The sequence below is a fragment of the Aptenodytes patagonicus genome, chromosome 1 (assembly GCF_965638725.1).
Source record: "Aptenodytes patagonicus chromosome 1, bAptPat1.pri.cur, whole genome shotgun sequence".
NCBI classification, from domain to species: Eukaryota; Metazoa; Chordata; class Aves; order Sphenisciformes; family Spheniscidae; genus Aptenodytes; species Aptenodytes patagonicus.
In genome coordinates this window covers 208,529,893-208,590,449 of record NC_134949.1, presented here as the reverse complement: position 1 = coordinate 208,590,449, position 60,557 = coordinate 208,529,893, and the positions used below count along the sequence as shown (strand labels likewise).

General features: G+C 39.8%; 1 protein-coding gene across 4 annotated transcripts; it reads right to left on the bottom strand.

The window, feature by feature from the left end:
- Positions 1–16,683: 16,683 nt before the first annotated feature.
- Positions 16,684–59,397, bottom strand: RDX (radixin). Of its 4 annotated transcripts, none has more exons than XM_076328166.1 (15): positions 59,165–59,397; positions 55,978–56,073; positions 51,258–51,329; positions 40,539–40,622; positions 35,369–35,464; positions 32,880–33,154; positions 28,934–29,017; positions 28,295–28,441; positions 26,126–26,222; positions 25,325–25,488; positions 24,543–24,673; positions 22,234–22,394; positions 21,150–21,242; positions 20,069–20,311; positions 16,684–19,074 (listed from the first exon to the last, which is right to left on the bottom strand). In XM_076328166.1, exons 3-15 carry the CDS (start codon positions 51,267–51,269, stop codon positions 18,910–18,912), a joined length of 1,752 nt encoding a protein of 583 aa, XP_076184281.1. In that variant the 5' UTR covers positions 51,270–51,329; positions 55,978–56,073; positions 59,165–59,397; the 3' UTR covers positions 16,684–18,909. The 4 variants fall into 4 exon arrangements, with proteins under 4 accessions (XP_076184281.1, XP_076184280.1, XP_076184279.1 ...); XM_076328165.1 differs by having other exon boundaries at positions 56,005–56,073; XM_076328164.1 differs by lacking the exon at positions 55,978–56,073.
- Positions 59,398–60,557: the final 1,160 nt, after the last annotated feature.

Below are 60,557 nucleotides of genomic sequence, written 5' to 3'. Positions count from 1 at the left end.
CACGAGAGATACTCAGACTTCATCTTTAGATGTTCTAGAATACATTTCGTATATCTTAAGGTTTCATCAGAAACTGGTGCTCTAGTCACCTAATCACACGTGAAATGTCTGTTTGCATGTGAATCATCCTACTGTATGCTGGGTTTTCCTCGCAGTGCATTACGAGGTGATACACTGGTACACGTGAAGTATGCAGTAGATGTTTATAAAGGCGCTATCAGATACAGTGTGTTGTTCATAGTTAAGAGTATGCTTTAAATAATTTTCCAGCTTCCATTTTCAGGTCTTAAAGGGTTGTCATAACTTGTGCTTGAAGTGTTTATTACTGCCTACGCTTTAACCTAAATGATTGCAATAGTTCCTTTAACCTGAATGATTGCAATAGTTCTCGTCCCCTCTCTTAGACTTAATAGCCATTCGAGAGCCCAGTCTCCTGAAAGCTTACACATGTGCCCAACTTGAGCACAAGTACTCGCCTGGGCTGATTTTAGTAGCGTTAGAGAAGACCTGAGTAAAACTGGCATGCGTGTAAGTGTGGGAGGGCTGGGGGCCTTGAGGAGCACAGCTGGAGCACAGCTGGGGAACCGCCTGCTCCCAGAAAGAGGTGAGATCTCACTGGTGCTGGCAGGTCGTTCAGCCAGGACTGCACTTTGCGGTTGTTGGGAACATCTACAAACCAAATCTACTTAGATGTTTAAGCGTGTCCATCCTCAGTGTTTCAAAGATGTAACAATCTACTCTTCACCTTGTAAAACAAAACCTCTCTGCTTCTTGTAAGCCAACTTTTTCTTTTGGTTTCAGATGAAGTCTAATTTACTAAGTTAGGTTGGCTGGTTGGTTACTTTTTATTTATCTGAATGACATTCTTAATGAAAGTGATATTTAAAAACTGTTTTACCAGCATATTACGGAACATCCTGCAAGGAAATAGAATTGCAGATACAGCAGCAATAATTGTGTTTTGTCGTTCTTCTTCCCCTCATTATCTCTGTACTTGTGTTGAGTAGGTGAGATTTTAATACTGTCCTGAAGTCTGTTCCGGCAAAAACATTAGTTAAAAATAACGTTTGGACTACTTGATAAAGCAATTGTCAAACTGGCTCTTCGTTCCTTCACTGGTTGTTCTGTATTATTTCTGTGATGTGACTATTCACATCTTAAAACCACCTTATAAACCATACAAAAAAACATGTACATGGATACTGGTTTTAGAGAAAAAAATAAAGATTCATTTTCCTCATTGATGGGCTGTTTTTGTTTCATAAAAAAAAAAAAATCTCGAGAGCAGCATAGAAGGCAGCAGTGAGTTTTAGACAGCTTTGTGTTCCTACCTGCACAACAAAACTGCTCACTCTGAGTAAATATAAACAGAGAGTTTCAAACATAAAAAATTACTATAGATGATCAGTTCATTTTTAATGCAGTAATTTATACCTAATAGGTGCTTTCCCCTCATTTCGCTTACTGAAAAGACTAAAACTCTGGGGTTAAGTAGCAATGTCAGTCATTTAGTAGTAGAATTTGGATGGAAACTTTGTGCCAGTGGACCTGGTCTCCTTTCAAGTACTGCTACACATCTGTTCATCTTTCATTGCGTAATTATTAGTGGCCTAGCTCAGACTATTGTGGGCTAAATAGAATAGAATTTAGAATAGTTGTTTGATGAATGCAAAGATAAAACAGAAGCTGCTATAAGCTGTGAAAAAATGACTATTCAAAATACATGGAGCTGTTGAACTGGTTTTTTGCCAAATTGCATTGCCTGCCTGGCTAGGGTCCACATGCCAAACTTGCTGGGACCCCTTTTCCTTCCCTTTCCAGCCCTACGTGCGGGCGCAGGAGCAGCTTGCCAGCCCTGCAACAAGGAGCGAAGCAGGGTGGTACGAATGCAAACGGGATGAGCAGTTGGCCTAAAAAAAAACCCGTAGTGTTGCCCTTCATCAGTTCTGACCACTGGTAATTTGCTAATGCAAATGTTTTGCACAGCTGTGAACATCTGCTGTTTTACTGCATCCAGCCTGAGCATATGATGTGACTGTGCCTCCTTTCAGGGCAAACGGAGGCACTGGAGTGAAACGTAAAGGTCCCTCCCCGGCAGCTGGGTGGAAATATTACAGCGATGTACCTCCGGGGATGCTGATCTCAAAACTCATCATGGTGTGCATTGACCATGACTGATCACATCGGCAGCGGAGCAGAGGAGTGATTGATAGGAAGCTGCGTGTGTGTAATATGAGGGGCGGGAAGCGCTTCCCCAGCTTGCGGGGCGAGGTGGTCCCACCCCAGGAACTACCTGTGCTGCCCGTGCCACCGCTGATAACGCTGCTGGGCTTCAGGTTCTGGTTCCTTGGCAAGCTCTGGCGTGAGGCTGCTTGGTCTCTAGCATACCGTTTTGTGCTTGCATTGCATTTTTCTGATCTGCTGCTGGACTCTAAGCACCTCTGTTGCCTTGTTGTCTGAAGTCAGGCTGGGGTATGCTGGGGCATTGCTGGCCCAGCTGCTCCCATCGCCTTCAGCTCAGCTGAGCCTTCGCACTCACCGCGTGGAAATATGTCATTTTTTCTGAAGTGCTCTTTGAATTGTCATAGCTACTTTTCAGTAAATCAATGCTTGGAGCTTGAGCAAAGAGCATGTATGTAAACAGAGAGAGGGCTCGGGGTGGATGATCTCGTCTCCAGCAAGAAGAGATAGATCGATGACCTGAGGTGAGGTTTCCTTGGCTGCTGATCTGCTCAGCGCTGTCGGTTTCTTTGGCCAGCTGCTTAAAATCTCTCTCTAAAGCATTTGCGTTGTGTTTCCGCATGATAGATCCAGAAATCTTCTATTTGCAGTAGATGAGGAAATTAAATAGCATCTTCTGCGCACTTTCCCTTATGCTTTTTAAAATAGTATCATGTTATTTACCTGGCAAGAAAATGCAATTTTGGAGGGCAGAGGCTCCATCCCCCAAAGCACAAGTAAAGGACAGACCCACTTTATGGCCTCAGAGATGCAAATCACTTCTGCTGTATTTATCAGACTGAGCAGAGGTGTCTGAAGACCCCACACACATGCCTCTGTGGGCCCCATCCTGCTCTGCTTGACCTGCAGCCTCCACCCAGACAAGTTAAGGAGAAGACGGGTTGCTTTTCCTGCAAGTTGCTGGTCCCTCGAAGGCACTGCTTAAGGCAAGGGAAGAGGAAAAACCCATTTCACCCATTTCAGTTGCAGAAGCAAACTGCAGATGGGAGATACGTTGAAGCTGAGCAGCTCCAAAGCTGAAAGCTGTAAATCCAGAGAGCTGAGGAGCAGAAGGTAGGGTTGGGTGGGTACCCGCAGCCTGACCATGACCATCGGCTTGTTGGCCCTGCAAAGAGCAAGAGGTAACAGGGCCTAGAGCATGTCCTGAGCTCTCACCAGGCTTGGGTCATAAGCCCAGTACAAGATCCAATAAGCAGGTTATAACTTTTCTGTTACACAGTTGTTTAGCACACTGAAGTTACTTATTTTCTAAAAAATAGTTGCCGCTTCTGCGGTTGCGCTGCTTACTTCCCTGTTTGACTCTCGACCACAGGATGCTCCAGCTCTTGCTCTTGAGCTGTGGGATGGTACCTGCAGGGGGATGCTGGATGAGCATCACAGTCTTCTCTCCTGTGAGGGGGCCAAGCACCCCCGAAGTGCAGCTTCCAGCCAGCTTTCAGCCGCAAGTGCCCTAAAAATTGCTTAATTACTGAATCATTGCTTATGTCTATGGTTGTGATGCTGCGTTCAGCCCACTGCAGCATGCGGAAGTAAAGATCCACCCACTCTGTTCCATCCAGTATGCTCATCAGTGGCAGTGTTAAAACACTGAGGGAAGTGCAGTAGAAGTGCTGCTGCTGATCTTGACCGAGGGATTGCTTTAAACATCAGTTTAAACTGTTACAGCTGTAACTGGTCTCTTCAGTGAGACCTCACAGCCACTACCAGAGTCGTGCTCATTCCTCATTTTTTGAGGAAACCAGTATATTGGATAATTCAGAGAAGTTGCAAAGCTGTGTGATTTGGCATATCCCTGGACACACTGGTTTCTTCATAGGTGGCTTGCTGGCACAGGCTGGATTTCATTTTATGAGATTGCTTCCAGAATGCCAAATCCAGCCTTTTTTTGCTCAAGACACTGTGAGCTGCTGGTGCTTGTGTAATCTGGTTTGGTCTCTTTGGATGGCAGCTGCACCACTGCCTGAGGCCTCTCCTCCATAGCTCTGATTTCTCCCTTGAGCTGATCAAGGAAAGTGAGTTTCCCCAATTCAGTCAAGTCTTTAGGTCCCATGAGGCTCTGCTTGCCTGCATCACGCAAGATAGGCTTGGAGAGCCTGTTACCAGGTTACAAATTTCTCCTGTGATGGCTTTAGCAAGAGCCCATGTGAGCCTGACAGGCATCACAGTGGCTCCTAATGCAGGTTGAAGTGTTGTTACATTGGAGATGAAGGGTCTCTGTCAGTCATCCTGGAGCTGAAACCTGAACTAGACAACCTGCACGACCTTGTCCAGAGGAGCTACAAGGGAAGCTGTTGTACAACCACACAGGGGTGCTCCTTGCGAGGCCATTTCCAAGCAGAAGAAAGCATCGCTTTGGCTGCTCTGGGCAGCATCTTCCAGCCTCACAGGATCTTTGAGCTCATTCTGCGCTGAAGAAATGCGTGAGAGATATTCTGCTCCAGTGCACGAACTGTCTCCTTTGCTCCAAAAGTTTGCTGTGACTGTAGAGAAAAGCTGGCAAGGAACTGGGCACATTAGGAGCGCACGCGTTAAATGCCACCTTCATCCTGCTCTTCAGCATAATGGCAGAGGACCTGTGTTCAGTAGCCCCAGGACCCACTCCTGAGACCCCCAGCGTGGCAGAAGCAGCAACGTGTTGAAAATAAATTATTGAAATATCCTCCACCGATCAAGTTTGTTGCACACCCTGTTCCATTGTGCCTTCCCAATCACATAACAGGCTCCCAGGGTCCTACAGCCACCACCAGGAAGGTGCTGCTGCCCTGCGTTTCTCTGCCTATCCCTGGGAACATATCCAACCCCACGAGCCTCTCCAAGGAGAGCTTGGGAAAAGCTCCAGGCGGAGGTGGACCTGCCTAAAACCAGCTTGTATGAGACCCAGGAGACCAATCCTCACGGGAGTCCCGCAGGGCAGGACCAGGGAGCGAGTTGAGGAGCAGGGGTGCCCCTCTCCCACCATGGCCAACAGCCAGGTGCTAGGACATACACGTGAGCACCCTGTGGTAGATGTGCAGAAGATGTTCCTGGTGTCTCTCTGTTTAATGGCCTCCATAGAAAGGGTTGGGCTTTTTTCTTCTTCTCCCCCGCCTCCCCAGCTGAACTTACCAAGAGCAGCAGGTAGGTACGACAGAAATTAAACACCGCTATTAATTTACATGAGGCGGGTGAAGTGTAAGGAAGAGGAGAGTCGGGGACAAGGAGCTGGCAATAGGCCTTCAACCAGGCAGCTCCCTTATGTTGGCCGGGCTTGCCTTACAGAGATCCCTGATTGTGCCCTGGAACTGCGGTGGTGGTTGCAGTGACCCAACACTACACCCTGAAAAGGGGAAAACTGCACTGGGGTCTTGCCAGGGGTGCTTGGGAGGCACAGAGAAGGAATTTGGTTTTCATCCACCTATACAAAGTTTTCAGGCACACACAAACCTGGATTCAATTTCTATTTTGCCATTTTCAGAAATAGGAATGCTTTTTTTTTTTTCTTCCTTGGGGGGGAAAAAAAAATGAACTGCCTTCAGTAGCAAAACTCCCCTTCTCAGGCGGTGTTTTCCTACCTGCTCCCCCGCTGCAGCCATCTTACAGTTCACAGCAGCACCTCTTGCTGCTCCAGCAGTTGCCGGTGACTCTGGGATGAGCCACGTATTTGCAGACTGGCTGTAAACATCCCTGCTGGGGCTCGGCCCCAGTTAAATGAGCTTGGGGGGTGCAGACCACGGCGACCCTCAGCCCTAACCTGCCCCCAGCATTTGAGGGGCTGAGGCTCTGCCCTGGTCTCGTCACAGTCACCATGGCCGAGGAGAGGCAGATGCTCAGGGAACTGCAGAGAGGGATGATGTTATGTTTATTGATTTATTTTATACAAGAAGAAATGAGTTTCCCTTGGCTCCTTCTGCGATGAAGTGATTTAATTAATGCTGAAACTGCGTGCACACAGGACGCAGCAGAGCTGCTCATGGTTGGCATGGGCTACGTCTAGAGAATTATTTCGGAGAAAGGAAAATGTCAGCATAATAAAAATGGAAAGTGTTAGCGTGCCACATCCTGCCAGGAAATGGTGCTGCTACCCTATTCTAAACCTGGATCAGACTTTTAATGAAATTTAACTTGTTCACCCCACCCTTTTCTTTTGAAAAGTTTAGTTTTCAAAATTAGTTTTAAAACATTTAGTGGGATACGACCCCCATGCTGAGTGCCAGCAAGTGCTGCCATAGGAGGCTGCCGGGGTTGGGGAGGCATGCAGGCTTTCATTCACTAACTTGCCAGTGCACAACAACTACGGAAAGCAAAGCGGCAGCAGAACTTCAGTCACTCCATCACGGAAACTAGGGAAAAAAACCCAAAATGTATGTAGGTTTACGATATTGCCCTCCACAGTTGAGGCAGTGGAGCCCTGAGACCCAGGGTGTCTGCCGCCCAGCCACTGTGTGCCCATCTGGCCCTGGCCAGCTGCAGCCCGGCTGCTTTCAAATCCAGACACTGCTGTGGCCACAAATGCAAAGACCTCTTGTGACATCAGAGGAAAGACCCATGATGAACTTCCACAAGGACCAGCAAATCCCCTGGCCAGCCACCAAGTGTGGAAATAGCACAGAGGCAAGAAGTGAAGGGGACAAGGAAGGAAAACACCACTTCAAGTGGTGATCAAGTTGCTTTCTGCCTTACAGACCAGGCACCACTCTTTCATGCTGGGTATTCACAGGCATGACTGAATTCATGTTTTCCTTCCCTGCAGGACAGCATCTTTCATCACACAACTCTGCTACAATACTTCAGACAGACCTTTTACCTACGGGTAAATACCAATCTGCTATTTCAGCAACAACATTCTCACCAGGACAAAATCCTGACCGCCCTCAGGGTGACTGAGAAACCTCCTGTGGCCTTCCCATAGGCATGATTGTCACCCCGCAGCACCGAAGACCGTGACAATTTTCAGCCATCAAGGCTTACACAAAGCGGCTGCTGCAGCGGAGGAGGCAATGTCCCCGGGCTGCGTCTTCCAGCAGCCGCCAGCGGGGACCTGCCACCCCTTCCCAGACCAGCTCCTGCCGGCCACCATCAGTGGGTGTGAACCTTCACGGTCTAGCTAACCTGATCCGTTACAGCTATATCAAAGCAGCTACACTTTGAACAAAGCTATGATCAGCACTGAGAAAGAGCCCAAAGTTTTCATTACATCAAAACCACTTTTGTTCAGGTTTCTATTTTTAAATCTGGCTGCTAAGGTACATCACCCTTCATCTTGCGCAGTTCCCCCTCTGCAGGACATCCACCAGAGAACTTCAACACTGACAACAGAAGCCAAAAAGCATTGTAGGCAGACATCAGCAAAGGCAGCACAACAGCAAATAAAATCCTCGGGAACATTTTGCAGTTGTACTGAAGATGTATCTGCATGACAGGGCCTTATTACCTTTTACTGTTAGAAACCTGAAGTAAACACCGTCTTGGAGAAGGCTGCTTCAAGTTGCAGTTACTGCAGAAACACTTTAAAATCTGGCTAGAGATAAAATTAATGGAGGCCACTGTGTCTCGGTTCCCCTGAGCACCAGGAACATCTCTAACCCCCCACATGGGTCACGCAGGGAGAGAAAGGCTGCAGAAACAATTTTAAAAGAATCACCTGAGTGCTGAGCAAGCCTGTCCTGAGGCACCGGTGCTGGCCTAGATGTGCAAAGCAGCCCCTGAAATCCCACAGCTCTGGATTTTATGTTCCTCTCAGGGTCCTGAACCCAAACCTTGCCCTCCAAGAGCTGAGCCAGGGTCTTGCTTCAACTGGTGGTGCCCTGGTGTAACCCACTGCCAGTTAGAGGTGGGGGGAGGCTTCCTTCTGCGTAGCCCCCCAGCTCTGCAGGGGTTCCAGCAGGAGGCTGGTGATGACCCACAGCCCGCCCTGCCCACCCACAGTCCTGAGGGGTGGGGGACTTGGCCCCAATCCCTGCCAGGACGGAGAGCCCCCTGCACACAGCTCCCCTCCATCACCTAAGTTGGAGGGCTGCTCCCCGCCGGCGGTGGTGGCTGCCTACAGGAGGCACGGTGGCGAGCACCGAGGCAGCGTCCCAGTTCAACGGAGGCTTGCAGAGCACTGAGGCAGTTCCCTCGTTGGGCAGTTATCAGCTGACGATTTTGGACACATGCTGTAAGGCTTTGACAGCCACTCTTTCAGACCTAAGTCCTCCAATGGATCTACCTGCACAGTTCCCAGTGCAGGAGGCCATTGTGCAGGAAGGCACCGCGAGGAGCACAAATGTTTCCAAGGTTTGGTATATTCTCAGAGGATGCTAGCTGAATTTGGGAATTATTCAGGTGTCCATCTACTCAATTACCAGCTGCCTTAATTACCAGTTCCCATCTTTTCCTTCAAGAGCGATCCATCCTTTGCAAATCCAGCCTCCCACGGCTTATCTGATCACAGCACAAGATGCATACCTGGAAACCCCACTTCGGATTGTTGCCACAAAATGAATTAAACTTCTCAGAGAAATTAAAAGAATGGTACAGTCTAGCAATAAGCAACACTGATCATCAAATGAGTAGTGATTCTTTGGATTAACATTAAAACCCATTTATTCAGGCTTTTGTGCAGGGTGCACAATTCAATGCAGTTACGTATACACAGTATGCACATCCTAATAGCGTACAAAAAGGCAAGTAGCAATGGGTGCTTACACTGGAAATGTATGTACAGACATATTAAATCGGGAGTTTTACATTAGAAAATTATCTGACGCTATTCATGTATCATCAAGGCTATTGGAAATCGTGTAGAAAACCAATAAAACTTGGAAAGTATCTACTCTTATTTCACTTGACCCAGGCTGGATATAGAGTCAGGCTTCCCACACTACATCATTTTGCGGGCAAAGCCTACAAGATCCCCGAGCAGTTTGAAGGGTCACATCACCGTTCACTCTAACACGTCCCATTACATGTTAAAGATTAACATATTAGCATTATTTCCTGTTTTTCTGGGAAGAACAACAGCTTAAATACTTCAAAAAGCTAATTTTCTCATGGGAAAAGACAACAAAGGAAAGATTTAGAGAGACCATGAGAGAACCAAACATTCACGAAATGTTGTAACAGCACTTCCTGGTCCTTCCAGTAAACTCTTCACAGACCAGGCAGCACCTAATTTAAAGCACTGTAAACTGTCCAGATTTACAGAAGCGCAATGGCAGGCCTTGGCAGACCCCAGGTCTTCTGCTGATCTTTACACCTCGTTCCTATCCTAAGGACTGCAAGAGATCGTACTTTTGTAACCTGCACGAAAAGACACAGAGAGATCAAGTAGATTTAGCAAAAGGATACTAAACAAAAACAATAAACAGAATTATGCAGCAACATCGTAAGAGCCATACTTCACTCCCTGTAACTATTCTGAAAAGTATCAAAGTCCTGAATTTAATTTCCAACTGAATTTTGTTCAAGATGTCAGCAGAATGAGGGAGCACCAGAAAAGAATGATTTAAGAAACTCGTGGTTCTTGTGGCCAAGGCTCCCAAGGACACGCAGAACCCGACTTCATTAACTTTCAGCTTGAAGAGCAGGTCCAACTCTCTTTAACTACTCTTCTATGCCAGAGTCAAATTCTTGCCCATACCAGTACGGTTTTGATGGTAAATTTTAGCATTATAAAGAACCTAACCTAAAATCCACCCTGAGAGTCGTTTTAAAGGACTAATTTGCTAATTCAGATGACACAAATCACAGCTGAGTGCGATATAGGTAAGACTGTGTTAAAACTGCTCCCAAAGGTGGCTGAAATAAGATGCCTTGTGCATACGTACACCAAATATAGGACATATCTGTAGAACATTCAATCACAGCCAATATGATTTCAGACATCTCTTCTTTTTAGCACAGCACACGTGCCGTTTGCTGTATAAGCTCTGGGGTTTAGTTTATTCAGTTCGTTGCCTTGCACGACCCTTTGGAGAAAAGGTGAGGACAGCATAAAGAATCTCTCTCAAATTTATTTCTCTCCTAAAGTTTAAAGTTCTCTGGTGGAAATCTTTACAATGAGTCAAAATTTACTTGAGTGAAGATACATTTGAAAAATGTATGTTTTTCATGTTGATTTTTATGAAAATTCAGTGTTGAAGAGGCTTGAAAAATGTTTTCCTTTTAGAGAATGACTTTCTTAAATATGTTATACTATAAATAGGCAAAGAATAATCAGTATTTTAAATTCAGCCTTCCTATAGTGCGAACCTCTCATTCTGATTGTTTTAGAGAAACACTTCAGCTGTAAGTATTAATAAATCAGAATTTTATTCAAAAAGGAATCAGGAAAAAGACTTAATTACCAGATTCTCTCTGTTATTCAATAAGCATAAGGAATGAGTTGCTATTCAAAAGTAAGAAGCCCTCAATAGCACTTTTTTACGTTTACGAGTGCAGCTACAGCATGTAACACATAGGAACGTCACATCAAATTTTATACCGCAGCCTGTTTCCCACACCAATAATTTTCTGGCACAATAAGTCAGTGGGAACTTCCAGGGCTTGAGCATAAGCAAATAAGGCATGTGGTTAAGATTTAGAAGCCCTAAAACCGCTCTGGTGTTTTAGAAGTCTGACAGCGATTCCTGGCCGGGGGTGGGGAGGAGAAACAGGCTTCCGGCAGTGAGTGAAACTGCAGACTGGGGAGGCACCACTGAAACCAGGGAAGCGGTTCCTGGTACTAAGAGATCCCCAGAAACAACTGGCTTTTGCAGGAGGATAAAAACAGACGTGCAGGTAAATAGATCCGATCTTGGTATCAGGGACAAAACTGAACCATACTCACTCTGCATGCTGTAATATTTTTAAAATCATTTTTTAAACACAGTTAGCTTTAAAAAGTTTGATTTCTAAAACTATTCAAGATCAAATTTTATATAAAAATAAGTAGCAACTTGCGTATTTCACTTTAATACAGCCATTACGAGGCCTGATGCCACCTACTGTATTAGAAATCTCCAGTTTAACCATGCTATATATACATATTTTTAATATATATGTATAAGTTATCAAGCTCAGTTAAACGTAAAGCAAATTATACCACCTTTCCCTCAGAAAATAGTTTCATCCATTAAGCTCCAGATTGCAAAGCTAGTTGCAGTGTCACAGGAAAAACACAATTTTACAAACCACTGGGGATGAAAAAGGCATTTTTACTCTTAAATTGATAGAGTAAGCCACAACAGAAGTAATTAAATACGACTGAAGAAAGAAATATATGGTATTCTCTTCTCCAGCGCTCTCTAAAGAATCCAGCAAGTGTCAATAAATAAATAACAAAAAGCCTGGTGAATTTTACCAAAGTACTTCGCTAGCATAACTTTAGTTTGAGAAAAAGTCTACCTTGCCATACGTAACTGCCTGCCTCTTGTTTCCAGCCTGTAGTCTAAGCAGTCAGCTAGTACAACGTATTTCTTTCGGTAAGTCTTAGGGCTTAAACTTTTTTTCCCCACAATGTTTTTAAACTAATAATTATGCAACATCTTCCTTCTCTGTCTTAATTTGCATTCTCACACGGAAACAAAGTTATTTAATTGCATTAAAGCTCTCAATGATCTAAACTGAAATCTATTCTTCAGATGAAATAAATGGCATGACACACTAGCAAGGACAAAAAAAAAAAACCAAAACAAAAAACCAGCAGTAAAGCAAGTTGAGAAGTAAGAACCAGTTCAAAGACTGGGAGAAACACGTACAGAAAGGGCCACCCAAAGCATATAGAAGCCACTGCTAGAAAGAAGATTCTCCAGAATTTATTTTCATGGCCCCATATAAAAATGGACAGGTAAGAGACCTTTTCCCCCCACACCTGCCACTGCTTCTTAAAGTCAGTGCAGATGGACGGATAACTCCTCAAAGATATCTGCGCTTACGCTATAGAGGACTTCAGCTTTTACCAGGGTGACCTGCAGATGAGGTTTGAAGCCAGGCAGGAATAACCATAACTCTTTTAAATAAGGATCCACAGGGAAAAAGTCAGCTATTGCATGTTTTTTTTCTTTTTAGTATTTTTACATCCAGGACAGCTGTTGTGCAGAAAAGCAAAGCCACAGCACCGTGCAATTATGCCCGACTGCTCTGCTGTTTGAGCAGGCATAACCATCCCGTTCCAGCGCTTTCTCTTGCATAGTCCAGCCAGCCCAGATAAGCTACACGACAAAAGCACAGAACTTCTCTCCCACATGCTCCCTTGTGTGTGCGACTAGGGCTAGGCTCACAGTTGAACCTCGTGGGTATAAACACCGATTCAGATCTTCCCTGGTTTTCTGCATGCATTAACATACTTGTTTTCTGACATTTTCTGTTCTCCAGAATGCTACTAGCAATTATTAACTAGTCAATACAGTTATTTCTTCTATAAGGTGGCATAGACCACGCACGCCTGATAAGAGAACGTGTAGCCAAAATTAATCCAGAGATTGTTCCAAGAGTAGCAGTAATAGTTCTAAATTTAAATATGATGAGTTAGCCGGCTTTGTTGAAAATAACACAATAAGATCCCGAATGTGAAAGAAGAAAGAGGAAGAGCTGTGTTTTCAAATGGTACAGCGAAGTACAACAACTGGCACTGAGCAGCGAGACAGATGCCTGAAACACTGTTCACAAGAGAAGAGATCCAAGAATTCAAAACGTGAATTAAACTGAAGAAAAACAATCAAGGACTGGAAACATACAGCAGGAGTGCAGATTAGCGATATGAAGATTTCTTATCATTTTTAGAAGCTTTTCTGACGTGCAAACAGGCTTGCTATCCTGTCCCAAATCCCTGAACACTGCATCTGCTCAGTCAAACGTAAATGAGTTTGTTCCCAGGAATAATGGCAGCAGCAGGATAGACCGGTCTGTGTATTCTGGATGTTACCGACACGTTCTCAACTTACTTTGTTGAAGATCGAAGTGCACTTGGCAGAAAAGTTTTCAGCTTCAGCCCTGATGCAAATGAATCTCTCTGGCAATACGACTGCAATTACCATATTCATAGAGACTATTAATTAATCAGAAGTGCTGCTTAAATAAAAGTGAAGCTAGCCTATTTCAACTCATCGGTATAATGTATTTTAAGAAAATATTTGACACAGTAGTCAACCATTTACTGGAAGCTCAGTTTAGTAGACTATTATTGAAGTTACAGATTAAGAAGTTAAATACTGTATCAAGTTTAATGAAGAAATCTAGGGTGATTAAGAAGCATGAAAGCTGAGGCCACAGGGAGCCGTAGGCTTGATACGAGATCCCGCAGAGTTCAGCATATGTGCTCACGGAGCCTGTCATGCGATTACTGTTTCACATGGGTACACATGGGTTTCATGTTGCTGGAACAAGCAATGGGGCAGCTAGAACTGTGCACGTACACAACTCTTACCTTGTCAAGGCAGAAATGCTCTAAGGCAAAATTATCAGACTGCAGAAGGTGTCTTCTGCTGAAATCCTGCAAGCTATAATACAGAGGCCAGTCTGGGTACACATGGCCTTAAGAACTCCGAGACCTTTTAGTGCTGGGCAGCAGGCTCTTTAAAAGCCTTTGAGTTAAATGTTCAGATAATAGCAACTCCTCTCGCATAAATAAGGTAGTTTAAAAGCAAACAAAAATGCCCCCAAACAACAGGGAACATTAACTCTTACACACACATGCATTAGGAATATTTGCACCAACAAGGCCGCCTCCTTTGATGTGCATTTCCATCTCCCCTCGTTTCTTCTGCTGCCTAAAGCCTACTGCTGTGAACAAAAACACTCTGGACGCATTATTTACAAAAGCCCATATAAACACCTAATGGAATCCCAGCAATTCCAAATACTCCATTTCCCTTTGCTAACTTTGTCTTTCCCTAAACTGTGAGCTACGTGGGCATAATCTATCTCTTCCCAAATATCTAGAACGTTGCAGGCACTCCTGCAAATATTGTGGTCTCTTCTTGTGAGGAAATATGATGGTTTGGGATTGGAGTTTTTGGGGGAGGTTTTTTGGGCTTTGGTGAGTCCACTTCATGCACATTAAATGAAACACATACATTTGATACATCAGCAATCTCTGTGCAGTGAAGGGAGAGAAGCAAAACAAGTCAAAGTTTGTCTAACTGTACTCCAAAGGACCGATTTATCAACTCACAATCTGCAAACAGTAAATACGAGTGATAGACTCCACGAATCAAAACAAAATCAGGTAATTGGCCTGTGCCTATAGATCCGGGCTCAGCTCTGTGAAATGGAAAGTGAAACTCCCTCCCAACAAATTGGCTGTTGAATTTGCCAAACAAATTATTGGTCACACATAGTGAATTTATGGATGTTGCAATAGTACACTGAAAAGGAGTCCTCAACAAGTGAATAAACGGGCCAGTTAAGGATTCTAGCTCACCACAAGGTTTTAGGCTTTTTTTTTTTTTTCCCTTGTAGTCCACTACCATTGCTCTCCACCGTTACGCCATCCCTTCCAGCCCTGAGCTGCTCCTTGCTGCTGACTGGGTCCCCAAACCGGGAAAAGGACCAGTCATGTAAAACTCACATGCTTGCAGACCAATTGGTGGGGGAGGAGAGATGCTGCATGGCCTGCTTGGGAGCAGAGCAGGGGGACAGGCTGCCTGGCAGGTGCCCACAGTGGCCAGCCAGAACCATCTCCTAGCCACCCACCCAGCTGACCAGCCAGCACGGTGTTTCGGCTGGGAGGCAGGCACTTTCCACCTCTACGCACAAACAACAGAATATGCTCTGAGGGGGTCAAAGAAATTGCCATAGTCTGTATGCTGATCCATTGATACTTACTACATTTTCCAGGAAAATCTTATCACCCAGACAAGATGCATTACGTTATGTGTATGAGACAACTTCTATTAATAAGTGAACTTTGCTCTTTTGTAAGGAAGCTTTCAGTTCTCTTATGTTGATGTTTTTACCCAGAAAGTAACTTCATGAACACCAGCATCAGCAACCTCATCCCACTGGGATACATCATCGTTGTTAAAATCACCGATTCTTGAAACTAATCTGATGTCTTGGGGAGAACAAGACTTTTTAGACGATCCACATGTGAACAGACATGGAAAATGCTTGCATAAAAATTCCTTTTTGAAAGCAAAAGTTTTTAACTAATCATTTTAATCTCTTAATCTCTATTCTTTTAAAAAAATTGAGAAAATATACTTGAGGTACTTTCTCCTCAGAAGTTTGAAATATTTCATTTAGAACAAACCTCCTTTTTCCTCAGAGATGCTTAAGCAGGTCACTTGAACAGCCCTGGAGAACATGTTTTAAGAAAGAAGCAAAAGCACAATAATGCTTTCCAAACTAGGTTTAAAAAGGCAGATGTGAATTTTGTTCCATTTTGGACAAAATAAAGAAGAGTATACAAGAAACATGTACTCGAAGAGTACAACCAACAGAAAATGTAGGTTTTGATGTGCAGAGGGGACTACTTCCAGAAGACACAAGATCTTCTTTCGTATCGAGGCATTCTGGGTGATTGTATTAGTCTGGCCTGTAAATAGTGGCACTATTTTGTGTCCTTTTCTCTCCACCTCAAGAGCATATAGTAAAAAAAAAAAAAAAAACACACAAACAAAAAACCTTTCAAAGCACTTACCCTTTCAAGCACAATATTCTGAAGTTACATACCCATGCAGAAGCTCTCTAACAAATGAGAGACCTCAATCTAATGCTTCAGCAGGAGGGGCTCCAAGAGAGAAGTATAAAACTAGAAATACACACAGTAAAAAAGTACCAAGTACACACGTTTTAATTCATCACAGCAATTCTGCCATACGGAGTAACAAAGAGGGTCATGTGCTTGTATTGAGTGCAAGGCCAAACAGGTACAAGATAGAATGGAATGTCACCTGAGAGAAGGTCTAATTTATGTGAGAGCTGCTTAGCAAATTAATTTGTCTACCTATTTATATGGGACTGTTCCTGCCATCTCCAAGTGTATTCGACAGGTGAAAGCCCATAAACTTGCCATTATCTAAAGTATATGGCCATGCATATATTTGATAACACTGTCTGCTATAATGTGAGGTATCAAAAAACCACTTCAAGGTTTCGCAATGCTTAAGACACTGACCTATTAAACTAAATTTCACTTAACCTGGGGCTAAGAAATATGTAGGCAGTGATTGAAAGTTCTTACATTACCCATAGAGCTCTTAGGTGGCCAAATCACCCTCTGTTCCCAAGAAAGCCAATTTGCTCTGATGATTCACATCCTGTTTTGAATTGACAATCACCAGTGCTTCCTCCCAACTGTATGTGGTAATTTCTTAAGCAGAGTACCACTCTCTAGGGATACAATTTGAAATTTTTTTTTTTTAAATTTCATTTTGACCAGAGTGTGAAACAACAGATGACCAAAATTTGTACACTGCTCTGGAAAAAGGCTATTACAGTGCATTTAACAAAGCTGTCAGAAAAAAGTGCATTAAATAACAACAATGGACCTCAAAGAAATTAACTGTATCTCTTTATTGTTAACCAATGAATGTTATCCAAAATAGTAGATGTAATTGTAGCTTAATTGTACAACACAAAACATGATGCTAAAGGAAAAAGCATGTGGAAAATTACTTCACCAAGTAATCATTAAATGTATTCTTAGTATTTCCGCACCAGTAAGTGTTCCCAACTGCTGGTGACAGCAGCTATTACCACTTTGTTCACTGTGAAAATCTGTATTACAAATGGTTGTTCCTGGTTGTTTAGGAAAAAAAAAAAAAATCACACAGCTTTATAAATGGATCTAATCCATTTAGCCCTACTCTATATATTGCAGATTTATGAACAGCAAACTTTACTGGTATTTTTTCCCAACACTGAAACTGATGTATCAGTGTTAGTGCACACTTTCCAGGGAAAAAATGAAAACTCACTGGAAGCACAGTATTTCACCTGCTATGGCAAACTGTTCGAATACTTCAGAAATTTGCTTAAGCTTCAGTGTATGAAGGCTGTGAAACAAAAACTGTTCTTACAATGCACTGCAAGTAGAAACACCAACTTCCACCGAGCAGCATTTTGAAGCATGTGCACACCATCTGCACATCAGTCTTCAAGGTCAACCAGATATGTTTAGCCCCACAAACCAAAAATATATTAATGTATCTTTATTTTATTTTCATGATGTCACCCCACATAGCCAACCTTTAACTCCGCAAAATAAAAAAAAAATAGTTGGACTGTTCATAAGAAATTTAAATCTATTGTGCATGAAAAAATGTTTAATAAAATGGCAAATTTTAATAGATAAGTGTAAATTTATGAGTGCATAATATCAAACAGAAAAGAGCTGAACCATCCTCAGAGAAAGCAGGGTTCTTCCACTGTAGATATTTACTAGGGTACTATAACAGAAAGGATAACTGCAGTCCACATTATCTGTAAAGGTATTTCTAAAGTTCAATTTCTAAGCAAATTTCTCAAAAAAAGTAGGTCTCCTTTTCAAGAGGGAAAGGACTTAACAACAATGATCTGACATCAGATATGACAATTACAATACTAGCTTCACTGAAAACTGAAGCTACAAACACTTTTACTCCAATTCTGGGAACTTTCATTTTGTATTTGGAAACCCAAACCCAAAACCAACTCACACACACATTCTACACCCCTCCCAGGAGATAGGATACCAGTGACAGGTTACAGCTTTAAAACACACAAGATGCTTTTACAATTTAAACTCAACAAAAGGCAGTTAGACAGTAATTAGCACTATAAATCCATCTTAAAGTAAAACAACATCCTAGGAGTAAGGGCTCCTAGCATTCTATGATATCACTGTGTAGCAATAGCCAATTTAAACAGTTTTTTTCATGGTGTTTGAAGGACCAGTCATCATGTATATAGTAGTGAGGTAGGATACTGTCCCCTCCCTGGGACTGATGTTTTCATATGCTCCCTTGCCAGAAAGGTCCAGGTCTCCCTACTGCAAATAAAATAATTACAAGCAAATAGCACATGAAGCTTCGTTTGGGTTTGTTTTTTTTTTTCTTTTTTTTTCCCCTTCGCTGCATTAGAACATTTTGCACATCTAAAAATCACCTAGGAAAAGCAATACTTATTCAAGCCTATCAGCAGCCACGTGCTGCCCACAGGTAGTGTTCCATTTAAAATTATTTCCTGGAACTACCACCTGCCATCCAGACCTTTGTGAACAGGTAGGCAAAGAAAACCATCAATGATGACAGGACATGAAACACCAAAGAATTTCACTTGGTAGAAAAAAAACAAAATTGAAAGTCAGCAATATCAAACTTTTAATGGTGTAGCTACATTGAAAAATGTAATTTCAAACTTCATACTGAAATAGTACCTATCCAGTTTAGGTTCAGCTCCATTCTTCTTTCTATTTCTTAATGTTTAAGCAATACATACACTTGTCAGTCATTATATACTTCACATCAGTTTCCAAAGCAAAAATATGAAACAACGAAACTGAAAACATGATGGGGAGAAAAAACTGCTATCATTCTCCACACCCTCCCCCCCAATAAGCTAGGGATGACAGACTGCCTTACTGTTGAATAGCTTCCCCTAAATTTGTCTTCTAGCCACTGTAGTCAAACTGGTATTAAGTGCTTTGGCAAAATGGGGTGCAATCCATCAAATCTGCAAAGGCCTGCTTTTTTTCTCTGTTGGTGGTTCAGCTTTACGAGGAACATATATGCAAAATAACAGCTCTCACATTGCTTCAAACTCATCAATACGCTGCTTTGTATTGCCTTGTCGGATTTGTCGAAGAGTCTTGTACTTATCACGGCCTGCTTTAACATTCTCAGCATGAAGGACATCATTTTGTGTTTTCTTGGTTTCATCTCTGGCTTGAGCCAACTCAGAACTTAAAGCCTGTTGAATAAAATATTTGCATTTAAGCGCTTTGACTAATCTTTTAATGATTCTGGAATTTCTGATAAGAACTATTCTGCAACTTGGATAAGGATTTCTTGAACGCCAACCTATGAAACACTTGTTGTGCTGTTCAGTAACTCAGGTTGTGAGGTCTATCAGAAAGACTGCAGGAGGAAAGAGGAGAGCATAGGATTCTTTCCTTACATAAGTGTGGGCATCAAACTGGGGGGGGTGGGGGAAGGCCTCATACCATAACATCCAAAAAGAAAGGGACCAGCAGGATAAAGCAGGAGAATGACCTTATTTTTCAATTTCTGCTTGACTAAAGACAGCTCTTATTTATCTCCCTGATCTTGTTCAGTGATTGGCCAAGCAGAAAGGGTATTACACATACACACTACTAAGATGTTGCTGCCAGAGAAAGAAGCAGCTTTCCATTTCTTTTATTTCCTTCCCAAATAGACATTTCATAACAAGGCAAAGGGTTACCACTAACATAGATTATTATACTTTGAGGGGTAAAACTAGTCTAGGAGGAAATGCTCCATTTCAGGGAAATAAGATTAATCCAAAATGGGCGTAATTCAGTTTTTGCATTTACAATGTCTGTGAATGACTGCAAGGAAACACAAATATTATTAAGCAAGCATCTGTTCATACCACTTAATGAATTTCAGTGTTGAGAAAGGAAAGCATTATGTTTTAACGTTCGGTGTCCTGGACATTATATAATTATTAGAAATGTTTACTGGCCAATGTGACAACATACTAATAATTTTAAGCTATAAAGCACAATCTAACATCCAGTCTTTCTATATATTCTACTTCTAGAACACTGTGAATAATATTGGTTGGTGAAGTAGTAATAAACCTAGCAAGTGATAAAAAGGCTGTTTCCTTGACACACTGTAATTTCAATGAGATTTTTGACAAAAACAGAATGAAAACCAAAAGCCTGAATTATGTTGATATAACTATGAATTTTCATTACCTGGAGCTGTTTCTTAACACGTTCATTTTTCTGTGTTTCTGTTACCCGTTCTTCCTCACTCCTGTGATTCATGACACCATCAGAAGACAGTTCTGCACTGGCTTCAGCATTGTTCTCATCATGTTCATCGTGTTCATTCTCTGTTGGAGGAATAACTGGTGGGGGAGGAGGTGGAGGAGGAGCAGACATCACAGATTTCAGTTCTTCTTTGGTCTTTTCCAAGTCCTCTTGGGCTGCAAAAGCCTAAATATAGTGAACAGTATTTAGCGTTTTATAAAATCATTTATGAATAGTCAGAAAAATAAAAATAAATATTTGAGATGTTTTCAGACACATGGAAACTGTCCTTTATAAATGACGTGACTAGCTTACGCACTGGAAATTGTCAAATAGGAATACAGAGTAAAAAAGATATGACTCAAAACCAGCTGTACCGAGTCCAGCTAATTCCAGCAACAGACAAGAAAAGAGTGAGAGAAAAGGGCAGTCATACTGCTTTCCAACTTTCCTAGCCTCCTGAAATTTGAGGCTCAGGGATTTCCTAAATCAAAGGTGATGTCTTTGGATATCATATTCAACCAGAACTTACAAGAATTTCTTCAATCACTTTTTGAACCTGTGCACACAATTAGTATTCACATCCCATAGCTAATTACAGATTTTGTGAAAAAAATACTATTTTGCTTTAAACTATTGTCTAGTTGCATTTGATGTGCCTTTGTTCTGGTTCATCTTCTCACCACCACTCATGATTTTATACATCTCCCTCCTGAGGTGTTTTCTTTTCCAACATGAAGCTCCAATCTATTTCATCACCATTCGTAAGGAAGCCATTTCAAATCTTTGACCATACCTTTGTGATGAGAATTTCCCCCCCTTCATGGCTATTTAATATTAAGAAATGAGTTAAATAGAAGTATAGGCTGGCTTCAGTAGACTGGAGAACAAAAACCTTTAAGAAAGGCTTCTCTGAAGCCTAAGGGAAAGAGAGATTCAATCCCATGGACTTCCAGTAGAATTTCTGCACCCATCTCCCTTAGTTGCTTTGAAGTTCTGACTTCACACAGCACGAGCTCATTACTTTGTGCTGCCATTCTGAGGCTTCCTCTTCTTTCTTTTTCTTGGCTTCCTCTAGAAGTGCAATCTTGGCAGTGAATTCAGCAAGTTCTGCTGCCTGAAACAAACAAAAAATGAAGTAGAAGTTTTAATTTGGTATCATTTTAGCTCTGCAGTGGAAGAAAGCAGAGCCTTTGCTGTGATCTCACTTGAAAAGAGTTAGTTACCATCCATCACTTCTCTGCTAAAAATAGAAATTTTAAGCATATATAACAGAGGGAATGAATCAGTACTCTTGCCTGATGGAAATAAGTCCAGGGGGAAAAAAAAAAAATTATCTTCTGCACTTCCAAAGCTTGCTGGGAAAGAGCGAGCTGTAGTTACAAATTAGCATTTGGGGCTGTTTCAGTTTAACACAGCTTTAACAATTCCACTAATAAGATTATGAACCAGAATCATAATCTCAGTACTATATTAAGCTAAATCTTGCCTTCAGAATTGTGTGCTAAGTTTACAGAAGATCAAAAGCTGTTTTCTAGTTGAGAAATCATTTCTTCTACTATTTTCGTGCCTTTCTCAGTTATTATGCGCAAATCTTGAATTAGAAGTAGTCTAGCACAGAATGTGAGAAGATACTGTAACTGCTGGAAATAGAGGGGAAAAAAACCCAACAAAAAACTCCAAACAAACAAACACCCACCCCCCCCAGTGTCACTAACTCCCCACCACCACCATCAAGCTTCAGAACAGGCCTGCTTCAGAGAAGAGGCTTCCCAGTGGACTGCAGAAGGAAGCTACTCTTGTTCTCAGCTGGATAAGCCTGACACTATTAGAAAGAGAACGTAGCGGGTATTGTCAGTCTGAAATGCCTACTTCATCATTTAATTTCCTACAGACCCAGAGTTTGTTTTTTTTTTCTTGCAAGTAGTGGCAAATTTAATGCAGTTTTCTAAAAACATTCCCACAACAATCTGTAACGGTATTTCACATACTTTTGTCTGTGTTTCAATGTACTTGTCCATTTGACAAAATAGATATAACCAAGAATAAAGGCTAAATTTTCAACTGCCTTTTTCAATTTGTTTCAAAATAGGGTTAAAGCTTCTTACTAGCTGCTCCTGGTTCTTCATTTGATCAGCTGCCTGCTTAGCTAGAGCAGCCTTAGCTTCTTCAGCTGCTCGACGCTCTTTTTCCAGGCGCTCTGCTTCCTCTTTTGCACGCTTTCGTTCTTGATCCAGTTCTAGAGCTCTTCTAGTCTGTTCCTCTAGCTCTGCCAAAAGGAAAGTTTGCAGACAAGATATCACTACCTAGCTCTTCCTCATATGTAACACAGGTAACAGCTGTAACATGCTCAAAATAAAGTAACCTAGAAAGCTGACAAAGATTTACAAGGCTGCCTCAAGCTAAGAAGAGCTGTTGAGCATGTTACCTGAAGCTATGCTTCATGTCTGATTCACACACCCCCCAGACATACTTTGGATATACTTCATCTCACCTGACAGTTCTGACAGCCCAGTGCTTCAGAAAATTACCACCTCACTGATAAAACTAAACACTCAAATATATGTACATATACATGCATATGCACCCTCACTCTTACTACTGAGGAGATTTTATATACGTTAAATCACACTCTCTTACAGTAAAGAAAACCAAAAAAACTCTTCTACTCTATTGAAATGCCTGACAAAGATTTCTTAATTGCAACAGACAAGTGCCTCCAGCAAAATGACCTAAGACCCACTGGAAGGGTCAGAAAAATTCTCCACAGAGCAGAGCCAAAAAGGTGCAAACAGGAAAATTTTAAATCAAGGGAGGGATAATAGTTGTCTAGCTGCCTGGTTAGCAAAATATTGCAATCTAAAGGGCAGAACTCTGAGTGAAATAGGAAGAAGTAATGATCTTCCTGCAAGGTAAGGTTTGCACAGGCAAAATACATGCCTCGTGCAAAATGAAGCAACTATGAAAAAAGTCTTTCTGAAGCTCCTTGCTGATTCTAATGATAAATTTTCCACTATGTTTTTGTCTATGCATAGCTGCCATAGATTCCTTCACCAGAAAACCTAAAACAGCTGCTCAGTTTTTGGAACTATCCATTTGCCCTTCACCATATGCTTTAATACTAAAAAAGCATCTCCCCAGGTATGCTGACACATGCTTAATCTTTGCACTTGTAGTTCTAAGTAGGTCTCATGTAATCAATACTCTTCAGTTGGTTTCCCAGGCCTACTGCTTCAGTTATAAAATGAAATGAACAGCATTACCAGTATGTGGAGTTGTACAAATGCAGTACTTAGAAAATTAAATAAAATGCATAAATATTTAAACACACTACTCAAACAAAATCTTCCCGTGAAGATGGAGAACACTTAACTACCAAGGCAACTATGGAACGCAGACACCATTTATATAAACACTTTTCCATATGTGAATAGAAGGCTAAAGAGACCAGCGACACATGAACATTGTGTATTGCATCAGAAGTTGGGCTATATTGCTTACAAAAGTTACGAGAAAATGTACATTGTTAAACCTTTAGAATCACCCTGACACTGTTTTGTCCTGGGCTAAATAGCTCTCCCTTAAACAATTCCAAGGCACAGTTTGTGTGTTACCTGTCTGGATGTGTCCAACCTGTTCTGCATTGAAAGACTGAAAAATATGGGGGGAGAGCTAGAGAGCAGTGCCAGGCATATGTAATTTATTTGCATAGGTTTAGTCAGTGATTCTGTTTATCGTGCCTGAAGCCAACAGTTATGAACAGAAGAGAGGAACAGAACTTTTATAAATGTGAACCAAACCTGAAGCAAAAAAAGGACATGGAGAGGAGGGACTGGGAAGTAGTGGAAGCAGGGACTCTGGGACTCCACAGGGTGGTTCAACACAAAGAACTGATAGGTGAAACTATGTTTATTCACTAAAATCTGAGAAGATTTTAATTTTAAAATTCTCAAATCTTACAAGGGAATAGGAAAATGAAGGAACAAGGAATTTCCAAATTAAAAGCTAAATTCAACAGAATCCTAGAGGAAGGTACTTTGAATCTTCCTCTCTAATTTCCCTGCTTGCTCCAACTCCAGGTTTTCAGTACTTTAAGCATTTCATAATTCTGAGTTGAAATGTGTACGCATTAATTTCCTTTTTATTAAAGAAAATCAAAACTTTTGCTGTATTAGGAATTGGTTTTATACTACAAATATACACACATACACCCCCCCCCCAAACTCTTAACACTGAAAAAGAATCTCTCCTCTTAAGCTAAATAATATCACTAAATTCTTGTTATTCTTAATAAAATAAATTTTAAAAAACAAAACAAAAAACCCCACACATACCAGAACAACTGTGGAACTGAACTACTCAACTGAACTAAATATTGTCATCAGATATAAGAAATGCAGGACCAGTAAGAGCTCACCTTTCTGAGCTTTCATTGTTTGTTCCTCAATTTGTCTTAAGCGTTCCATTAATTCTTCCTTTTCACGCTCTATTCTTTCCTTTTCCTTTTCTGCTATCTCCCTTTTTTTCTTCTCATTTTCTAATTGTGCCCTGAAAAAAAATAGTAAAAGGGTTTTTTAACCTCAAACAGATTAAGTTCTACACTAAAGATGCTGGTAGCCTATTTTTCAGTTTACTCAGCTAACAGAGAAGCACATAATTTTAAATGTTTCCAATTCAGTTTACAATGCAAGAACCACCAAGCTTCTGTTTCAAAATACTGTACAGAAAAACAATTTATGAACAGAACTGATTAGCAGCCTTGGTTGTCATTCAACCAGGTAAATCCACAATTATACATGCATTTTAGACATGGCTGATGTTTCACCTGAACTAGAAATGGCAACAGGTATTTTTTAAATATACAAAAGGTAAGTCATGACATTCTTCACTGAACTTGCTTTAAAGGTTCACCTGTGGAGTATAAAAGTCCCTAAGAATCAAGCAACAGAGAGTTAAGACTGTTTCACAAAAACATAATGAGAAACAACGGTACAGGTACTATTACTATGCTGAAAGCTCAAAAAAGATACGGCTTTCTATTAAGACAGGTGAGCCACGCCAACCCACACACCTGCTTACATATTACAGAAAGAAAAGCATCTCTCTCTTCTAGAATGGTAAGATGTCTGATATTCTATGACTTAGTTTTCTTAAAAGGGTAGAAGAATTTTTTTTGTTTCATGGAAGTTTGTTAATTACCTTTCCAATTGTTTCTGATGTTTCTCCTCTCTGGCTTGGGCCTTCATCTGTTGCACTTCAATTGTATCAGGTTTCCTCCTCCTCATGTACAATTCATGATTTCCCATACACAGTGCCAAAATTCGCTTGTTAATTCTCAGACGGGGTGCATAAAAAACAAAATCCTAGCAAAAATAATTGCAGCATACCCATTAATCTAAAGACTCAAAGCATTACTGCATGCTTGCATTTGTTAGATTTAAACTTACAAATATTTTGACATTCATCCTCTGAGCAACCCGACACCATAATCTATAAATCTAGTTACTGTAAGGAACTTGCAAGATAAATTCAAAATTACACCTGGATTCCTCCATGTGAAGGTTAGCTATTTTACACAAAATTATTTAAGCTTCTAAAAACGTGAAACAGTTCTCTACTCTATTTCAGTAAGTTAGTTAACCGAAGAGTTTTGACCTATAAAGTCTCATGAAATGTGCTCCTGTAATACAAAAAAAGAACAACAGAGGTGGGGGCCAGAGAATTTAGCATCTTACACTGTGGCTTTTCAACACATCACAAAATATTAGTTGACTTAAATTAAAAACAAAACAAAAACCCAAAACTTAAGAGTATCAACCAGAATGAAAAGAGAGAAAACAAACACACCATACAGTAATCAAAATTTCCTTTTGATTACTGACTATTCTACCAAGAATAATAAATGTCACAAAATATTTACTCATGCCATAATACCAGAGCAAGTCCCTGCAGCTTAAATCTCTTCATATACAAAGGCATACTATTCTACACACTACTTACAGGGGCCTTTTTGTCAATTGGCTTTATGACAAATTTTTTGTCGTTAAAAGAGATGTTTCTTATTTCACTCCAAGGAAAACCAATCTTGGGTGTCAGCCTTCAAAGAGAAAAAGTTCTTATTAGAAGCAGCAAAGATGTGCATTTTATTTATATCGACTAAGTCTTAACTCCGTACCATTTTCACTATCACACTTAATTACATTTACAAAACATAGCAACAGTTCAAGCATATTTTAGTAGACAATTTTTTTTTTTTTACACTTTATTTCATCAAATTAATAAATTACATAACGAATAAATTACATGGCACTGTAACAGAAGGAATTTAGACATTTCAATTTGTGACTTATTCTACTATCATTAAATAAATGCTAAACATCACAATCATGTACTGAGTCTTTATAAGATATTGATCATTTTATTCCCAGTGAAAAGAATAACTATTGAAATTTGAGAAAAGTCTGACATTCTAAAGACTGAAATTGAATTCGCCTTCAGCAATGTCATACTTCAGTTTAACTCTTATGTAAGATATGTGTTCTTACATTTCCAAAGTTCAAGGTAAATTTATTTCCCTTGCATCTTAATTAAAATAAATTCACTTCAGAAACCGTTACAATGTTATGCACCAACTGCATAACTGTAAGTATTTTTCTCCATGAGCACAGAAAGTTTTTTCCATTTTATATTATCTTAATTACAAGCATTAGAAAATGTTTAAGTATTTGATTGCTAACTATCGGGAGTTAAAGAATACCAAAAATTGGTTGATCGTTCAATCTGACCTGAACATTTTCTGAGTACTTCCTTCTTTCAGGAGTTATATTGCCATCTAATGGCAATTAAGGCTTACAGAATTTTGTTACAGAGCGTATACATTGAAAAGCATTAAGTTTCAGTTCAGTTGACAGCTGTTATCTGGTGTTTGACACATCACATTTAACTTCAAATCACTGTGAAAGGACTGTTGACATCAGATACTACTAACAAGTGTTTGGAAAGAAACAAAAGAGTAAGTCTGTTCTGTTTTCAGATTCTTCAAATTTTGTACATTTCAGCTTTATCCCTCCTTCAAGTAGGACAGAATCTTTGATCTCTTTATCAGGACACAAGATTCATCTACTTTCGTTGATGTCTAAAAGGTTCCACTTTTAGATACCAAAGTTCTTCATGCTTGTCCTGGTTTCAGCAGGGATAGAGTTAATTTCCTTCCTAGTAGCTGGTACAGTGCTGTGTTTTGGATTTAGGATGAGAACAAAGTTGATAACACACCGACGTTTTAGTTGTTGCTAGGTAATGCTTACACTAGCCAAGGACTTTTTAGTTTTCCATGCTCTACCGACCGAGAAGGCTGGAGGTGCACAAGAAGCTGGGAGGGGGCACAGCCAAACTGGCCAAAGAAACATTCCATACCATGTGACGTCATGCTCAGTACATAAACTGGGGAAAGGTGGCCGGGGGGGGGGGGGGGGGGGGGGAGGGGCCGCTGCTCGGGGACTGGCTGGGCATCGGTCAGCAGGTAGTGAGCAATTGCACTGTGCATCACTTGCTTTGTGTATTATTATTATTATCATATTATTATCATTTTATTTCAATTATTAAACTGTTTTTATCTCAACCCACGAGTTTTTCTCACTTGTGCTCTTCCAATTCTCTCCCCCATCCCACGGGGGGGGGGAGGGGGGGAAGGGGAGTGAGTGAGTGGCTGCGTGGTGCTTAGTTGCTGACTGAGGTTAAACCACGACAATGCTCTAACAGCTATAATCCTAGTTACTGCTCTTACAAAATGTTTCTCATTAAATATGTTGCTCAGCTTCTTGGTGTCCTTTTCATCCTGACTGAAGAGGAGGTCTTGAGGGAGTGAAAAGTACAGAAAGAAACCATATAAAGATGGTCTAGCTATCATACATCCATGTTAAGCAATGTAAATTTACAAGTTCACACAGAACTGCTCTTCCTTTCACTTCTTTTGCATCTCTATTTAATCTTTAAAATTCAAATATTCTGGCAGCTAACATCTATCTCTCTTTTTCTATCTTTTACATAGATTAGAAGATCTGTAAGAACCTGTTTTGCTAGATGTTATTGAACACACAGTAAGGTGGATTTTGTATAATCTCAGATAGGATTTCCTAGGACAGAACTGCAAAATGAGTATCAGCCACTTACTTATCATCATGCTCATAAATATTCAGACCCAAAGCATCAACTCCTAGCCACAATTCAGTTCCTTTTTTATTCTTTATTTCAAAATAGTTGACTCCATACATCTCCAAGTCTTGTGCTATCTTAAGGTACTCCATCATAGAATCTTCCCTGATGAAAGAAGAAAAAAATGGCATAGTGTAGACAAATCAGAAGTACATTGTAAGAATAAGGGAACTGCAGAGTAACTAATTAGTGTAAAATTTAGTTAGGAATTAAATATCTCTTCTTTGAAATTCACATGTACATTGATTCAGATACTTGTAGAGCTCTACACCTTAATACCCAAGTACAGTTCAATCACCACTCGTCGTCTTTTCACCCCGTGAGCTAAGGAAATAGTAAGTATATTTTAAAGGCAGGCAACTGCGGACAAAGGCAGTTGGCAACCTTACCAGAAATCATGTAGGTAACCTAACTGGAAACTCAATGCTCACCACAGCTTTCATGGAAGTTTTTGATAACTGCCTACCCTGACTGGAATAAAAGAAAGCAGTTTCCAAACAAATATAACATCTCCCAAAATACATCCTAATAATAATAACAAAAAAAACCCAACCAACCCCAAACTTAAAGGTCTTGAAACATTTTCTAAGTAATTACCTTAACATTCCCCTGTGCTCTTCATGCCAGTTCTGTATTCTTTCTTCCCACTGTTCTTTTGTCAGTTTGTGCTGTTCTAACACACTGTGAATAGAAGTTGTCGCTATTAAATGACACTGACAACCAATTTAATCTCTTAAAGTTATAAAAGTAAGTTTGGTTACAAAGCCTAACATATGCTTTAATTGAATAAACTTAAACATAACTTCCTATACAGTGCTCATCTTTTTAACCCAAACAGACACAGAAACTTTTTATTTCAACAAATACACTTTTAAAATAGTGTGAAGTAACTTCTTTTTTCCATGGCATTCTGTACTTTTTGTAACATAAAAGTCACACCATGGCATATCTCAACTTTCAGTAAAGTCATAAAATGTAATGTTTGGAACACCTGAAAACGCAGACATATAAAATCCTCATACAACAATGCTGCAAATTAATCTCTAGGTATGTACAGATACACTCAAGCTTTCATTTTGCTGTCGTTTGAAAGAGAAAGTAACACATTAAGACTAGTTTGTTGGGGTTTTGTTTTTTTATAAATAAAATCAGTAGTGAAGCAGTTTCAGAAAACTATTTGAGGTTTATCTACAGCAGGCTGCAATGATGCAATTATGTTTTGACCTACTAGAACTTTCAATGTAGTACTGCAGTAAGAAATCAAATGCATATGATTACTTTATTAGGCTTTAATTCCATGCACCTAGCATTTCAAGCATTCCTAGAGAAATTATTTTAAAGGACAACTTAAAAAAAGTGACTGGAAAATAATCTTACTAAAGAAGTCAGAACAGTTGTTTTTCTTCCTTTCTCTTTACTCAGGAAAGTAAGGATTTACTACTTTTCCCTACGTTTTTAGCAAAGTACAATAAGGAATAGAGTGAGTGATGCAGAAGATACTAATGCAGTGTTTCTTCTGTTATAGGATCTCTCTGTCACTTGATTTGCTACTCTGCCCTATATCTAGTGAAGCGCACTTTTCAGCGGGAACCATATCACATTTTGATTTGTTTAGTGTGCATCCCTATCAACAGGCTTTCCTCCTCAAAACTGAGGCAGAGGTTTTAGTTTTTGCACCTGCACAAAGCTGATGTGTTCACAGCTAACTGATACAAGAACATGCAATGACAAGACATCCTTTTTGTTTGTTTGTTTTCTCATCTTTAGCCTTGAATGTAAGCATAAGCCCTAAATATAATACTTACAGAAGCCTGTTACAGAACACACAAAGTAGAACAGCCTGCTTTGGCTGTAATAATCTAAAAGCACCCTGGTAATCATTTACAAGTTTCTATTACATAAAAAAATTAATTCCAAGTCTTCTAGGACAATGTTAATTTATTAAAGAAGTTCTGTAATTAAATCAGGCCTGATTTTTACATTGTGATATTTACATTGTAAGCTGCTTTCCACCATTATTTCTTCTACTCCTCCAGCAGATATTCACAAAATATTCAAAAGCTTTCATAGCAGCATAACATAAAGCTAACAATCAAAAAAAAAAGACAAAACAGCATATTGCAAAATACACGATCCCAGGATTATGTCACACAAGTGCCCATCTGAAAATAAACGCCCTGCTCCCAAGTTCTTCCTCACAGAATCACAGAATGGTTGAGGTCGGAAGGGACCTCTGAAGTTCATCCTGTCCACCCCTCCTGCTCAAGCAGGGTCACCTACAGCCAGTCACCCAGGACCATGTCTAGACAGCTTTTGAATATCTCTAAGAAGGGAGACTTCACAGGCTCTCCAGGCAACCTGTGCCAGCGCTCAGTCACCCTCATGGTGACTTGGGCTTTCTTGGGCTTTCCAAATTAAGTTAAGTTTCTACTTCTACAGAAGTTCTTTGCACTTTCCTCTTTCTGAATTGAAAGACACGAGGCAACGGGCACAAGTGAAATACATCTGAACACATCTTTTTTGTTTTATTTCTTTACTGCGAAGGTGGTCAAACACTAGAACAGGTTGCCCAGAGAGGTTGCACAGTGTCCATCCTTGGAAATATTCAAAACCAAACTGAAAAAGGCCCTGAGCAACCTGCTGTAATTAGAATAGAATATTTCAGTTGGAAGGGACCTACAGTGATCATCTAGTCCAACTGCCTGACCACTTCAGGGCTGACCAAGAGTTAAAGCATGTTATTAAGGGCATTGTCCAAATGACTCCAACACTGACCAGCAAGGGGCATCAGCTACCCCTCTACGTGACTCTACTTTGAGCAGCGGGACTAGACTTCAGAGCTTCCCTTCCAACCTCAAATGATTCTGTTTCTATGATATCCTCAACAAAGCTGGCAATGTCTTTGGCGATAGCCATCTCGTCATTTGGTCCCCTCCATTCTCTCGTCACATGCAACTGATGAAACATCACTAGCAGATATGTAAGGATTGTTGCAACAGAATTAACTCAGCAAGGACTTGATGCCTTGTTGCTACCCAGCTCATAGTTTTGAGCCAAAAGATATGCAGTAGTTTTGACAGGTGAATGTTAAGACACTCTAATTAACGGGAATTGCAAATCTTTTCTCAACTTTTTCAGTAAAATTTTGCAAAGCTAGTCTACTTTGGGAAACAAGTAAGTATTTTTGACATTATTGTTGTATCGTTCTGAAGTATTTTTATGATGTATTTGTTAGTTTTCTGGCAAATCTCCTGGTGACAGGAGGCAAAACAGGAATAATTGTTAGAATGAATACAAAAGCTATGTGCTCACTCACTGCAGACTGGCACACAAATAGTTGAAAGCATATGCTGGGAAATCATCTGAACATTTGTCTACTGAAAAGGAGCATCTTAAGTATTTGAGTTTGTGTCATACACAAGCACTCCAGTGTTCACAGGCTGTCATCATATTGAGCAAAACCCAAGATTTGTGAACTAACATATCCAGTAATGACAGTTTTACTGATGCTATATCTCCCTGCCTTCCTAACAAAGGGTATTTTTTAGAAAGAAGTATAGACTTCACTGTCGCAAGAAGGAAGTAAACAGCCAAAACCAATCTCTTAGCCAGGATTTTTAAAAATCTGAAACATTTCCAGAAATATTTCTTTCAACACTTCACCATAATCCTTTTAAATGCTTTTCTGCTTACTAGAAAATTCTCAAGCTTAGTTGTACTAGTGAGTTTCCACTCTTAGTTTTCAAACTAAAGAGATAAACCATATGACTTTTAAAGAAACCTCAAGTTATTCCATGGCTCTCATTTCATTGAGGATGCATTAAAGTTACATATTTAGTAAGCACACATTTGTCCACTATACATCACTATGGATTCATCTACACTAACAAAATTGTCGAACTTTGTACGTTTGTGTTGCAATGCTTCTCTTGCTGCCAATACATGCCAGGAGCATGGTTTCAGTTGCGTAAAGAAACAGAACTACAATCTTGGCGGTTACTTTTCCTAACCACTTAGATGAGTGACTGATACAAGAGTTTACACTCAACAGCAATGGCAACAATTTAGTTCCTAAATTTTCTGTCCAGGCTAGAATTTTTCTGCAATATATTTTATTTGCAATACCCTTTATAATTATTTTCAGGAAATTATTATCATTTAAGTGTACAAAAACCATCAAGAACTGAAGAAAAGTAGTGAGTATCAAATGAATCTTAGTGACTTCTAATTTAGAGTATTTTAATTTAGCGGAAGCAAGCCTCCAGAAACATTAGATCATTTTGGAGTACTTTGCAAATTTGTTCAACTAAATGTGTGCAGATGCTTATGGACAGGACAGGAAATAGGTCTCAAGAAACCCATGGTTTGTGATGCTTCTTTGTTATTTAGAGTCTAAATTAGGATCTTTGAATTTTACTAGCAAGACATGCACTCTTAAGAAAGCTACCATTAAATGCACATTATCACTTAATTTTTTAGTTAGAAAAAATGTGCTGTAACCACATTTATATGCAGCAGATGATGCAAAAACAGTCTGACTCACCGCTGAGGGAGAAGTCTGTCGTTGGCTAGGTAGCCTAGTTTATGTATCTCCTTACTATAATCTCCATACTTGGACTGGACAGCGTAAGAAGCCAGAAGAACTGCAGTTTCTGGTGGGCAATATATTTCATCATTTAAGATCGCTTCTTTGACTTGCAGGAAAAAAAGTCTCTGAGTTATTTCCTGAATTAATTCTTCAGATACATCCTCTGGAAAAAACTTGGCCCTGAACTTAAATTGCAAAGGATTTTCTTTCCTTACATCTTGCTGTGTTACCTGAGGCAGAGGAATAAAGAAAAAAACAAAAAGACCACTAAATGGTGTATTAAATACAAGTAACTCAGCAGTAATGAACTCTTTAGCTCCTCTACACTGAAATCCAGTGCTTTCTGACAAGCCCACTGTGGAACTCACTAAAGGTTCACATGGCACTGAACCAAGTACACCAATTTGGATAAATCAGACAATTCTGAAATACTACTCAAAGGCTGTTTAAGAGGGGTTTTTTTGTAGGCTTGTGTGAATTTGTATTTATCACAATAAAGATCTGGAAAAAAAGAAGTTGTAATATATATTAAAAAAAAATCAAAACTATATCCAAGGATGAATTGCAGGAAGTAACAAATCAGGGTCTAACACGGTTTCTTTAGCAAGAACTACAGCACATTTCTTCAATGTAAGTGTAAAGTTGGATTCTTTTAAAAGTCTTTGAACTATTGAACTAAATACATGTGCTTTGTTCCTGTGCAAAAAACATAATTCCATTAATCACATTATTTTTCTAGAATGGATAAGCCTTATAATCATGATTTCTGTGAAGAGATCAGCTGTGGTCATAAAAGTTTTAAGTGTCTACTTCAAATTTCAACAAAAACTCATTTTTATGTAGAATTTTCCATTTCATTTGGGCTCAGCTGTCAGCACCGATTATGACTAAAGCAAAAACATTCAAAATTAAACTAATTTTAACATCAAATAATACAGTGATTTTAAAAGGTACATTAATAATAAAATAAATCTCATACATCCCAATTCCTCAAGCACTTTATTACACGTTTAATTTTATGTGCACTAGTAGTCCCTCTAGAACTTCTTCACTATGCATGAAATGATGCATCAGTTTGCTTGACTTGTAGCTAGTATCAACAACTGTAAATATAATGCAACCATTTAATCACGTATGTAAGGCAGCATAAGTGCTATAGTCAACATTTCAGATGTCAATTTTAAAAGTTTTGCTTGCTTTTCATTATTGTCCATCTGCTTCTGATTTACATACACAGTATTTCACTTTAATCTCACCAGTGAACAATTAGTTGCACTCTTGCCATAATAAAACCTTATCTGCACATCTATTCTGTGATTTATCAGATCTTATCTGTATTTACCACAAATATTTAAATAGTAACTTACAAGTTAGAGCCAGTTTATGATGACACATTTAAGAATCAAATGTTACAAGCTTTTAAAAATAGATAGATAACTGCCTTAAGACAAAGTTAAAGAAATTAGCACACCCTTGCTGCTCCTGAACTGCACCAGCAACTTAACTGGCTAAAGACTTTCATAGAGCAATGTGTTCGGTATTTTTTGCAAATGAAGCACTAAATCCTGTAGTCTCCAACCACTGGAGGCAAGTCATTAGGGCTAACAAAATATTTGTAGCACTACAACATTTATTGCATATGAAACAAGACACATATGAAATTCCAGGAGACAGCTTTGGTGGTTAGCAGGTTTAACTTACTGGGTTTACCACAGAGGAGAAGGAAAAATTATATAAGTGCAGACAGTGGGACTTGCTCCTAAAAACCTCCCAATTTACCTCCTGAAGATAAAAAAGGTATTCTTGATTAAGTTGAACTCAAAAAAATCTGTTTATTCTAAACAGTGCCATTAATAACCTGACAGCCAATATTAAAATAAAAAGTGACCATTCAAATTCATAAATAGAATTTAAACTAAAATGACCTGGTTCCCAATAGCTGGGAGACACAAGGTGCTCAGTGCTGTTGGGGAAAAAGACAACAAAAATAATCCTACAATCTACCTATTAGATACCTAAACAGAAGTTTAGGAGCCTATTATTGGTGCCTTGTTTAAAGATCTATAGCTGTATACATACAGATTCCTGAAGCTCAAATACTTCACACACACACACCCCCAACTGTAAAACATTTATTCTATTATATTTTGCTACCTGAAAACAGGACAATCATATGAATTTAAGTTTTCCTAATGCATGCATCACCATGGCACTGGAAATACAGGAAACGGTATCTCCTTCTCAAATTAAGTGTTGATGCAGCTTTGCATATTCTTTTATAACTAACCAAACTTAACACTGTATTTTGTCATTTAAAGCAAATGAAAAGCAACTTTTCAACTAAATTTGAAGCCAGCTATATCTCACCTACAACATTAATGCAGCAAGACTTATAAAAGTATATTTCAAACTGTACACTTGCCTAAATATTAGGGAATTGTTACCTTTTTATTTAGCTTCAGCCAAGTTGAGTAGCCTTTGCTGTCCACATACTGTAGCCCAAAAAACCAGACTTCACGAAGACCAACAGTTTTCACCACCTAAGATAAATGATCCATAATCGTCAGTACTCACTACAACAGGATTTTTTTTTTTTATGGTAATTAAGCTACAGAAACCATCTCAAACTGAAATGTAATCAAGTTTTAAAAGAAAAAAAAATTAAAATAGTAGCAAAACACCAGGTTCAGGGAAGCATTCACCTCAGAGTTCTAAATAAACTCAAACACCATGTTGCCAAACTACCAACTGGAGTGTGCAAGCTTACTGCATGCATCAAACTCAGCACCTGAGGAATACAAGGTAGCAAACAGGACCCTGATATTTGAAAGCACGTCTGGGAAGTGATCTGTATACCTACAGACAATTAAGTCCACTTGAACAGAAGACAACTGGTGAAACTATAATAAAGAATACTACTTGCGGACAAGTATGAGGTAATGAGGATGAATCACCTCCTTCAAATATTTTTGAGATCTTCTAAGAGTTAATGATAAAAGGGATAAGGATGATCTAGCTGATAAATCATGCATGGATTTCATTTAAGATTCCTGATCAGGTCTATCACCAACGGCTACTGAAAAAAACAAAATTGTCCTTGAGTAGAGGGAAGGTCTTTTTATGGATATACTAGTTAAAAAGAAAGAAAAAACTAAACAAACTGTTCTCACAACAGACTTGTAGTGTAACCACTAGGGAAGTCCCCCAGAACTTCATATGTGATCTGCAAAAAAGGATTAAACTGATGTGACAAAATCTGCTGTAGAAAACCTTCCATAAAGATCTGTGAATTAACAGTAAAAAGGAAGATGAACCTCAATAAAAGATGATATTTAATAAAAACAAAATACTGTATGTAAGATAATACAATTTTAATTATGTGAACAAAGTTCTCTTAAAGGAAAGAAGCAACCAAGCCGTTATATTACTATATACGTCCATGGTATTCCCAAATCTCTAATACTACATATGGACTGGTCACATCAACTTAAAGGATGCTGCAGCACTGAAAATGTTTCAGAAACGTTGAAAAGAATGATCCGTGACATGGAACATTTTCTGCATAGCTAAGACGAGAACTAAGGCTACTGACAGAAAAATGAGGAAACAAAAAATATGATACAGGTCTATAAAACTTGCATGGCATGTAGAAGGAAAATAGAGAATGATTATTCATTATTTCTCATAATGCAAGAATTAAAAGAATCAACAGAAATCATTAGATAGCAGGTTCAAAGCAAACAAAAGAAGCACTTTTACTACACAGGGTATAATGAAACTGTGGAACTATCTTACAAGTCTTTTGCACAGTAAAAGTATATGTGGATTCAATAAGCAATTAATCAGAAAGGTCCAGCAAAGATTATTAAATAACTGTAAACTCCGGCTCCAAAAGATCCAGTATGGCAGTACTTACGTATGTTCTCGGGTTGCACCATGCTGGCAAGCTGTTTTACTGAAGGCTGTTTTATGGAAGCATTCAGATGCATATCAAGTAAATAGAATTTTACACATAGATCCTCCTCCATTTTAAAGTAGTATTATTGGGTTGCAAAATTAAGATTTTGAAAATTAGGAAATGTCACAAGATAGCTGTGCAAACTTACTTCTGATGCCTTGAATGATTGTGAAGTAATAATACAAATATGCAAATGCACCTTTTTTCCTCCTCTACCCTTTCACCTTCAAGCTCCAAAGCACAGAATGGACAATGTTCATGGATCCAACCCGATTCCTTTAGTGAGAAGCTATTTTCTCTAGGATTCCTGCATCATTTACTTTAGAACGTAAGAAATGTTAAGAACAAGTTTATGTTACTAGTATGGTCCTGAGTAACATTAAATTTGGTGTCCCAACACAGAAATTTCAGACCTGCTGCTTCTTTTGGCACAGATCTCCTACATGATGCTGATCAAACTACTTATGTCTTTATCAGATGACTCCAAGAATGTTCTTTACTTTGCAGCTGTCCAAGCTGAGCCTTTGTACCTGATCAGATCTCTAAGCTGCAAAAGTCAGTAAGAACTGCAGATGCTCAACAGCTCTGCCCATAAGGCGTAAGGAGACAAGTGCTTATGCTCACGTCAAAACATTTTGCTCTCACCAGCTAACTATGCCCTACAACCAAGATGCACATTAAATACAGACAACTTGTCTATTGCAATGCAGAGTTACACATGCTTGCAAATCAGCACTAAAAACAGCTTACACATTAGCCTGTTTTATTTCAGACTCCACAAATAAGGAACGAGCATCGTCTATCACTGCCTCTCAGCTCAAAAGAAAGAGAAAAAAAACTCTGAAGCTCTGTACCAAGATAATATAAGCGCTTATGCACTGCAGTAGCGTGATATGAAAAGTAAGTACAGAATGAGAAACTTAGGAGTTTGATTCTGGCTCAAAAGATTCATTAAGTGGCTTCAAGGCAAGTCTTCATCACATCTGTAAAACAGATTTATCCACCATCACATCCTACAACTTGACTATTAATAGGCAATAAAAACTTCTTGGAGAAGAAAAGCAACCGCAGCAATAGACATGTTTTGGCAAATCAAAACATGCACATAAAGACAACCTAGCAAGAATTTCACTGAGTCAGTTTCCGAAAGATCGTAAGGGAGGCTTCCAAGATATCTGGAAAGGACAGTGGGGTATAACTTGAAATAAAGGAGACAACCCTCCCATTCTTTCTGAATGGCAACTACAGTAAACTAGAGGTACTGATGCTCACTGCTAACACCTTATTGCAAACAACAAAACAGAACAACCCCCACCATTACCACCAATGTGTGGAAACACACCCACCACAGGGTTCCTCCTCTTCTAGGGAAGTTATAGATGCTAAATTGGTTGACTAAAGGAGGACAGATACCCTCTTGTCCATTCTGACAACTGACAGGATAGACAGAAGGATTAACAATAAATATGTTAAGACACCTTCTGAAATATGAGTAATTTAAAAAAAAAAAAGGTTTGTGCAATAAATTAGAACTATACTGAGTTTCACAATGGAAGAGAAAAGACAAAGCCACAGACGTCAAATGCTGAATTCTTGTCTGCTAGCAGATGAAGATGATGAAAACACAGACATGGAATGGGAAACAAATCAACAACTCTAGAAAACACCAATTAAAAGCTTAAAAGAACCACTGACTGAGAAAAAGGACAAGTTATTCACCAAAAACAGAGGAGCACTAGACAACAGCTAAATTCATGGAGAGGTTATTTTCTGCAAGCAATAACCAACAAGTCTACTGTCATGTCCACTATTTCTGCATAAACCTTGAAGGCAAATCCTCTCAATAACAGTGCTATTCAATTATCTTTCTATAAAGAAACAGCATAACTTTTGTCTGAAAATTTCAGCCTGGTTTTGCAACACAGTTCAGCTCGATGTTACTCTGTGGAACTCACATATGAATTTAAGATCAGGCTGAAAATGCTTCTCTCCTCACACACAACTATGCTGGTTGATTTTGCTTGACCTAACAATTTTTCAATTTAAACTTCCAGAAGTTGATTGTAAGAGCTGGTGAGATGTCAAAAGCCACACAGTGAATTGAGGAACAAAGTTGAAGAGAGCATGAAAAAGAATTTGGAGCTGTATCTTTGTTCCCTGTTTGTGAATGCCCCAATTTGGATGAACCTGATTACCTGGGCACAAGACATTACACAGCAGAATGTCACCCCACCCAATACTGCAGGGCAGAAGATAGCAAAGGTTGGCAAAAGACAAGTAACAGCTTGAGGCTTCTGTGCCACAAAATACCATACTTTTTATTTGATGGTGGTGTTGGTTAGACAAAAAGCAGGACAGCCCCTTTCTTCAAGAAGTCTTTGTAAGAGTCACGAAGTCTATTCCTATGTAGAGGCTGAAGATATACTGCTACTGATGTTAGAGAAAGGGGTGGGGGTAGAAGTGTTAAGAGTCAGGCAGTCAATTAAAACAAAAATTGCAAATGAAATTTCTTTCCTCTAAAAGAAAAAGCTCAGTGTTACAAAACAATAAACATTCTCCTCTTTTCAACTTATATACTAAGACATTTAATCGACTCTTAAAGGTCAATTACAAGTTTAAGAGTTCTTAAAGAACTCTTTCAATGCGTTACTTTCTCTTAATACCCATCATTACATACTTTAAGCATCTACAGTGGAGTGAACAGAAGTGACAGTTCTACTAGACATAATTGTTGACATAGTTAAACTGTTTTTGAAGAGTCATTTTGAATATTTCTGCATTTTTAACTAAATGCATGCATCTTGGATCTAGATAATATAACAGATTTATTGGTTTCTCAAGGAAAAACGAAACAACACATTGACAAGCTTCTATTCTTAACATTTTCTAGAACACTCCACAACCTAGATAAAAAAAATTGTTTCAAGATTCTGATGGCTAACATCACATGAAATGAATGATTTCTTAAAAAGGACTGTTCTCACATTCATTTAGCCCGTTTGACTGGTGTATGACAGACACTATCAAGTGAGAATGTGTAGTTCTGATGGGTCTGCAATCCATAAGCACATTAAACTCATCATTTTCACTTTTCCACTTGGTTTTTGGGGGTTTTTTTTGGTTTTTTTTTGGGGGGGGGGGGTGGGTTTGTTTGTTTTTTAACTTAAATGTCAAACTGGATCCTAGGACAACATTACTTTTCTAACATTCGGGAAGTGAAAAAGTATCTACAGCTTCCATGCTTGGGAAAAAAAAAAAAAAAAGATGTTTGCTTTCTTTAATGAACTTCTATCGTTACATTCATTATTAAAGAGTGAGGGCTATATAAATTTCTCATACACATAATTCTAACAATTATATTACAGTTGCTACTATAATGTGATTAGACATAAAAATACCATTAATTTCAAAGCAGTTCTATATGCATGATTCAACTGAAGCCTCACTGTTAACCTATTTACACAGAGCTGTGTTTGAATTTAATACATTCCATGAGAAGTAATGAGGAAGTTCAAACTAACTGAAAGCATAGCTTAGATAATGTAAGGAAAAACACAATCTATACATGAGAACACTTCCGCTTTCTCAAACTATGCCTTAATACCCACAATAGTTTTATGTGTTTGTACACATACATAGAGACACATATAAGTTACCTGATCAAAGAGCTGCTTGCCTGTTGTATTGGGCTGGATGGCAAATTCCAACTCTGCATCCATTGTGGTTACTCTGACATTGATCTAGACAAAAGAAAGAAATATTTAAATCATACTGTAACAGTGTAATGCTCCCATATACCGTGATTAGCCTGTAAGAAACAATATATGGTAAGTAAGCGCAACAATTTTAATGGTCTTGTATACACACAGAACACAGCAGATATAAAAATGGAAAATTTGAATCTGCAAAAAATCTCATCTTTTATTTAGTATAAAAGCATATTCAGGATAATATTTAACACCAGGTTTGAAGGTCAAACCAGGGAACAAAGTTCAAAATCAATTCAATGGGATAGCTGACCTGTCTACTGAACACTCAAAGAACACTGGGACATTCAGCAACTGGGCATTATCTTTCAGTGGGCTTCACAAATGTGTGCAAAAGAGAAAGTTCCTAGTCATATACACTATCATTTTAAGGTATTGATACTTGGCAATATAAAAAGACAAGCAGCCTCCTGCCCTGCCATTTCTAAAATTAAGAGGCTCAGCAGTCTTGTAGTATAGAGGACTAGAGCTTGTAGATCTCAGGACAGACTAATAGCAGATTTTTCATCAATGGAAGGAGGAACTATAGAAGTTAGCTCCCTTAATACTGATCCCATTTAATTCCCTTACTACAAGACTGAAAAACCACCGCTACTCAATGAACTTCTTTCTCCTGAAATAGAGGACCATTTTCCAGACGACTGCTGACAGCCACTGTTTTTATTTGTTCTAAAACAAGCAGTCAGATATTCCAGGAGATATCTGGACGCCTACCTTACTTGGAAGTACAACAGTCTGTTCCAATTTCTCTTCAACTGGTACACACAGGAGTGAGAATTTTCATGAAACAGAGCAAAGTACTAAACACACAGTACTGTCTTCTCACTGTTAAAATGGTCCTCCATTCCTACTGCCAGGGTATCACATTGTATTTATCTTTAGTGAATAGGAATATAAAGTGTTAAAGGTCAATTCTACTTTGCTATAAATTCAAAAACCAGAAACAGGAAACTTATTTAAGGCACACAGATATATTCTAATTTCTCTCTCTCTACTATAAAATATGGAACAGGAATAAATTAGGACTTGTATAACAGGTTCTTACACTACTTGATCCATGCCTGTGTAAACCATTTCCATTAACTATTTCCCTAATTTTACCACCAGGTGGAATACTTTGAAAAGTGAGTCTGGAAGAATCTCTGCAAGACAGAACACAGAAGAGATCTAAGGTACGAAAAAGAAAACTGGATAGAAGTTAGTCCCCGTGCAACAAATTGTGCTTGTTCACTCCTTTCTTTCGTGTCAAGGTAAACAACTTCGGGCATGAGCTGGATACACAAGACAAGAGTAGTGGGAATCTGAGGACCTCTAGGTTATAGACCTGCAAACAAGGACGATAGCAGGGGGTTAGCAAACTTTTTTTGTGTGCAAACACTGATAAAGAACAAGAGTTGAAGGCTTTGGAGTAAAACATAGTAAACTTATTGCAAAAAAAAAAATAATTAGAGGGTGTGCGTCAGGAGAAGGGAAAAGAGGCTTTTTCTGTAGATTCTCTCACTCTGCCCATTTTGAGAGAAAAAAAATGCTTATTCTCTAACAGAACAACTCATTTTAAACGGTAGGTCTAACTCACTGCCAGTTCCACTGGTTTAAGTGTGTGGGGTTGCCCCTTAATTATAAGTTAATTTTTTTAAAGCAGTTTTTCAATTTTAAAAATGAAGCCTGCTTTAAGGCAGCTACAAGTAAGGAAGTTACATGGCATAAGGCTAAAATGTAACTTTATTAAATGCCAAGGCACTCTGTTACATAACAGCAGCATTGCCAAAACGAGAAGCATCACAGAAGATCTACAAAGCGCAGCAAATTCAGCTAATTGCAGCAGACTTTTTAGAGTTGCAGCAGAAACTTCATAAATATCCTTGTAACAAATGTCATCTTCTACAAATGCAAGAATTACTGCCTGAAAAATCTATATCCCTCACAAGAACTAAAATACTCAAACAGTAAAATAGATGGGGGTTTTTTTAATATATATATATATATAAAATAATAGAGGCAAACAACACAGCCTGTAGATTCTGTTAGCTTCTGGATGTTACTGCCTCAAATAAAAGCAGAGTGCTGTAGGAGTACACAGCTGCTACATCTGCGATAGATACAAATACACATTAGGAGTACCTGGACACTTATAGGCATTACAGTAACTGCTTAAGTCTTCACCAATTTTCTTTTTCTTTGAACTTCTGATTAACAGATCACCCAACTGCTAATTAATATTTACACTTTCAGTTCTACTAAGAAAGTCACAAATTAAATGATAGCAATGTTAAAATGTTACCTTTTATGATACGAGTTATTTAAGAAGAGACTTACGAAAGTAACATTACACTTGATCGTTTTCCTTCTGAAGACATCTGGACTGACTTAGATTTCTGGCATACAAATACTGAGCTTTTACAACCTTATAACATTGTTTCACAGCTTCAGTTATTTCTGGGCATGGAAAATAAGGAGGTTACTTTTGGCAAAACCCGAGACTGAGCTCAGAAGGTTTACTCATCTATCCAAACCTTGATATCACAGCACGCTCTCAACAAAATCAGACCTCTGGTGTCAGTTGTGTTGTCTGTAAAATAAAGCTAACCAACTACATTAAGAAGAGTCATGGGGGAAGTTTCCACGTTATAAATAATGCAGGGAATTGAGAAAACGCAGGCAGAGAAAGCCCAGTAAACCACGACAAAGGCCCAGTAAATTCAGCAATGGACTGTCACTCATGTAATCTGCTGTTGGGTATCCAGCTACTTTGAAGCAACACTCCTAATGTGACATTGGTGACAGGGGGAAATTATCTGAACCACAAATTATGAAGACAGACACTAATCTGAACATAATTACTCTGAACCAACTTTACCACATGAATACGGAAACAGGAAGGAGCTCTTGTGATGGTGACAAGAGAAATGTATGAAGGTTTCCTGTAGCAAGTGTTGGAAGGCTACCACTACTCATACCACAAGACCCATTAATGCCTGCTTTTCAGTCCTGCTCTCACCAGGATTACACATCTTCCTTCAAACTTCAGAAACTATGACAAAGCACCAGACAAGACTTATCCAATTACTTCAGCTGCTCAGTCGTGAGACACATCCCGTTCTGCTGTGCACAGGCTCAGGGTAAGAGCTGCAACAAGCCTCATTTGGTATATCCGTATGTCATTTTGACTGAACTCTGAGTACACGCCTTCTAAGGATCCTACTCTGGTAAACTAATCAAGAAACTCTCTAGGTGGTTCTGCAAGTCATAGGAGCATGCCTGAGCAAACATCCTTTTTTTTTTTTAAGGTTAAAAAGTGGCTATATGCAAACATTGGTTTTGGTGCCACAATTTAACAATTTATATCACTTATTACTCACCTAGAGATCGCTATGCAAATATTAAATACTAAAATATCATGCTGATCATGTCTGGGAAATACTTAAAAATGCTATTGTAGGCTTAGTAACTCAGTAACTTAGACTTTGTGAATCCTCTGGCAAGGTCCATGTGCTGTGAGATCCTCCCCTCCTCCTCCACAGATCAGGCAACGTCATACCTGAACGGCAGCTCTGCGATGACAGACAGAATTGACACCTGGCAATACAGCACTCCTAGACCAGCCCTCTTACATCCAGCACCAGAAATCACTGACTTAAGCCACTGCGACGTACACAGTAAACAAAAAAAAACCCAACAAACAAAAAACTCCAATGCTTCCAAAACCCAACAACACATGGAGCTATATACAATTTTAATGCAGAGGATATTAGACAGCTTCTCAGTTCCCACTTTAGATATATGACTATACTGATGTTCATCCAGTAAAGCTAGGACAAGGCGTGCGCTCTTGTGCTGGGAAGAAGGTGGCATTTAAAACATCCCACAACCCATAGACAAAATGTGAACACCTTTAGGGTTTGCCTCTTTCTGGCAGAATTTCATCCTGAATATATTGCCTTCATGCAACTATACGTTAAATTACATAAGCCAAGCACCTAGACAAGCACAGGCTGTATTTAAAAGGCCATAATGGAAAAGATAAAAGGGCAGGTTAATGAGTTATTTTAACTTTTTAAAAAGTTCTAAGAGGAAGAAAATGCTTAGCACAAAGTTTTCTTCAGCTGGCTAGCTTTAAGAGTGCATTTTATAAACAAAGCTGCTGTAAGGGAATAAAGAACACAGTGATGTTTAGCATATCATAGAAAAAGGTCTGCTGGACATTTAGGAAAACGCTACTGCAAAGCTCTATTTTAGAGCACCAAATCTCTGTTTAGAATACCAATACCTACCTCAGAGCTTTTAAAGTGACTGTTTAGCTTGGCTCATTTGCCTATACTGAACAATATAAACAAGTGGCCAGGAACAGAAACCTTTCACCATAAAAGGATCATTAAACATTTGGAAAAAACGGCTGCAAAAAGTATAGTTTTTCCTTATTTCTGACAAAACTGCTTTGTCCCAATATCTGGGTACATATACATATTTTTTAATCTATTTGTAATAAACTTTTCCCAAATAAAATGCTTTAAACCCTTGCATTGTGACAGTTATCTTCTTCCCTTATAGAATCATAGAATAGTTGGGGTTGGAAGGGACCTTTAAAGGTCATCTAGTCCAATTCCCCTGCCGTGGGCAGGGACATCTTCAACTAGATCAGGTTGCTCAGAGCCCCATCCAAACTGACCTGGAATGTTTCCAGGGATGGGGCATCCACCACCTCTCTGGGCAACCTGTGCCAGTGTTTCACCACCCTCAGCATAAAAAAAAATCTTCCTTAAATCTAGTTTGAATCTACCCTCTTTTAGTTTAAAACCATTACCCCTTGTCCTGTCACTACAGGGCCTACTAAAAAGTTTGCCACCATCTTTCTTATAAGCCCCCTTTCAGTACTGAAAGGCCGCAATAAGGTCTCCCCAAAGCCTTCTCTTCTCTAGGCTGAACAACCCCAACTCTCTCAGCCTTTCTTCACAGCAGAGGTCTTCCATCCCCCTGATCATTTTCATGGCCCGCCTCTGGACCCGCTCCAACAGGTTCGTGTCTTTCTTATGCTGAGGGCTCCAGAGCTGGATGCAATACTCCAGGTGGGGTCTCACCAGAGCAGAGTAGAGGGGCAGAATCACCTCCCTCGACCTGCTGGCCACGCTTCTTTGGATGCAGCCTACGATACGATTGGCCTTCTGGGCTGCGAGTGCACATTGCTGGCTCATGTGCAGCTTTTCATCCACCAGTACCCCCAAGTCCTTCTCGGCAGGGCTGCTCTCAATCCCTTCATCCCCCAGCCTGTATTGATACCGGGGGTTGCCCCGACCCAGGTGCAGGACACAAAACTTGTCCTTGTTGAACCTCACGAGGGCCACATGGGCCCACTCCTCGAGCTTGTCCAGGTCCTTGCCATCAGAACTAGCAGTCTGAGTTTATCTGTATTTTACCAGACTCCACAGAATGGTTTGGGTTGGAAGCGACCTTAAAGATCATCTAGTTCCACCCCCCCTGCCATGGGCAGGGACACCTTCCACTAGACCAGGTTGCTCAAAGCCCCATCCAACCTGGCCTTGAACACTTCCAGGGATGGGGCATCCACAACTTCTCTGGGCAACCTGTTCCAGTGCCTCACCACCCTCATAGTGAAGAGATTGACTTGCTTCAGAATGATTAAACATGGTCAAGGGAGAACACACACATACATGTTGATTATTCTTTGTGAAGGGAGCAACTGATGTTTTGATAACAAGTGTTGTTAACGGGTTATGAGGACATTTGCCACAACTCACAGAATAGTATTTATAAAACATAATCTAAAGCAATTTATCTATGAAAGAATTTATCCAAACCAATAAAGAATGTAGTCAATGAACATACCTGGAACAATAAACATCCATGTGCACATATTAAAAGCACGCATTTCATATGGGAATTATATTTTTGTTGTATTCTTTCACTGCTCTAATGACTTGAAAAAAATATTTCTACACTTCCTTGTAGTATCTTACTTCAATCCTCCACAATTTAATGGCATATTATACAGTCACCACACTAACCTTTGGACCTCTCCTCAAACGTAGATACACTCCATAGAATATGCACAAAAACTGACTGTTAGCTTAATAGTCTAATACTTCCTATTACTGTACTTCAGCCATCATTCACAGATATTAGTCGTGGCACTTTCATCAGGAAGCCCAAAACTGAGTAGGTACCAATATTTCATAAGAAAGCCATTTAAAATTACATGAAAAAGGTTTCCAGTGGTTTTGCTTTATTAAATGCAATATGAGTTAGTCACATGTAAAAGCCACAGAAACCAGTCCAATTCTTATTTATAAGAAAATTGCATATAGCAAAAAAAGTTTCTTCCAAGAGTTTCTTCACACTAGTTCAGCCAATTACTGTATCAAGTTTGCATATTAAATTATTTGTGTCAAGGAGTAGCAGTATAATGGTCCCACTGCTTTACACACTGTACAAACATACACAGCACACTGTCCACATCAACCTCAAAGCAGACATAGGAAGAAATGCAAGAGAAAAACTAATGATGAAGATAAGGTAAAAAGGTAAGGATTAAACAGCATTAGGAACAGAAGGCTACAGAATAATGGCAAATAGATTTTACTAATAGACAAATCAAAAGAAAGCAGTCCTCCAAACTGACATCAGTTGTCTATTTATGCTGCAGAAATAAATCATATATTCAAATCATAATTCAAATACTGCACTACACATCTCAAAGATTTTCCTGTAAAACAACACTCCAGTCAAAAATTAATTTATACACTATTTCAGTTCAACCACTTTACAGACATTAACTTGATCTTATAAATATTAATTCAAATTTTAAACATCCATATTATTCCAGAACCTGATATCTACTCCTTCTGAATACACAGTATCGTAAAACGTTGAAGTCTATAAAAGAATTCCTTTTTAATTTTAAACTTTGACATCTACCCGTTACTACCCAGCGTAATGCTTTCTCTTTCACACCTTGCAGTCTTGTACAAAAACGCTGCAAACCACCAGCAAAAACAGCTGATAATTTTAACTCCTCTTACACCCTACAAATGCAACTAATATTTCAGTCAATTAAATCTAATCTTCTTAGCCTATGAAATGATTAACAGTTATGTAACTAATGATGTCTAATTTTAGTTTCTATGGTTCTATTTTTGGTGAAGATCTGGGAGAATGGCATACAGCTGAGAAACATTATCTGTTCTTTTAGGAAGAAATCTTTTAGGAAGATTCAACAAATATTCTATTCTTCAGTAAGCAGAAAACTAAGCACACTGAAAATAGCCCTATTAACAGCTCCAATTTTGATTACAATAGCAGACACCTAATTAAACAAAGAAGTCACCTATTTTTTTTAGATGGATCACAACAGAAGCTAAATGAAACTTAATTTTGCACTGCTAGGCAGAACTGAGAATATTAAGTCTCAAAACTATTTTGTTTTAAAAGTAGAGGAGATGCTGAGTGAACTGCTTGAAAGAATGGAAAGCCACTTTGTTACAAACACAGCCAAAGTGAACAGACTTTTCTACTGAAGAAATCGAATGAAATTGTTTCAATAACGTATGTTTTTCAGACACGTATTACCTTAATATCTCAGAATAATATTAAAGTCACTTTTACCCTTTCAAAACAGCCTTTTCACTCAAGCTATTTAACCTAGTAGCCTCTAAGAGAGAAAATCCCAAACACGTGAGAACAATGACCTTTTACTACCATATATAAGAATATCATTCACAGTGGCATGAACCTTATTTCAGACTGAGACTTCTGGGAAAAATGAAAGATCTTTGCTTTAAAATTCAACTATGCCAAGACCCTTTACTGGTCTTCATTTACTTAATTTTGTCTGCAATACTACATAACTTTTCAATATGAAAGCAAAAAAGTGAAACTGAAATCTATTCCATTGTTTTTTCTGTGATTTAGTTTTTACTGATTTTGTTTAAACCAATCTACAGCTTAATTATTTGTTATGCATAACAAAAAAAATTTCATTCCAAAAACGTGAAGAGAATTTACTTATAGTTGTACTGCACAGGTTCACACATTTACAAGACGACCAGTTTTTCTGAAAACTATCAATTGGATCATTACAGCAGAATCTGGAGAAAAAAATAGATATATACCTAAATAGGTCACAGTAATACAGAGAAGGGAGCTATAAATCAACACTTTCAAAATTCTCACCAGCTATGTTACCTGGGTTTTCTTAGTTCTTATCCATGATTATTTCATTAGTTTTCAGGTTAAAAGACCTCCAATAATAAACTACAGAACACTGACAGTCTTATTGCAACAGCTGTCAAAAAATAAAGAACAAGGAGTTGAAGCACAAATAGTTTCCGGACTAGAAGTACATTTGGTTATTGTGGATTGTCTTTAGAGACAACTGGTAAGAGCTACAGTGAATGTCCAGAGCAAGAGACCTTCTACAGTCCGGTACTATCAAACCCTAGCAGAACAGCAAGGCTCTTCAAAGAACAATGTCTGATTCATTAAACGTAACCAATGACTAGGCTCTTACAGTCTCCAAAGAAGGGGAGGGGGAAAAACAAAAAAAAAAGGGGCAGGGGGGGAAGCTCCAAAGCAATCTACCATTTAAGAAGCAACGAGAGCAAAATCTGAGGTTTGCTTTTTATAGGGAAAATTACTTTATCTTTGGCATGTGTGCTATTTCTTCATTCACTGATTACCAATTATAATTACAGCAACCTGTAGTTTATAGAAAGAAATCCATATGACATTTTTCAAGAACTGTAATAAATTTAATTTCATTTCTTAATGGCTCCTTTCACTTGGCTTCCTTCTAAGGTCTCACATGTGCCTACATCGTCAAGAGACATAAGAGAACATCCCAACATATGAGAACTCTTTATATAAAGCCCCTCATAAAAGGAAAAAAAAAAACCTCCTCTTTGGCATGAGTCCAGCTTCTTTCATAAGATCTGGTAGCTAATTTCCATTCCTAGGGTGGATTGTGAGCTCTTACAACACCTCTGCAATCTCAGTTCTAAGGATATTGCTTTTCTTGTGAACAACCCTGAAACTGTATTTCCTACAATTTTCTCAGGCCCTTAAAATAGAGGGAACCCTGCCTGCGTAAATTTCATGGTTCCAATCCCAGAATTTAAAAAGAAGTAAGCTCACTCAGGCTGTCTTTTTTTCTAGCCATCACTTCTGTGACTTCATTGCTCTGTAGCTGCATGAAGTTGCGGGCCTCAGGAAGCACATGGACTCACAGTGACTTTTTGCCTTATTCTTAAAACACAGTTTTCCAGTTGAGAAGCTCTATCAAAATCACTACTCAATTATCATAGCTAGGACTCAAAAAGGTCAGAAAATGTTATGCTGCTAATTCATTTTCCTGCCCTTAATAGTGCAGCTTTTTGTAAGAAGGGGACAGGATACAAATAACTACTTCCAGCTTCAGAAGTTATTGCCCCCGATCCACAGGGGGGAAAAGAATAAATTACAGAAATAATATGGTATGGCCAGTTTGTCAGTAGGCCAACAGCAAAGCTCAGAACAGAACTTCTAGCCCTTGGACAGTCCCATGCTCACATTATTCATTAAGCTGTACCAGTTCCAAATACTGGTGTGCAATACAGATTATTTACACAGGTAATTTCTGATTAATAGCAAAAAACTTCTATATGTCTATGTATAAGTATGTATATGTGTACACACATGCACACAGACATATTTATTCTTTGCAATAGATCTGCCCTGCTCCTAATCTACCACCTCAATGAAACATCAGTAAACAAAGAAAGCCTGAAGGCTTTTACATAAACCAATTGAGTTGAATAAAAATCTCCCCTGACAATTCGGTTCCTTTTCTGAATGCTTTACTCACTGGATACAAGGGGAAGAGACAACCAAAACTCAGTTAACACATGGCAGATGAAATCCTAAACAACCAATATTACATCAACAGCAAAAGAATTAAGCTGTTGAAAAATTATCTCCTCAAAGAATTCTAGAACTATCAAAACAAAAGTTGGAGATCCCCCCCCCCGATAGAAAGTGGATGAACCCTTATCTCAGCTGAAGTGAGATGAATAGGAGACCACAAACATTGCTTATGTCTTCTTCCCTTCAACACTTACCTTCTAGATTATACCCTCTACCATGGTAAAACTACCACCTAACTTAGTGCTGTTGCTGTCACACACACTTTACACATGTTCTGTCTTCCCCTGCCAAATCCTGCAGCAAATCCTTCCACTGATTCTCACAGACGTTGAGTCAGGCTCTAATTATGTCTCCATTAACCACTGTATGTCATCTCATCTCTAAGTCAACAATTCCTGAAAAGTCATTCCTCCTGCCAGCCAAACGGGCTCTAAGTTCACTGTGGTTTATAAGTACTGCCCCCATCTCCAAGTGTGCTCCATGCAACTTGCAGCACTGAGCTTTCTTGATCTTTTTTCACATATTGGTATTAAACTATCTCAACTCCAATTGTACATTATAAGATCATATGAAATCTAGAAAGGGCAGAGTCAAAACAACTAGAGCTGTTATAAGATCACCACTCTAAAACATGAAAACCCTGTTAGATTTTAGATGAGCTTACTCATCTAAAGTAAGATGAGAACAGCTACTTACTGGTTTCGGCATTTTTCTTGTTTTCTTTAGTCTCTTGTCCACTTAAGTCTTCTACAAACTCTTTGTCCCTTTCTGTCAAAAACAAAATTAAAAGGGTCGTATTTAAATTAATCATAACAGAGTTCATGTACATCACAGCAAATAGTAAAAATTCCAAAGCAGGTAAACAAGTGCTCTACATGTACAAAATACACTTTTCATTAGATAACATAAATAAAAAGCATCTAAGCTAACCAGTACCAGAATCTACAGGTCTCTAAGTAGTGACCTCCTTTCTAGTTTTTGTAGAATAATAATCCACTAATGTTAGAATAAAGAGACAACAGTTCCCCAAGTGCTACAAATTCTTTTAAAAACTTTTGATATCAGACATCTTCTAGTATTAAAAACCTTTAACATTATTTGCAAGGAACTAAAATTTGTACAAGGAACTCCAAAGCTGCAATTTAATCTGTCAACTCTAGTCAAACTTGAAACATCATGAAAACAAAGAAAAAACCTAACATAATTTTAAAGCATCAAAATTGTATTTCTTGTCTATAAAAGCACCCATTTCTCTCAGTGAAGGAAAGGTACGGTCATTTTTCCAAAATGAAGAGAAATGCAAGTACACCATGACAGTAAAAAAAGGAAGAAAATCTGCTCTGCTTAAAATGACAGAGCTTTTTTTTTTAAAGCAGAAAGGCTGTAAGTTATGTCTACATGGTAATTATTCACTATTGTGTTCTGTTCCAAAACAGTTTTTATGCCTTGAAAAAAATATGCTTGCAATGTTATTGGTAGGTAGCATCCTGCCTCCTTTTCAATTCATTCTAACTCAGAATAAGCAGCTAGTCACCCTCTTGCACACTTCTAAAGTAATGACTTCCATGAACCAGTCCTGCTGCTGGTCTGCAAAGAGTACCAAAGATGACATTGCCTTCAAAAATAGTATCAACTGGAATTACAGTTATACTAAGAAAAATTAAAGTAACATATTATTCTGAATAATCCAAGATTCCAGTATTATAACTCCATGACTGCATCGGCTGAATAAAATTTTCAGAAGTGCTTAAAAGAAGTATATAAGGAGAAAACCAAAATGTTTATAGAGTAATTCATTTATCGAAAGCAAACTTTTGTATAAATAATTTCTCATTGATAAAGAAAAATGTAAATATAAAGTATTGTTATATATATATTTACAAAAGAAGTTATTTTTCCTTGCTTCTTGGCAATAAAAAATACAGTAAATATTAGAAACATTTGCACAGCAACCTAAGGTGCACTAGCATTTAGTTTTTATTTCTTTTTCTAATCTGTAAAGATACATTTGAAAAGAGGGAATACAAAAAAAGAGATAAAGGATGAAAACAGAATTTAAGAAGCATCAATGTTGTTGGCTGGTAAAGAAAAATGAATGTTAAGACTAAAGATTACAGAAAGAGATCTAATGGTATAATGCAGATATGGGGCAAATTTTGTTTAATGAAAAATCAGCCTGCAAAAAATTAAAACAGTATCTTTAAGTTATATTCATTATGACATAATTAATGTAGCACAACTATAAAGTTATAATACTACATTTGCCTAGCATAAAGACAATTACATTCCAGCACATTATTTTTTTAATTACAGAAGATATTATAAAGTATTGGACAGTATCCGTAAGACTACCTTACTATTCTAAGATATCGTTCAATATATTCTTGAAAAATATGAATACAGTTTTCCACAATTTCACCCCCCTTTTTTTCTTTTAATCCAAAAAAAGCTTTCAGGATATGGGGGGGGGGGGGGGGGGGGGAGGTTTGTTTGGGTCCTTACAACACTGGCTTTTGATAAAATTCAATAGCACATTTCCCGTTCACAGAAGAGATTGCCCCCTCTTCTCCCCTCCTTTCCCTAATGTACTCCTCAGAAAAATTCAAAAGAGTAGTAAAAGGCAAAACAAGCTTGGCTTTAATATCTGCTAAGAGTAAGCAGGATTCCGAGCTGCAGTAATCCCTGCGTTGATCTTTTTGACAGTAGAGGCTCGTTGCTTGCAAAACTGAAGGCAGATTGAAGCCCTAGAGTTAAACTCAGTTAATTAACAATGCAAAGCTAAATTAGATTCTCATCCACCATTTTACAAGCGTGCCAACTCAACAGTACTAAAAGGAATAGAAAGTAGCACAACTGTTTTTATGTACCTATAGTTACATAAGCATTGAAAAAAGAAGGGGTGCGGTAAGATGACTGATAACTAAGTCCAGTCTCCAGGAGACAAATGAGAACACATGGCACAAGGCTGAGATCTGTGTTATCAACTGATTACTTTCTGAGGTCTTTCTAAGAGAGATCATGTCTATCACTTTCTAGAATGACTGACATACCCTCATACGTTTTATCATTGCAAATTCTTCCATAAATAAGTCCCAACTTTTTACTTCGGGTTTTACCCAAACATTTTGTTAAACTACTATCAACCAGCCCTAAATTACTTATTTGAAAACTATTTTAAAACCTTAAGGTATTTTTTAAAATCAGAAACGTGAATACAAAGTTTTATAGGATAATTCTATGTCATCAAATCACAATTGGTAGACATGTAATTTAAATGAGTTTACAGAATTAACATTTATTGTTCGCATGCAATAAAACAAAGCCATCAGCTAAAAGTAAGAATCCTCTTGTGCAAACCTCAATAAAAATGAAGTCTCACTGTCAGCCCCATAGATCTCGTGGGCCCGATAAATTATCACAGTACACAAGCAACAGAAAAAAATCTGTGCAAAGCAAGTAATAGCCCAAGTATTTTTTTGTTGAAGTGTTTGCTGTAATATCTTTTACTATAGTAAAAAAAAAAACAACCTATCATTTCTTTAAAAAAAAGAAATTTAATAAATTTAGAGCCAACTATGCTGAACTTGTTTCTATTTCAGATCATAAAGACCTTGTGCCATATTATAAGGAAAAAAAAGAAATCAAACTCAACTAATAGGGTCTGCAACTTAAATTCATGGACCATTGTTTCCATTGTATATATAATGCAAAAAACAGCCAGTGTCTATATGCTTTCATACTCAGTGTTATGCAATTTCAAAACAGTATATTCACACAAAAGCATTTCAACTAAATATTATAGGTATATAAAAATCAAGAAGTTCACAGATCTTAAAATTGTGCAAAAAGTGAAATCAAATAAGCACTGAATAGAAAAATAACACCCTATCTTTCCCAATTATTGGCACCAGCTAACATTAAAAACAAAACAAATGTAAGGAAAATATTTGGCCAGAAGAAACAAAAAATCACTGCCAGGCAAAATATTGTGCACCTCCACTATTATTACTGGCATGGGAGTTCACTTCTGCTACTTACCCATTTCCAATAAATTTATATTTAGTGGATGCAACCGTATCAGTTTTACTAAATTTTTATCTTTGAAACAATTGATTACTTATACTTACTTTTATCTTAACAGTCATGTGAGATGGCCTTGCAAGTAGGGGGAAAAAAAAAACAACCAGCTGGGATTGGGAATGATATCCCTCTTTCTTCCTGCATTCTGAAACCACCTTGTGACCTACTAGACATAAAGGCTTATCACTTTGGCATTTCGATTCCCAAAGGTGCCTCTTCCAAGTCAGGATTAGCAGGGTTGTGACTTTGCCGAGTTCCTACTGCTACAACACTCCAGCCCTCGAGACCTTCACAGCATATGCAGTAATCTGGACTCCGGACCAAACCACCAAAATATCAGAAGGCTCCACATCACAAACAAACAAAAAAATCATTCAGAACTTCAAGAATTCTCTTGAAATGAAGAACTGTGATTTCAATTCATTTCACTACAAGGCAGTTAGGATTTTTAAATCAGTATCATCCATGTTTCCAGTTATGCCACAGAAGCCAACAAATAAAGCAATTGTTGAAAGATGACAAAGAAAGCTTTCTTCGGAAAATGATGGTGCATAAAATGCTTGATGCCAAAATTCTGTCAAATAATTTACGCAGCAGCTGTTTTCAAAAGAAACATTCATATACACAGCCATGGGTCTGAGGTCAGGTGAGGATGGGATAGGAGGCAGAAGGCTTGAGCAGGATGCCTGGCTGGCAGAGAACTGACCCTCAAAAGCAGGATCCCTATCTCACAGCTTAAGACCTTCTCTCAGAAGCAGTCTCTTCAGCAGTGTGCCTCCTAAGCTCTAGCAAGGTTCATCATCTATGCCCTATACAGAGGGCAGGGACCACAGAGCCTTAGCCACAGAAATACAACTAACTCATTTATTTACAGGAACTTATTTAAAATTAATATACTTTTTCATTTCAAAATCTTATACCATTCAATTTTTTGTGATACCTAAAAGTTTTAGGTCTTTGGGGAGGCAGCAATAGGCAACTTACAGGCCACTGTACCTCACTAACTGGTCTCAGCTTTCTACAGAAATGCCTCTCTACTCCAAAGCAGCCCGTGAATGCCTGCAGGGCAATCATCTTTTACGCTAACATCTCCCTAATAACGCACTTGCTGCAGTCCAATAAAGAAGTTCATTCGCCACAGACTTTACTTCTGCATACATCTTTTTCAGACACAGAGGTCGTCTACTCAATTGTCTGTGATGTAAGCAAACCAAGGGGGGAACCAAAAAAAGCCATCTATCTCACAAAAAAGGAAAAAAAGAGCTGAATTCTATAACTAACATGTAATAGCTGAGATTTGACCAGTGCTAGATATCACATGCAGAGTATTACGTACCAACTTTTTTTAGTACTGTATCTTTACCTTCTTAAAACCACCATTTCTCCCAATCCTTCCTTCCTTCGAAATACTTTAGATAGGCTTGCTGTCTCTCTGAAAAATAATTGCAATATAACCAGTACAATTGTTATGCATTAAATGTATTTATAGTTAAATATATTTTGAAGAGTGAAGTGTTTCTTCCAAACTGGAGTTCCCGAGAACTTCAGAAGTACGAATGAAAACTTGGTGATTGCCAACACAGTAGTTAAACAAAAAGCAATGCAGGCCAGCCAAAGAATATCCGTGCAATACTTGCAGTTTTACCAGTTAATAAACTGGTATGCTATAGATGTGCTATACAATTTACATACAGTTTATATTTATTAAGTTTAGTAACCTTACTTCAAATTTTAGCTTCAAAGTACCCACAACTGCACTATTTGAAATAACTCTAAGATTTTGAATCCTGCAATGACAGGATGGCCAATCTTCCCATGTACATCTGATACACAAGCAAAAATGGAAATTAAGAAGTGTGACTGATGCAGGTACTCTGTTGTTTCAAGGTGAAATAAACCTTTATCTAAAAATACAGTTAGCAAAGAATTATGACATAACCAAAATTCTGGGTATAATACCTGGTTTTGAAATGGGATATATTTTCTGAATAATGCTGTTAAGTCTCTTAGAACTAGTTCCATAAAATAAAGGAAACTTATGAACATGAACTGGCCACTCGCATCAGTCTCCACATACACTAGCTAGAGTTCTTAAATCAAAATGTTCTAGTGTAAAGATTAACAACTCTCTTTTTGGGCCAATTTGTTTTTCCTTGTACTACATGACTTGAAGGTTTCATTTCACAGAGTGATTAATAAACATCTAAAGCAGAAAGGAAAAAAGTTTTTAACTTCAAAGCACAGCTAAGAATTAGCCTACTGGTAAAGTTAGCCCGCAGATACAGCCCTTCAAAGTTGAAAGAGTTTACCTAGGTGCCTTCAGCTGTGGAGTGAACTCACGGAGCACGCAAGATAGTGATCCATTAAAGCAGCACTCAGTGTATCTTTCAACAATCAGGACTTTCTTCAGAAGTTTGTATAAAGCTTTATTTACATTTACAGACTTGAAAATCCTCCCTTTCCTCTACTCCCACGGACTCCTAATGCAACACAAAGTGATAGGACAGCTTTGATGTATTTAACACATCCAATAGAAAGAAGTAATACCTTAAATAACTTCCTTCTTCGCTTCGGCCAACAGAAGTCCCCCTTTTCAAAAAGCTGAGCAAGACTGTTGAAGAAGAAAGGCCGTATACCCATCCTGGCAGTGGCTAAGGTAACCTCCTTTAACCAGGAACTGCCTTCTAATATCATAACCTCTACACTTCTTATCCCCCTAATTTTGCATCTTGTAGATGGATCCATACTCTCACTCTCTTTATGGCTTTACCTAATTTTCTGTGAACCAACTCTTTTTCTGGCAGCTCTATTGTCACCAAGCCCTGGAATGCTCTCTACTGCACTGGCAGAAATAGTCGGACCAGAACTCTTTTTGTTGTCTCTACAAACACTTTCACACCGTTTCTTTCAGTCAGCATGCAAGGAAAACTCTCTGGACAGCTCCTGACACATCACACCATGTCATTTTCTGTGTGTTTTCTAAAGCTGTTTTTTGTACTTTTACTCTCTAGTCTCCCAACCTGATGGAAGAGCTGCGTCACTTCAGCACAAAGCTTGGAAATACGCCACTGCCCTGCAATTGCCATTTGCTGGGAGGTTGCTTATCTGGGAACATTGCACTGGCTTGCAATTTATTTTTCTCACAGTCCCTCTTATGCTAAATCAATAGACCAATAGAGGAAAGCCTTATAATTCAATAAACAGTTACTACTTGTCTCTTAACGATCACAAAACTACCTCATCACAGTAGCCATAATGTTACTGTATACCAACTCCACCGTCTTCCCTCGCAACACACGCTGCCCAGCAGCATTGTGCCAATGCACTACATCAGAGCTGACAGCAGCAACGGTATTTCTATGATCTTCTGAGTATGTGAAGTGCTGTGCAGGCAAATGCATCCTCAAAACGTTTCTGTGACAAACACGATGACAAGCATCTCTGATGAAAACAAAACAGAGTAAGATGCCGGGACACGTCTGAGGACTAATACAAACCAGTCACAAAGACAGAATTAATTAAAACTCAGAACTGCAACTCCCATAACTGAGTTTAAAAAAAAAAACAAACAAAAAGAATCTTTTTAAAAGCCTGTACCAGAAAGAGGAACATGAAATACTTGTCTAGGGTGTTACATAGACTGGAAAAGACAGCTTAATAGCACCTTACAACTGATGTGATTAGTTGTGTTGGCATAGAATCTAAAGAGTTATTTTTTTCACGTTTGAATTAAGAAAACTGACAAAAGAGAAATGAATTCCACAAAGTTGAAACTAAAACCCCTTATCTGCGCTAGACTTTAAGCAGCAAGGTTAATTACAAATGCCCACGACTTGTACAAAACATTAATCCATTCAAAAAAACAATGCACAAAGGCTCATTCAGGGCCGCTGTGCCCATTACGTCGGTCAGTATTTAAGGGCTCTAAAAATGTGCATTTGTTGAAAACAATAGACAGCAACAGATGCTTCACAGAACTTGTTTATGAAGTAATTCCTTATTATTCTTCCACACCGCCACAGTCAGCTGGCCGACCCGACTGCCACATGTCTACGGTAACCTCAAGAGCCACGACGCTCGGGGACATGAATAATGCAGAGGGGGCTGCGCGGCACGGGCACGCCGAGAGCGCGCTCCCGGGGCTTCCCCAACAAAGCACCCACCGCCCCCTCAGCGGCGGCGGGGTCGGCCAGCCGGGCCCCCCTCCCCGGCAGCGGCGGGCGTTGCGCCCCAGACACGAGCAGCGCGTCGCAACGCCGCGTCGCCGCCGCAACAAGTCGCCCCGCTGCGCGCTGGTGCCCTCCCCCGCCCCCCGAGGGCTGCGGGCGGGCTCCCGCCTCAGGCTGCCGCCAGCGCGGCGGGAGAGCGGGCCCCCACGGCCGCGGCCTGCCGCCCCCGCGCTGCCCTCCGGGGCGCCGCGGCAGGGGAGACCCCGCCCCCGCTCCGCTCCCCTCGCCTCAGCGCCCCGCGGGGCCAGCGCGGCCTGCACGGCGGCGCGGCCGCTCCCTGCGCCCCCACCTCACCTGGGGCTCCGCTCCCCCGCGAGCGGGGTGGGCGCTCCGCGGCGTCGGGCGGAGGGGGGAGACGAGACCCCTGGGTAGGGTGCTGGGTGCGGCGCTCTCCGCTCCTCGTGGGGCAGGGCGGTGCCCCCCCCGCCCCGCCTCGCCTCGCCTCGCAGCTCCCTCCTCGCAGCGGGGCAGGAGGCGCTGCGGGGCCGCCCCGTGCTGCTCGCGGCGCCGCCGGGGATGAGGCGCCAAGCGCGGCTGCCGCTGACAGCTCCGCAATATGGCGGCGGCCGCCGCCGTTCAGATTTTCCCCCCTATCAGATGTTGCTCCTATGCCCGCACTGGGCATGCGCGGCGCGGCCGGGCATGCGCGTCAGGCGGCACGAAGCCGCTGCCCGTAGTGCCGGCGCTGGCGGAGGGGAGCGGGGGCTGGCAGCGCGCGAGCGGCCCGCGGGAGCGGAAGGGGCTGTGCGCGGCCGCGGTGAGGCGGCGGCGCTGCGGCCGTGAGGGGGCGGAGGTTGGGGCTCCCGTTGGGGAACAGGGAGGGTGTGGGACCGGGGCTCCCATGGGGGGACAGCGAGGGTGAGAGACGGCGCTCCCGTGAGGGGACGGCGGCGAGCACCCACCCTGTGAGGCGGCGTCCGGGGCACGGCGGCTCCGAGGCCCGCTGGAGCCGGCACCGCGCTGCGGCCCCTCTGCGCGGAGCTTCGCAGCGTCCTGCACGCTCGGGCTGAGCCGGTGCTCGGAGACGCGAGCAATCACCCGAGCCCCGCTCTGCCTGCGTGTCTTTGCTTGCAATAGCTGCTCAGCGGTAAAGCTGACCTCGAAAAACTCTTCGCTCACATCGGTGAGGAGATGAGGAGAAAGAGCTCTTCCGTTAGCACAACTGGGCAGACGGGAAAAGAAAACGTCAGTAAAGCCTGAGCCAGGGAGGGGGGAGTTGGCAGCGTGGATGTTTTCCATTCAAAGCCCTGCGAGGAAATAATGTGCCCTCCTTTTTGGCTGGGGAGAAAAAGGCAGGCGTGTATTTCAGGAGGCCCTGTGGGTGTGGGTGCGATAGGCGCAGCTGGGGCGCGGTGGGAGTCCGGGTGTTTCGGCAGATAGGGTGGCACGGAGCTGGCGATGTCACCAGCCGGGGGGATGCAGCGGGCAGGAACGGGGCTCGGGCTGTGGTGAGCTAGGGGCTGGGAAGGCTCAAGCTGTGATGGCTCTTGAGAAGAGGGAAGCCTTCAGAGAAAGAGCGCGGAATGCAGTTTTGAGTGGAGAGCGCTGACCCTGTTCCCCTCTTCCATCTCATCGCGGTGATGGGACCCTCGCTCATTTTTCATCACTCAGGTGGGGGAAAGAGTCACACTGGGGGATGGGATCACACTTTTTTTTTCATATACATGTTCTCATTTTTTCGTATACA

What these genes read in the sequence shown, in the direction of transcription:
- RDX (XM_076328166.1), bottom strand. An exon ending in GAGCACAGGGGAATGTTAAG is followed by an intron (nt 28,442 to 28,933) that starts GTAATTACTTAG and finishes TTCTTTCATCAG; the next exon opens with GGAAGATTCTATGATGGAGT. An exon ending in CCTCAGAATGGCAGCACAAA is followed by an intron (nt 20,312 to 21,149) that starts GTAATGAGCTCG and finishes CACTATATTTAG; the next exon opens with GCTTTTGCAGCCCAAGAGGA.